Source organism: Strix uralensis, chromosome 34 (assembly GCF_047716275.1).
Source record: "Strix uralensis isolate ZFMK-TIS-50842 chromosome 34, bStrUra1, whole genome shotgun sequence".
Lineage (NCBI taxonomy): Eukaryota > Metazoa > Chordata > Aves > Strigiformes > Strigidae > Strix > Strix uralensis.
The window spans coordinates 1,936,148-2,008,236 of record NC_134005.1 but is presented as its reverse complement, the minus strand read 5'-3'; the positions used below and the strand labels follow the sequence as shown (position 1 = coordinate 2,008,236).

General features: G+C 49.1%; 1 protein-coding gene across 1 annotated transcript; it reads left to right on the top strand.

The window, feature by feature from the left end:
- The first annotated feature begins 33,892 nt into the window (after positions 1-33,892).
- LOC141936826 (hydrocephalus-inducing protein homolog) lies at positions 33,893-47,288 on the top strand. Its single transcript, XM_074854147.1, has 6 exons — positions 33,893-33,902; positions 35,566-35,637; positions 36,320-36,591; positions 42,641-42,840; positions 47,102-47,226; positions 47,272-47,288. Exons 1-6 carry the CDS (start codon positions 33,893-33,895, stop codon positions 47,286-47,288), a joined length of 696 nt encoding a protein of 231 aa, XP_074710248.1.
- The last annotated feature ends 24,801 nt before the right edge of the window (positions 47,289-72,089 follow it).

The following is a 72,089-nucleotide window of genomic DNA, read 5'->3' as shown; positions in this document are numbered from 1 at the left end:
GACTAAGAGTGATGTCTTACAGACTTGCAGTAATTGGGTCTTTCCAGAGTGTTTGGATTGTTTCCATGTCTGAAACTAGCTGCATAGCCGCACCCACAGTGAATTTTCGATCAGAGGAAATCCTTTTGCAGTCATCACAGCTAAACACCTCCCATTAGATCTATCACGTTGCTCATGAGGCCAGCGGGATAGGAGTGGAAGCTTTAATTCTGATTAGTAACTTGAAAACTTATATGGTAACCAATAAAGACTGATGCAGCTCTTAAATCTATAAATCTTAAAGAAAAACCAAAATGCAGAAGACAAAGCTTATACGGGATGATGAATCTCTGCCTTTCTCTCAGGATGATAACACAACTTTATAGGCAGCTGCTCTCTTAACTAGAGGTTTCAACAATTTTGATGTTAATGTTGGCACGAGACAATTTTTGGATTTTCACTTCCACAAGTGTTTATGAAAACGGAATTTTATTTCTATCAGCCTCCAAACTAGGAAATACACTTCATAACTGGATACATAGTTTTAAAAGAAAGTATATTCACACAAACCCAAACAGTTTTCATGCTAGAAAGACTTTTTGCCCGTCACAAGCTTGAGACTTCATCTTGCTGTGCCTAGCCTGAAACCCCCTGGATGATCAATGTACATCACTACTATGACTGTTTTAGACAGTAATCAGAACAGTTTGCGACCAATCAAGCAGTTTCTCTCTCTTTCCAGTGTCATTAATATCAACTGAGAAATGAGACAGCAATAAATTTAAGTATGAAAAAATATGCTGAATTTACCATTTGCTTTACACGCTCTCTAAAGTCAATAGATTTACACCAGAGGGGAATTTGGGTCACCTCATATTTCAGAAATCACTTTTGGTGAAAGAAGACAACATTAAATGTGTTTAATTCCTCTCTTTTTCCAGACATCTTGGTGGGACTTTCCTTTTTTAACATAAACATAGGTAACTTTATACACCAAATCAAACTCTTTTTTCGCAGTGCAAAAATTTATCTCTAAAGCAAAAATGTGCCTAATGTTGACCGCACTGAACTTGTTCTTTTCCCCCTTCTTAGTTCCATGCCCTGAATTTATGGCAAAAATTTCCCAACTCAAGAGCACACTAAAGTTCGTTTTCATGATATTTAATATTGGTGGGTGGTATCACTTTAAACACCATTAAGTAATAGATCAGAGAGAATAAAAACATTTTCCATCCCCCTCAAGCTTTTAACCTTTAGGGCTTCCTTGAGGGGAAAATGATTCAAATGCCAAAGTCACAATTCTGCCTTCACTACGCAGAAAAGATGGCCAGGCGTTTACACACAGAAACTATGCAATACATTAAAGTTACATTAAGGTCCTTAGTTTTCCCGTTCACTAATTTCCCTTCTTATAGCTCCCACAGACACACTCACAGCCTTTCCCAGGCTCAGCAATCACATTATCTTCCCCAAAGGCACGTTCATCAGCAGACTAAGCTTCCAAGCCGTCAGTAATGTGGTTGCCCTATAGCTTCAGCGTGGAAAGTAGGGAGAAGATTGGTAAGTGATCAACAAGTACAGAACAACACAGGGTTAGTAGTCAGCTCTCCACCAAGGCAGAGGTTAGAATGTACTCTGCCTTATGATTCAAAGAGGATTTATTTTTTCTGTTTTTAAAGGAGGAGGTGATAGAAAGTCTTACTGGTAAGAAAAATGATCCACTGCATGGAAAGCTTAAACAAGACGGGGGTGGGGGGGGGGTGGGGGGGGCAGGGTGTGTGTCAGCAACAGTCTGCTGAAAAAAAGTTTCCATTTCTCTACTAAATGCAGAGGAAAGGCTTTTCTTTGAGCCCCCCTTGAGGGGTCAGGCTCCCCTTTGGTTTTAGCTGCTACAGCAAGAGCTCTTTATCCCGTTTTACCTTAACCCACACACCAGCTATTTGAACACGTATACCCTTTGACAGATAAATGCATGTGGAAAAAATAGAATGAAACATCACTGACCTAGACAGAATTCTTTACCATTGCATTAAAAACCTGCATTGAGTCATTGTGCAGGGAATGAGCATAACTTAAATGTTCACACTGAAAACCTCACATCAGAGGATACAAAAAAGTGGTTGGAATACAGTTGGATTTATTGCCAAGTACCATTTTTGACTTAACAGAGTAAATGAAAAATTTTCTCCAGTACTGCTTATGCCATTGAGAACTCCTCTGCCCTTAACTACTGGTTCCTTTTTCTCTCCAGCAGTTACTATTTTGCAATTAATAACTTCAAGGCAATATGGATCTTTATTACCCTGAGTAAATATCAAGGACTTTATTGTCAGGAAGAAAGAATATGAAACCATTCAAGCCACACTACTGTGTCTTCCTGTCTTCAAAGCAGCAGGTAACTCAAGGGGTTTAATCTAGCATTTGTTCATATTTTTCTTTCTTACCTACTTACAAAGACTAAGCTCTCATATTCTATGACACTAAGAAGTAGGCAGATTTAAAAATACCATATAAAAAGAGTAATATTTTAAGATTATTTTATTACCAAGAGTGAAAAACTTGATATATTAATCTTTACCCCAGACAAGTCATTCACCCCCACACAAGTGAATGAGTTGATTAATTGTAAAACAAGTATCATTCCCCTGCAGGAAGGTTATACCATAAAAGAGGTTTCATCTGCATCTGAATTACTAGTGCATCACTTAGCACCTCTCTAGTGTCTGGACCAGGTGGCTTCAACTGACAGCTGATGAAACCAGCAATTGTCCTCTTGCATTAGTCATTGGTTCTGTTGTTGCTCAGATTCTTGATGGCAGAAGGAGAAATCAACCTCCCTATAATGGCCTTGATAATGCATGCTAAAATTAAGCAGAAGAGAAAACCCCCTCCTAGCTGTTATTATAGCTGGCCTAGAGATAGGAAAGCACACGTTGACGTGGCTGCTAAAACTGAACTGCAGTCCAAAATTATTATTCACTTTTTATGAAAAATGGAATCACATTTATTCATGCAAATGTCTGGGAAAATTTTGTGTCAGGTGGATTTATACAAGGAATTCTCACTCTCTGTCAACAGAAGAGATACCTGTGCTAATTAACTAATGGCATATAATGAACATTGAATTATTAACTGTCGTCATGAATAACAGAGCTCAGACACAGCCAAAACTAAAGAAACCATAATATCTGGGGTTTTATAGTCTCTGGCTTGAGAACTTCCTGCCACCCAACACACATATTTTACAAACAGCAAACTGAGGTACCAAGATTCAACTAGTATTACCATAAGTAATACAGAACTTCTGCAAATTAACTCTTTGAAAAATAAGGCATCAAAACTATGAACTGTAAAGCCACAGTCCAGGGCCCCTCTGTGTAAATAACCCATGTATGTATTTAATAGATTTACTGTGAACGTTCCAAAATAGGTAGGCAGAGTCTGTCTAAGCAACTCTAAATTCTATTCCTGAATTACCCATCAATACCAAAGATGTGACTAAATCCTATACAGTAATCAAGTTCCAGTTTACTAATCCAGCACCAATTCATTTTAACAGAAAGAAAACAAATCTTGTATATTTACACATTTGTAAAGATGAAGTATTTTTAAATAGCTGCTTCTCTATTTGTTAAAAAAAAGCACTCAGTTCAAGTCAGTTCAACTCAAAGCTGGCTTTTTTTTTAATGTATGCTGCTTTACAGAGGCCTAAATTCCCCATTTTTCCCTTAGAACAGGTTCCTGATGAGCCTACAACTGTTGTATGTACACCCTCCTTTAGGATGAAAGGGGATTGCTCTGTTATGGGAGACACAGCCTCACAAAGAAGCTAAGATAAAAATAGACCTGAATAGACATCGTAACAGAAAACTCAGTTTACTGTGAAACTGCTTAACTGATGCAGACCAGATACATTGAGCCTACTTCCTCCAACATCTGGAAGTGGCAGTATAAAGAATATGAAATTGAGGGGGTAGAGTATCTTGCTTCTAAACCGCCCTTCTTACTTCCCTTTCTCAGTCCAGTTACCTACTAAATACAGTAGTTTCAGGATTTCCTCACATGGAGGTTGCAGCCCCATCATTATCATTACTGAAAGTCATAACAGAATCTGACTAGCCTATATAAATTTAGATTTGTTATATAAATTTGGATTTGTATTGTACCTTTCTTAATCTATTAAACTTTCAGCTTGCATAGTTTCATGTGGCTAGGAGTTTCTCATTGCACTGATAGATTGAAAAAACCCTGCTCAAAATACTCTGCTGTCTCCTCTGACAGAAAGAGTGCTAAGTTTTGTAGACTTCTCACAGAAAGAAAAACATACATTTTCTAAAAACTATAGTAGAGTCTTTATAAATATTCTAAAGAAAAGTTCACAGACATTTCTACACGGAAGTTACTTTCCAAAAAAAAAAAAAAAAAGAAACACAAATATTTGAAAGCATTTCATGACTTTGCTACTGGGATCATTGAACTTCACCTTCAGATTTGGACACCTTGTTCTGTTCCTTGCAGGAAACTCATAAAAAACCCAAACCCACGCTTTCTACAAATCCTCTCTACAGGATACCACTATACCTACGTGATGCACTACCCTGTAGACAAGACGGGATAGCTGCAAGCTGCTAGGGCCTATCTGTAGCGAAGCAAGCCTTAAGAGGTGATGGACTTATGGTTTTCTCTAAAAAAATACAACCTCAGCTGCTCAAAGCTGGTCACAAGAGCATTCTAGCAAACATAACAGGATTGTGCAGCCTGTCTGACCCGATTGTATACAACCAATTTAAGTCAGTTTGTAAAGAAGAGCTTTTAAGATAGGTCTTCACCAAGTGATCCACGGGTAAATTGCAGGTTTTTTAATGCTGATTACTGCATTAGCCAGACCAAACACTCGGGGGCCTAAAAAAATAGCTCAGCCTCCGAAGACCTTTCAAATGTGCATCTGTGGCCACATTTTCTAACAAGTTTTTCTTACTAGCAGTAATTTACAGTCATTGAATTTATGACACAGACCTCTTTGCTCAAACTGGTGTGAGACCACCTGCTACTTTCACATTTGTCACAATTCAAAATAGCCAAACACCCTTTGGAAGTGCATTTTAGCAAAAAACATCTTTCAAGACAGTCCTGCACGTTTCCTTCCATGTCATGAGTACTTAAACATTCAGGAGCAAGATACAAAAATAATGAGTACATCAACTATCAGATTAACAGGTTCCTTGTATTCTGCCAGTCATGTATTGTGTGATCTGTGTTCCCTGCTGATACCCTGATTTTAGCAAGTTATAGTTGAACCTTTCCACATGTGAGTATAAGCAAATTCTCCTACACTGTCTACCTTGCATAGTTTGACAAGATCATCCTCTTAATTTCTGTTATTCTTCTGCTGCTTCTTTGCTCCCCTTTCTTTTTTTGCACAGCTTTCTAAAACACTCTTCTGAATGTCTCAGGTAGGAGAAGCATGTCAGGTTCTGCAGGGAAGGAGCATTTCTGTCTTCTGTCAAATGGCATTTTCTAATGGTCAATCACTGGACATCTCCCTGGGGGCTCAATGATGCTGCAACCAGTAAAAACTAACCTGTTCTGCCCCTTATAACATGCATGTTGCATATATCTACACCACCACAGTAGGACAGGACAGCTACTAAGCATTGTCACTTCAGCTTTTACTTTCTAAATGGAGCACATTCCTCCTTTCGACATCAACAGTATTACTGGAAGTCACAGTTTGTTTTGCATACTTTTGGAAAAAAAGTAATCTTTTCATTTATTTGCATTAACTATAAGCACTGTCATACATACATTAGGTCCATACAAAGCTGTGTTCTCTCTTTCAAACTCATCTACTTTGTTGACAAAAATGTAGCAGTGTAACAGTGATCAAATATCATCCAAAATTTAAAGCTGCTTACAGATCCCAAATAATCTATTCCTTGGGTATTCTCAGACTCATAATTATTGCCTGTTGTTCTCTTCAGTAAACTCTGACTGCTTTTCATTTCTTTTGGCTAACAGACAGCAGTTTGAAACTTAGATTATTATCCTCAACACCATCAATTAGGTTCTTAAATAAATTCTAAGCCAGAGTCTTTATTGCATAGATGACCAAAAAAGGAGGCTTGATCAAAACTTGTCTGAATTTTGGAAGCTTTCAAATGAGACCTCAAACACTGCAGTTAAGGTAAATCTATTCCTGTGTAATCCTGTCCTTTGTTCCCATTTCCAGATCACTAAGCCCTACATTGACTTTCTAACAAGTCCCATCTATGATGCAGCTCATTTCCACTCTGTGTTGGCAATTCTTACTACATTTGTACATGTAAGACAATATAAATCTGTTAACATAACTATATGCTATAGAAAGATGGAAAATGGCCTCTGCTGGAATAGTTTGGCCTGGTTAGGAACAGTCCTGCATAACTGTATTTTTTATAACATTGAAAGGGCTCAAACCAATGAATTTCTGATTAAGACTAAACTGGGATGCATGAAAGTTTTGCTTGTGTTTGTTTCCCAAGGACTCCTCAACTGTTTTCCCGAGGCCTCTTTGTCTGTCCAGACAAAAGTAAAACGCTCCCTGTATAACTCACTGATAGCAGACTCAAAGCCTTCAATGGGCTCTTAGGCAAACCAAGATATGGGGAACTCGAACAAAAGGACACAGAGATACCATCTAGGGAGGATGATTCTGCTGATTTAGGGAGAAGGCACCTGGACTTTACTTCACAGCCACGCTCTGGAAAGAAAGTCAGCTAGCGAACACTGTGAAGAAGACCACTTACTTCTTCCCTCGACCACCGAAGACCCTCACTCTATTTTTACTACGCATGCTGGGACTATGTAAATGAATTCCGGGAACTCATTATAAGACACCCCTTTCTAGGCAATCTAATGAATAGATATAATTTGTGTGTATGTAAGCTGATGTCCCTTGCTAGTTCGGGGGAGCCCTTATGGTGGAGAATCCCCGGAGCAACCCCAACGCTGCTAATAAAGAATTCCTGCTGAACAGTTATATTGGATTCTGACTGTTGAGTGAATCTCTTTGTTTCAACATCAACAGATACCTTCCTTCTTAGCACCACTCCACTGAATACAATTTGTCTGGAATAGTTTGTCCTCATCTATGTTATACCATAACCTCTTGTTTTCGTTTTGTATTTTTGCATTGCAGACAAGTCATTCACTCCAAGGATCTCTGAATGCCAGATTAACAAAACCTGTAACTTCTCCTAACTCTACTGTCTTGTACAAAAAAATAACAGGAACCATATGGAATTCATAAATACCCACAATAGATTATTTTGTTCTTCCCTTTTAAATGAAAGTATATTACTTATTTTCTAAGTTTCATTAACTAGGGCACATATATTCTCTGCACATATAGTACTGAGAAAGAAAAAGCCACAATACATAGAATTGAGCAAGTTGGGTCTATGGTTCTACTCAGAACTTCACTGTGGAGTCTGGGTGGGCAGAGATAGGAAATTTATTCATAATATTTCCATATTTTCCTGTCCCACTGATCAATTAAACTAGTTTATAACCTCAGACTGTGGTTTTCTTCTGTAAATAATTTGTTTACTTTTATTAACTATGCTCTGTAGGGAACATTTCATAGAAGGAGTTCTTAATTTTATAAGAAAGATGGCAAAATTAACTTCTGAAATTATAAATTATGACATTGTGTCTTTTGCTTCTTCTAGAGATATTTCAAAAATAAGTAAAAAGCTATGAACAATGAGGGATTTTTTTCAGTTTAAAAGATCATGTGAAACTTAGAAAAATGGTTCCAATTTTATGTACAGTTTACTAAGGAAGCAGAAGGGCTTAGGAAAAGAACATTCCTACAGTATTCCCTACCACTAGCATTTCTCAACAGGAGAGATGAGAAGGAATGTTTTGTTCTTTAGTGAGAGTGACAGAAGTTTTTGTATTTTCTTTTAACTTCCATATTTACTATCTCATAAGTGACTGACAATTTGCAAAGTGGATGAGTGGAAGATAAGCACCTAGACCCAACAAATGATTGCACATACAATTTCAGGACTCCATTCAGTCTTCTGTGCATTTAATTATTTGGTCTTTTGGGTGGAATCTAAAATCTAGTGTTCAATGACAAACACTATTCAAACAGCCATCTTGAAAATTTTTTCATGTGCCAGGACTGGATCTAAACCATCCTTTGCCTGAGAAGGAGCCTCTAGACTGCTAGCCTAGTCGCTGGAGGCAGCTATAGAGGAGACTGGGGGGAGACCCTGCCCCTACCCACACAGCCTACACAGCTCTGAGTCAGAGACACAAAAGCCCTTTTAATACTCTGTAAATGGAGGTAATTACATCACTTTCTTTAAAACCCAGAGTCCAATTCAGTCTTACCTCAAAATGATGCTAGAAGTAAAAGCAGAAGATCCAGATCACTTATTTGAAAAGCTGACCATATTCCTAAATACCAAGAATCATGTTTAGCCATCAGGCTATGAGACTTTCTGGTTGAATAGGACGATGCACAATCCCTTCTCTTCCAGGAATAAAATGTTCTGTGTTGCGATGTTTTAGATTAGTTCTGTGTGTTACATTGACTAGCAATGAAATACCTACGTAAGGAGATCAGGATGTTCTCCTCCCCAGACAAGGACCACTGAATTTGAATCATCTAGTTTTACATTGTATCAAGATGTAGATATAAGCAATTTTTTTTTTTCCACAGAGGAAAATCAGTTTGCAACAGGTAAAAAAATAATCTGTTCAAATGCTACAGCAGCTTGCACTAAAGATAAGATAAAGGAAAGGTGTCTGAGATAAGGGGCTTAGTGAGCAAGCATAGAGTTATGCAATATGCTATAAACATGTCATTATGCTTATCTGTTTGTTGTAAGTAAGAAGTGAGGTACCTGCTAATAAGGGAATAATTCGAAAAGGTGGTTAAAAAGCTGGTTAAAACTAGCTTTGCGGTTTGAGCCACAGCCTGAAACCTACTGAGACTGCACAGAAGACAAAGGTAAAAAGTTCAGAAGCGAGGAAGAAGAGGTGCTTCATCCCCAAGACCCCATCTGAGACCACCAGACAGCACTGCGCAGACTCAAATAGGAGGAGTTAAAGGAGGAGTGTATGGAAATGATTTCTTGGGACTTATTATAATAGAACCTGCCTTTTCTTGGAAAAATTATGAATATGTAACACTTTACTGTATAAAGCTTCGGGAAATTCCACCCTGCGGCGCGCATGTTTGGAGGAATGATCCCCCATGCGCCCCAGCACTGAATAAACATACCTACTCCAAAACCTTTTAGGCTTTGGAGTTTTGATTCCGCGAGTCACCCCCACCTGCCAGGCTCCCTGGGGGCTTATTTTCCTATAAGCTCCCATTTTACTGCAGCGTCTTCTCCTGGGATCGGCTGTGGTCGGGCCGTTTAATTACAGCTTCCTAAATACACTCTAAGGTACAAATAACCTTGTAAAACTGCATGGTCACAACTCCCTGGAGGAGTTCTCCTGTTCCAAAGGAAGAACAAAAGCAAAACGCTTACCTCAAAGCCATCGAACTCAAACGTGACAACTGGTACGTACGCATCTTCAACTGGCTGTAAAGGAACAGATAACTGCGTAAGAAAATATTTTTTGCTACTTTCGTGTTTTTCCTAAACTGTGATAAACTACAGAATTCACACTGCTAAACTACTTAGTATAAACACTGAATTGCTTCTGAACAAAAAAAAATGTTAGTAAGTTACAAGCAGTATGGCACTAGTACGGTCTAATATTGGCTTTAAAGAGTTCCTTAGCCAAGAGATTCAGAGGCTGATCCTGTGCTGTAATGAACCAGTGGTGCACAACGAGCCATCAGTGCTGGTAAGGCATTTCCCTTGGCCGTGAGGAAGAAAAGTAAGAGATTTCTGTAGCTATCTTACCACTGGTTAACATCCAGAGAAATCGAAAAAGTTCTGTCCACATCTGACAGCGGGCACTACCCTTCCTTATTTTGATTTTCTACCGTGCCTGAGGGGCTGTCAGATACCTTATGGGACACTTCAGTGCTGCAGACCCCTTGTCAGAACGGTGCCGCAGCCCACTGAGAGTCTGGTCTCAGGGGACAGTCATCCCAGCGAAGGCTCATTCGCTGTGCACGTGAAGTCTGTCCAAATGTCTGCACGAGGAAGACCAGGCTAAGAGGAACACTTCTCAGGAGCTTAGTTTCACACACGAGGTGCACAATAGATGCACCTGAGGGTGATTTTACAAAGCAGTCTGCACGTTCACAGCGCAGCCCCTACTCACTTGATGTCAAGCTGACAGCGTGCGTCCCTTCCGCAACGTCTGGGGCTGAGTGGCCAGAGAGGAACAGGACCAGGGCAGAATGAACTAGAGGTTCTAAAGCACATCCAGAGGGACACCACGGCAAAGGCGCTGACAGAAGCCTTTCCACATCCCCTTCAACTGCCTTAGCTTTCAGGCTGCCCCTTCCTCTTCCTGCCCCTTACCAGACCTAAGATTAAGGCAAGGCTCCTAGGGACAACCTTGCTTTCTGATACAGCTGACTCATTCTCAAACCACGGGCAGGGGAGAAGTGTACTGATACAAGGAAATGATCACCTGCTTTGCACCTTATTTACTTATAGCAACTTATAATGATTTCTGAATATTGCTTAATAATCCTGCTTGCCTGACTGTTCTGTGGAAACCTAGCAAGAACTACAATGTTGAGCAAAAATAAGAGACATGTCCTTGCAAAGCAGATGTGTTCTAATAAGTTTAGTCTTTGTAGTGGATAGATAGCCATGTATGGATGGTAGAAACTAATATACTGGTGCTTTTAGATATGATAGAGGTGATAAACCAGCGGGAACCACTCTTGTTGTTCAAGAAATTGGCTAAGAGAATCTGCACATGCTCCGAGGAAAAGTACAAGGTGAGGACTATGAGCCTTCCTCCAACAGCCCCCCAGAGACGCCCCCCAGGAGGCAATGCGCAGGTGCAAAGAGAACATAAACTGCTGACACCAGCCTCTAGAGCTAACCCAGCCTCACTTATGCATATGGATATTTGTGTTATGCAATCCAATGAATATGTATATCCACACTCGATAAGTTTCTGGTAAAATGTGCTGTTGGGGTGAAAGCTTTGTGGAGAAATCCCCTTGCACCCCGGCGCCAGACTGGTGCTTTATAAATCTCTGCGAGTTGTAGAGTCTGTTTCCGCGAATCAGGTCAAACAGAAATTCTGGGGTAAAACTGGGGGATTTGGTGGTCAAACATCGATCTGGGGACCAAGGGCCATTTTGGGGTGAAAAGGGGGGGTTTGGGATCGGGGGGACTCACCCCGCAGCACCCAGGTGAGGGTGGCCCCGGTGATGGTGGAGGCGCCGTCCCCCACCCCCACGGCGTCCCAGCACTGGTACATGGGCATCTGAAGGTGGAGATGAAAATGTGATGGATCAGGAGAGGCAGCAGGACCACTGGCAGTGAAAGAGTTGTCAGGTGTTCAGTGTCACAGGAGAAGCAGCTGAGAGGATTCAGAATGGTGATCTGTTTGAAGAGGGGTCACACAGGGTCACCAGGACATCTTGAAGTTTCATTTTGTGTTATAAAGAGATATTCCAGTCTAAACCTCAGGCCAGTAGCAGTTATTTCTTGGTATTTTAAAAGCAGTTAGAATTTCCTCTACTACTTCTGTCATTCCCAGGTGTTGAATTGGCACCTGACAACCCCAGTGGTCTCGCTTCTGTCTCACCATCTTCCACCTCACACCAGCTGTTCCTGTGTGGTTCGGCCGTGTGCATTGCTGAAGTGCCTGCACACATCCCTCTCTATCCCGTTGTTTCCCACGGGCAAAATGGAATTGGGAACAGTTGCGCTTTGGGGATTCCATCCTGGGCAGGCAATGGGATGTGCCTGAAACTGTAGTTTGACTGTGTGGGGAATTATTGCAGAACCAGAGTGTAGGGTTGGGAAGTCAAAATGTTTCAGCAGCAATGAAGAGAGAAGTATGGGAAGGTTTCAGCTGCCAGCCTGCACACCCTGGGTGTGCATGTACTCGAATGCACGGCTGCATTGCCCCAGGCTGCAGAGGTTATTGTGTAGAAAAGCCCTTGGTTACTGGAATAATTCTCTGTTGGAATAAATCTGCCTCTGGGCAGTGGAATGGGATATTTACCTTGTGACACAGAGGTACCTCTAAGGCAAAGCCAAATACTAAGAGATTTTTTTTATGAATGTTCATTTTCGTTCTGATTTCATGCTGCCTGAACTGTTTTGTCCAATCCTGACTGTTCTCCCCAGCTGTCCATCACCCACTCTCATGTTTTGATGGCTCTTGTCACAGACAGCCTGGTAAAAAGATCTTGGTTATTTTCTCTTTCCTTTTTTTCCCCTTTGAGAAGTCTCCTGAACTTTTTGCAGCTGTCCTGACTCTCCTCCCCTGTCCTCCCTGGCAGCAGTGTGGCAGTTAGAGCTGCCGCCCCCGGGAGGAGGTGTGCTCTGCTGGCTGTTAAAGAGTTGGCAGCGCTGTGCTCTGTGCTCATCTCCAAAGCTTCTCTGTTCCCCCTGGGCAGTGGATTTTAGTGTTCTGCCATTCCGAGTACAGTAACATCTGTACAGATACAGAACCTCTAGTTCATGGATTGGATTCACGAAGCCCTGATTCTTTTAATCTCCTTGGGAAGCTCTATTGCCCCACATTTTCTCTCTCCCCTCTTCTCTGTCAGACTGTTTCACAGCTGGCCTTCTTCCCCAGGCCTTGCCTCGTCCCCTGGTCAGACTCGAGCTGTTCAGTTCCTGCAGGCCCAGCGGCTGTTGGGGGATCTGAGCTGCTCAGAGACAGCAGGGCCTGATCTCTAAAGGAAGCAGATTTTGTGGTCTGACTCTGATCTTGCTGAAGCTGCTTTTGTCACCCTTTCAGAAACCAACCGAAGGCTGAATCAGAGCTGGCGGTTTGCTGAAGGTACCAAAGAATAGGGGGGTTAGAAGCCAATGCCTAATCCTGTGGACAACCTTAATGCTGTTTGTTTGGTAACTTGTCGGAGGTATTTTATTGTGGGTTTTGTGTAAGGTGCTATAAAGCAATCCTATGCAGCTGGAAGCCAGAGGCTTTGAAGATCTCTACTCCTGGGACAGCTGTCTCGCTGCTGCAGTGTTGGGTTTTATTTTGCTTTGGAAAAACTGAACAAAAATTTTCGTTCCATTTCCTTTTCCCTGAGGTGGGAGAATTCCTGGAAGTCTCCAAATCGAGTTAAGGGGTGTCTTCATCTTTTTTCCCTGCGCTGGGCTGAGTGCAGCTCCCAGAAGGCCGGGGTTTGGAAGGCTGGGAGCGCTGACCCGACCAGTCCGAGAGGATCCTGACAAGCAGGGCTGGGCTGCAGGTGTGGCTGCAGGTACTGCGGGGAGATGCTGGGTGTCTGGGTGGGCTGACCTGGCTGGTTTGGTGGTTTTGAGGGCGCTGTACTCTCTGCACCAGCTGCTAATAAGGTGTTTTCTGTGGGCAGGGCTGGTGGCCCATCAGTCTGTGTTCTCAGAGATGAGCCCACAGGAGTCCCTCGCTGGGGCTTGGCTGCAGAGAGCTCTGTGGTGTCTTGACAGTGTTTGACATTTCCCAGACAATGCTTAAACCTGCCAGTTGATGCTGTTTAACACTCTCCTCTGTAAGAGCCTTCCAGCGGGGTTGCCTATCAACTCTGGCTTTCCTTTCAAAGAACTGTTCCCAAAAGCTGCTGTATCTTTGTCACTTGCCAAATGCCACCAATGAATCTCTACTTTTGTTGCTTTGGGCTTTTACATGTTGCCTTTAATTAGGATGTGTGCTCGTCTGTCCAGGGGCTGATGGGCAGCTCTCTGGTGACCCTACCAGGTGGGCAGCTCTCTGGTGACCAAATCCCAGAGAAAAGAAGGGGGTTTACTGTATTACCTCTTGTACTTGAAGGAACAATCGTTTAGCCCAGGTGTCTTTGGACGTGTCTTTTGGGAGGGGGATACCAGGCCTCCAAACCCAGCAGTTTGTCAGTTTATTCTTTGTCCTGTTTCTGTTTCGCTTCTGGCCCTTAATCTGCAGCGGCAGATTGGGGCTGCGTGATGCACAGAGGTTCAGGGCAGGGTCACCTGTTCCTCCAGGACAGGATCTGCTGATTCAGCTCAGTATTTTAAGCAAGATGGAGCCGAATGAATCCCACTTCTAGCAAGAGCTGGTAGCCAGGATGGATGAGCAGTTCATTCACAGTTACTGAAACACTGAAGGAAATTCGATTTGTACATTTAAAATGGCTTTCTTAACCAGTGTTTAGCATCTTGGGGTCTCAAGGGTTAAAATACCTCTGGCAACTTGGATCAATCTATGGGGATTTAAAAGTGCTCTAGATTAAGCAGGGAAATGAGTTAAACTGCATTTAGCTGTTTCCCTGGCTGTGAATAATCCAGCCAACCCTGTGCTGAAGACATCTGGGGCTCGTCTGCTGTTCGTAGTGGAGGTTTCGGACCCTTTCTCAAAGCTGTCACCGGTCTGTAAGTTATGGCTTTACCGACCAGAAGGTAGGAGGCACTTTGGGAGACGCTCCTTGTGATGGAGACTGGAGACCTCTGCTCTTCTGTCCTGGATGTCAGGCAGTGGCTTTCACAAGTGGTCCCATCTCTCGGCTCAGCTCTGCTTTCTGTCATTAGGATACAGCTTTGATTTGCCGGGGCTGAGTGATCTGGGACATCCCCTACTGCAGATCTGCATGAGACATACCCCTCTAGCAAGGTATAGGACAACCTTACAGATACAGAAAGCTAAACCTCCCACTAATTACGCAATGGGAATGCAGCAGGCAGAGCTTTTTGTCTAGATTGCATCCGTGCTGCTGTTAGCTTCAGGAACCCAGTGCTTCCAGCCCTGCATCTTCCTCCCCTTCTCCCCATGCCCTGGGCAGATCTCTGTTTCAGGGCTGGCCCTGTGTTTTCATGAGCTGTGCCCTCTAGGCGTGGTTATCAAGTGTGAGGACAGACTTTGGGTTTTGCGCTGTGTTATTGCAGTGGTTGTGTCAGTCAGATGTGGACAAGTCCTAAGTGCAGATGTGTGGTGTAGCACCAAAAATGAAACTCTTCCTCCCGAGAGCCAGTTCAGCCAGAATCACTGACATGCTGCCCTCTCCTCTTCTGGCTGGCACAAGTCTGGCAGCCTGTGTCTCCAAGGGCTTCTTACTGAAAGGGCCCCGGGGCAGACGTTAGCACTTTAAAGTACTTGGAGCAGACACAAGTCTGCACCAATTTGTTGCAATCACCCATATTTAAAGGCAAGTGGTACCTTTTATTTCCATGGGATTATTGGTCCATGGCACATCTGGCACTCCTGTGCACAAGGTCGATGACCCCCCTGCCTTTCTGCTGTACGCTGGCTTTGGCTTTTATCTTTGGTAGGAGGCAACTGGCATTTTGGTCTCAGCAGATGGCTGCTTAAAAAACCACCCAAACCAGGAGACTTTCTCTTCTTTTCCAGGAGCCAAGGACTTTGAAGGCACGTGCTGAGGTTGACGTCCAGAACGAAGGCTGCAGGGTCACAACACACAGTATCTCTTGGAGCCTGTGCTGTAGCTGAGGACAAACGTCTGGTAACTTAAAAGGCAGGTAAAAGTTTATTGTGATCCAGAGAGGTGGGGAATCTCCATCCTGGGAGATATTTCACACTGCTGGATGCATCCCTGCACAATCTGTTTGAACTTTGAAATTGTCTGTTTTGTGCAGAGGGGTTGGACCAGAGACATCCAAAGTCTCTTCCTCCTAAATTTTTCCGTGTTTCTGTGCCTGATCCTGCTGATGACCCATGCAGTCTGCTTTATGAGGAGTGAAGGGAAGAGAAAAAAGCATTAGAAAACATGAAGAAATGTATCAGTATTGCTGTCTGCTGCAAGCTCTGCCAGGGAGCAGACGCTAGCTGCCTTTTCTCTTCTAGATGAATTTATTTGACTGGAAAGACAGCTGCTGTTGCTGTGAAGTTGCCAGATGAACCTGTACATAGACCTGGGGCAAGTGGGAATGTCGAGGGGAGAATTTGTGAGGGCAGGGAGCCCATGCTGGCAGCAGCCCCTGCCCTGCCCGGGGACCAAGCAGGGCTCTGGGAGCGATGTGCTGGGGAGGAGCTCCTTGTACTGCTTCTTTCCTCAAGAGCAGCTGTTTCAGGCTTACCTGCATTATGACCATAATGAGAGAGGGTTTCTTGTTGGGCGTACATCCCCAGGAGGGGTTGCACTTGATATCTGACCTTTGTTTTCATTTCATACCAGGTGTTTCTAGGCCTCGAAATTTTTCTGTGGGCTCAAGGGGACAGTTAAGTCAAGGAGGAGGAGCGTAGGGAGACAGGCTGTGTGCAAGGGTTGTGCTTTTGTGTCGTAGCTTTTGTGGGAGACAGACAAGCTTTGTGGGCCAAGAACAGCAGGACTGATGATGGGCATTTCTAGAGGTTTGTGTGCCTTCAGAGCTCTCGGCAAACGTCAGCCAGTTTGTCTGCTGCCCTGCAAATGCCGCTCGCTGGGAAGGAGAAATCCGACTGTCCCAAGTGAATGCTTCTCCCCAGCTGCTTTTCAGCTCGCTTTGCCAGAGAGACTAAAAAAAGGGCTGACCTTATGTGCAGGGACTGTGGCTTGCACAGAGATACAGCCCAGCAAGCTTGAAAGCGTGGAGGGGCCAGTCCGACCTCCCCAGGGCCCTCTCCCGAGTTCAGGGCAGGGAGGGACCAGTGTGTCCAACAAGGCAGAAAAGCTCTCTGAGCTGTGGAGAGGAAGGAAGCTAAGCCCAGGGATGGAAGCTGCCATTATAGACTCGGATGTCCCGTCTGAAGGGAGGTTGGCTACCTCTTCTGCTGCCTCTGCCTGGGGAGGGGGGGCTTGCAAACCAGCGGAGGAGGGAGCTGTGTTGTGCCAGCAGCTGGAGCCTCCCAGAGTCAGCCTGCAAAGCTGTCACTGCTCTTGCTCATGGAGAAGAAGTGTTACTCACAAGGAGGCTTCCTGAGCAGTCTCCTTGCTGGGCTGGTTACCCAGATCTGCTCCATAAGGAGGTTCATCAGCTCCCCTGCAGCCCAGCTATTCCTTGGGAAGGTTTGATGTAGCTGGCTTGGTTAATACCAGATGTATTTTTATGAGATATCATTTGTAAAAGGAGTTCCCAGTGCTGGTGAGACCAGACAGGGAAAAAAAAAGTTTCCAAACAGGTTTGGAAACCTCTGTCTTCTAGTCATAGGAAAATTAAACAGAAGCCATCTTTCTGTGTTCAGCCCAGCGAGGTACTGTGAACCTGTCTGGGAGAAATCAGCATCCAGTTCCTGATTAAAAAGGTGGGAGCAGCAGCCAAGGAGGGTTAAAAGAAGGTATGTGCCTTGAGGCTGTGCTAAAGGGAAACCCTAGATAATTTTTTTAATGTGGCTACTGTCTTGTCTTCTAAAATCCCAGCTGTTTAAAATGATATCAGTGGCTTGGCAGATTCATTCTTTCAGGCCTTTGGTGCTCCCTGCACAGACCGATCAGTGTTTCTGATCATCCGCTCTGATTTCACAAGTGGCTCCACTCCTGCTTTGTGTTTTGAAGGGTTTTCCCCTCTTCTTTTGAGGCTGTGTACTTATTACAAAGCTGTTTTTTCACGAGTGGGAAGGTTTCTCTCAAGGCGAATCTACAGGAGATGTTTGAGGCTGGTTTTGTTGCTGGCTCTTTGATTCATGGTAGTTCCTGGGATGTGTGAAGGATGGGAAGAGGTTCAAAGGAAGAACCCGAGGAGCTGGTTTAACAGTTCAGCTTGGACGATCTCTGTGTGGAAAATGAAAACCTGCCCCTCTGCTCCCACTACCAAAATGTGATGTGCTGGGAGTCAGCGTGGAGACCTCGATCACGTCAAAGCTGTGGAGTCTGACAGTACTTCCACGGCAGAGGGCAGAGGCTCTTTGAAGGGATGCACTAGGTGCCCTGTTTAAAAATCATAAAGCCCTGGCTCAGGTTCCAGCCCAGGACGGCCTCTGTGTGGCTGTTCTTTAACAAAACGCCCAGTTTTTTTGGCAAAAGACTTTCAGATACAAATGCAGCCAAATATTTGACTAATCCAGCAATTGCTTTGGGATTTTGCTTGAGTTCAAACTCAGCAATTGTGGCTGTTGTGTGGTTGTATTAAGCCTGTGAAGGCAACTGCCCAGAGTAGGTAAAGCCACATTCCACTTTGCCTTTTTTCTTGATGCCATTTCACATTGTAACTTCCTCGCCCAGCAGAGCTGGTGCCTTCAGGCTGCCCCAGCACCTCTTGGCACAGCCCGTGTGCTGCAGGGAGCTGCACCCGCTGGCCTGGCAGTGGCGAGGAGACCAGCTTGTCCCTTCAGTGCTTCACAAGGCATAAATGAAGCAAGCTGCTCCTTTCCCAGCACTGCTTCTGAGCACGCTGTGGTGCTTTGTAGCTGCCGTGACTGTGCCTAGGGCTCCTGTGGGCTGAGGCTGGAATGCATGTCACGGGCTGGGTTTGTCCCTTCCCTGTGTCCCATTTACAGCTCTTGTTTTTTCTAATCTTCCTCTCCTTTGCTTCAAATCACAGACCCAGATGTTGGTGTTTGAAAGTGCCCTGCAGGAGAGGTACTGGACCTGCTGGGGCTTTAGATGACCGATTTGCTGTGAAGCCAGGAGCCAAGGAGACCCGTCCCACTGCAAATGGAGCTGCCAAGTGATGCCAGAAGCGGCAAATGCCAACCAAGCTGTGGTGGACCAGGTAAAGCACATGAGGTTCTTTTTTTCTTGGCCTGAAGAAGTTGGAGGGAAGGACCACTTGTGGCATTTAGCGTGGTCCTTGGAGCTGACCATGGGAGGATCTTGCTGGGCTGTGGGTGCTCAGGTATTGCCATGGTTTTAAATGTGTGAGATGCCCAGAAGTAGAGAGCTGCCATGTGCTTGGGCTCTGAAGGAGGCTCTGTGCCCTCCTTGGGTGGAGGAGAGGAGGGCCTGGTGCTCCCCAGCCTGTGGTGCCCCATGGCACTGGGTGGGATGGAGAGTGCCCTGGCAGGACCCTGCCAGCTGAGGAGAAGAGCTGGGTGTGGAGGAGGAGAGACTGACCCCTGCTCTGCCTCTGTGACTGTGAAAGGCCACTAAGCCCTGCTCCTACAGTGCGCTGGTACTGCAGCGTGTTTCTGCCCTCAATATGGTGGGGACTTAGGTGGTTTTTAGCTTCCAGAGGAAACACAAGGCCAGGAGAGTTAGGATTAAGGTAGAGTGAGCCCCAGAACTATCGAAGCATCCTGTAACTGTGTAGGTGATCGGTGCCCTTGAAAACTGTCCACTTTCTTGTTTAGGCTGAGATGCCTAAGGGCAGTACCCTGCTGGGTCAGGCCTGAACCTCCATCCAGAATGGACCCATCTTCCTGTGGCATTGTCTGCTGGCAGTCACAGCCTCACAGTTACTGCCTTGCTAACCTCCATGTCAGAGATTCCCTTTGAGCTGTGATTAACTTCTTGAGGCTTGTAAATTTTCTTCTGCATTTACACAAAGACAGCTGGCTGGATTGAATGGTTTCATAGTACTACAGAAAAAGAAAACCTAGGAGGCATTACATTTGTTGGGGCCAAGGACTTTGCTTTGTTTCAAAAAGCAGTGGGGAAAAAACAATTTACTCTTTTTGGATTTCATGGCTGCACCACTAATGTCAGGGTGTGCAAAATGTAGGCATTTGAGATACTGTCTTGATTTAGAAAAGGAGTAGAGAACCAGCTCAGGGTTTGGAAGTGGGATGTAAAATAAACAGGAAGTGAGGAAAAAAATTGATTCCGAACATGGGAATAAAAAAGGAGAAAGCAAACCCAGGGCTGTGTGTTGAGGTGTGTGCTACCAAAAAAAATCAATGTTCTCCCCTGCGATGTGGGATTGCACTGCTCAGAGGAAGGCAGGGGAAACATGGCTGAAAGGAGCCAACTTTATTTCCCTTCTTTCTCAGAAGAAAACAAGTACAAGCCCTGCTTGGATTAGAGAGGATTATGGGCTGCCCATTTGGGAATTCATGATTGGGACTTCATGATGATGCAGTTGGGTAAGTGATCTCACTGCAGTTATTTGGTAGGAAACCTTTTGATAGCATCTAAAAGGGTTTGAGTGTCGCAGTCAGTCCCTTCGTTGAGCGCTGGAGTTCTTCCTTCATGGGTTAAAAGAGGGGAAGGGAATGCTCCCATGGATGGTGTAAGCTGTCTGTGCCAGCACTGCCCTCCTCTCCCTGGGCCCTCACTGTCCCTGGGGCAGCCCTTGTCTTTGTCTTTGCTGCAGCTCCGTGTCCTCTGCAAGACACCAGCTGTGCCCAGTTATTCTGTGGATTTGATCTGGTGAGTGCAGCACTGATGCCAGGAAAGATGTTTCTGATGGGCCTGTGTCACCCCCCAGGGGCTCTGGTCCTGGTGTCCAGAGCTGGGCAGTGCCTGTGCTGGGGCTTTGTCTCGGAGCCTGCAGCAGGGCTGCGGGGGGATGCAGGCTGATGGTGCCCTGTGTCCTTCTGGCACTGCAGCAAGAGGGAGGTTAATAATGCCACACGCCTGCTGCTGCTCGTGTGTTTCTGCAGGAGGATGAGAGCTGTCAGCAGCATTTCCCAGGGCATGGATTTTCAGCCCTGTAGAGCGGTTCCCTGTATGAACCAACAGTTCCCTGTGCCTCTGAAGAGAGCAGGGCCAGCAGCCTGTTTCGGTCAGACCCTGCTAGGATGGAGGAGGGTGGCTTGTCTGAAGTGCTGAGGGGGCTGGCTTGCTTCTGTGCTGGGCTGTGTGCCAGTGTGATCCCCTCTCCACGCCCTGGGCTGCTCCACATGTGTCCTCTTGGAGTCAGAAACGCAGGCAGCCAGCTGAGAGCCAAGTGTGAGTTGGGAACGATGGCTCCAAGCTGAGCTTACTGGTGACAGCTGGATATTGTGCAGGAAAACAGAGGGGAGCTCATGGGGCAGAGAGAGTGTTGGCAAGGGAAGAGGGGCTTGTTGGTCCCTGAGGGAGCAGAGGTGGGTATGTCCAACCCCAGGAATGGAGAAGGGGGCAGCGACATAAACCCCGTACATCCTCTGAGTCCATGGTCCTGAGCATCCATGGTGCTGTGAATTTCAGCTTCTGGGCTCTCTTTGTGAAAGCGTGGGTCTCCCCTGGGGACAGATGGCTGATGCTTCCTTTTGTGGCTGGCCTGCAAGCCTTCTTGGAACCGATAAGCCCGGTCATTGGGAAGAAGCCTGGAAGAGACTTGGTCCTCCCTCCACTTCCCTGTCTCAGCTGCACCCGGGTACCTGGGCAGGGAGCTCTGTGAGAGGGGGGGTCTGTCTGAGGAATTTTCCATCTCCAGGCATGGTGAGGGCCAGGACTGGGTCAGAGAGCGGAACGGGGTCAGCAAGGGACTGTCTGTAGCCGCTGCCCCGTGCCGGGGTAACGCACCCGGGGCTGTGGCTGTGCTGGAGCCGGGCGGGTGTGCTGGAGGCGGTTTCAGGCCCTGCTGGCTGTGCTCACTGGGGGCTTTGGGCACTGAGCATCCCTGTCCCCTCTGACCCCGTGTCCCGGAGCTGCTCCCCCCCCCCCCCCCCCCACCCGCCGCCACATCCCCGCCGTTGCCATGGCAGTGTTGGGGCTGGCCGGGATGCCCAGTTGCCCTGGCAATGGGGGAAACAGCCCGTCTGGCATCGGGGATCCTCCCGTGAGTGTGTCCGCACGGCCCGTGCAGAGAGGGAGAGGTGGGGGATGCTGGGGGGTAGTGTCTGCGTCCCCTCCCCGGCTGAAAGCCGGAGGGCGGCTCTGGCTGCCGGTGCTGCCAGGCGGCTCAGCCGCGGGCAGGGGGGGCTTGGGAGCGGGGCAGAGCAGGGAGCGGGGCTGCGGGGGAGCTCGGGGGGGACAGTGGCACCCCCTGCCCCATGCCGCGGGGCTGGGGACATCCCTTGTGCGAGAGGGGGGTGCCTGGGGCAGGGGGGCCTCGGTCCTGCCCAACCTCTGCTGGCCGCGGGCTGCGCTCGCCCTCCTGTGGGATCTGTGTCCCTGCACGGCAGCCGCTGGTCTGGGGAGGGTCTGAGGGGGGAGGTTGCCCCGGAGCACAGGGCGGGGGTCTCTTGTGCAGGGCGAGAGGCACCTGGAGGCTGCAGCACTTTCCCTGTCCGGGGGCTGGGAGCTGGAGCCCCTTCTCCCCCCGAGCAGAGCCGGGCAGGGAGCAAGCTTTGCTGCCGGAGAGGGGACGTGCCGGCCTGTCTCCCTTTCTTCCCCGGGGGTGCGGCTGTGAGTGCACCCGGGCTGGGGGTGAAACGTGGAGGGGACGGGGGCTGCCTGCCTCGCTGCTGCTGGCCTTGCCCGCCTTGGTTTGCACAGGGCCTTTGGGCTGTTTTGGCCTGGAATCTCTTTTGCACGGTGTGTACCTGAGGGCTTAGCTTCTTCTTGCTCTGTCTATACAATGCTGTGGAGGCTGAGGATGAAAAATGCAGCAGGTGGCCTAGCTGGGAGGGACTGCAAAGCCAACTCCCCCTCCCTGTCCTTTCCCTGCATTTGAAATCCGTAGGTGATTTTCTGAGCAGCAGTTCCTGCGTACATCCAGGGAAAGGAGTGGTGGGCTTGGCAGTGCTAGGACTACAGCTGCACTCGATGATCTTAAAGGTCTTTTCCAGCCTAAACGATTCTATGAGATATGGTCCAGATGCCAGAAAAAGGGTAAATAAAAAGGGAGATGCAAAGTTGCCAATCCAGGATAGCAGAGATCGGATGCTGGGAAGGGGAAAATGGTGCTGTAAATACTTAAGGCAGGAGCCACAGCTGAATCTCCAGCAGACCCTTGAAGGGACCCTTGGTGCATCTCACTGTCAGCTGAGAGATGAAGTTCATTAAAAGAAATAGTTGTGGCTCTTTTACTGTACCCACAGCAAAAGGCTGTTTTGGCTCAGGGAATATTTTTACGGAGTTTTACTTCTATGAATCTTAACTCTGCCACTTAAATATGGTCTAATGATGAAACAGTGTGGGGCGGCCTTATGTTCTCCACTTAGGAAGGGTGCCACAGCCTGGAGACACAGGTGTATCCTTTGGGTCTGCAGTGAATGGGATTCTAGATTTTCAAAGTGTCACTGTTACACCTTCCAGGTTTGCCTAGTCATGGCCACTGGGAAGATTCATCGGTCCATGGGGTCCTCCAAAATGGCTGATGGACTCCAGAGTAAGGTGGCAGTACGTCGTTATCCGAAGCTGGTCAGAGAGGCAGAGCAGCGTGTGCCTGTAAGTACCTGCTGGGGGCCGGGTAGGAGCTGGGTTAAGGCTGGCAGCTGCCCCTGTCCCTCCTCTGCCTTCCCCTCCCGTTGTCAGGGTGCTGTGGAGCCAGGCACCACCTCCCCACCTCTTTGCTGCCGTGCTTCTGTTGGAGGGGGCTGTCATGGTGCAGTGGGGGGTGGACTGTGTTGCTTCAGGGAAAGTCCAGGGTCTTTCCTGAACGTGCCAGTGGAGCCGAGATAAGGGAATGTACTGGGCATTGCACGGGAACAGCTGAAGCACAAACGTGCTTCCTTCCGTCCTCTTTGCTGTGTGGGCAGTAACATCTTCTGTCCCGTGGGCATACCTGCCAGTGCTGCTCTGGCCACGCCGCTGGGCAGCTGGGCATGTGGTGGGCTGCTCAAACCGCCTGGAGTCTTGACAGGACACGGCTGTCCCAGATAGAACAGCTTCCAAAAGAGTTGTTTCATGGTGTCTCGTGTCCTGTGTGGAGCACAGATGCAGCCCTGCAAACAGCAGTGGATTCAGGGCGATTCCTCCTTCCCACCCACAACTGTCCCCTTTGCTGGCTGGAGCTCCCTTCACTGGAGGTGACCCAGTGCTGAGGCTCTGTCAAGGAGACATCTCTGTATCCTTCTGTGGAGGGGTCTGTGAGGCCAGAACAGAGGGAAAAGGAGTGCTAATGGAAAAGAAATAACGAAAACTTGGACCCATTCCTCTCCACCTCAGCCTTGGCACAACACTGCTTTTCTGCTTTCCTCTGACTCACCCAGCAGTGCCATCTCCACCTGCGTGTTGGTTGTGAGCACTGTGCAAGGGTGGAGTTAGGGGATCTCTGATAACTCCTCCCCGCTCTCTTCAAAGGTCTCTGGCTCAATCCAGCAAAACGCAAGAGGGAACAAATACCCGAAGAGCAGAAATCCCCCAACATGTCACATCACCTCATGAAGGAGAAGCTAATGGGACAGAGCCACTTGCTTAGAGCGTGTGTATTCCACTCTATATCATTAATTTACCGATGTTAAATATTTCAGCAGGTAATTTACGGGACTTCCAGGACTATCCTAGTGGCTGTGATCACAGATTACTCATCAGTGGCACTTGAACGAGAAAAGTCTTTCTGCAGAAAGGCATTTCTGTAGCTCTTGCTGGTGTTTTGCATTTCAGCTGACTCCCTCTGCCTTCCTGAAGGAGATGTCTCTTACCACCAAGCAGAGGCTGGCCAGCACCCGGGAGATGAGGCGGCCCCGGATTACGCAGCTTCTAGACATGGGTGAAACCTCCCATCACAAGGTAGCCTTTTCCTGCCCTTTTCCTTGCTGCTTGATGTGACATTTGAAGAGGGTGTGTGTTTGTGACAGGCGTGCCTCGGGCTCATCTGAATACCTCAGTGGCTAGGGCCTGTTGTCTTTTCAAACTGCTGGTGGTGGTGGAGTTCCTTCTGCTGGGAAAGGTAGAATGCTTTTCCCTGGTGAGAGGTTGGAAGTGCTGGTCTGCACTACGTCAATATAAATAACCTCTGCTGAAGTTGGTGGGTTTTGCTGGAGTTTAGCTGATACTGGGGAAGGCTGGGGCAGGCCACAAGGGCTCGAGCTTGCCATTTTCCATCCTCCTGGTGAAATAGCCACCTCGTGCTTTGGTGTAGTCACTGTCAAACGCTTGGGGTCATGGGACTCCCTCAACGGTGGCAGCATTGCCCCTTGAAGGCTGAGGGCCTATAGAAATTACTCAAGATTTAACAAAACCAGGTGCATTAATGTTTTGGGTTGGAACGATGTGTGGGACCTTTACAGGGTGTTAGATTTTGCAGGCTGCCAGATACACAGGGGAATCGCCCTGGGCGGAGGGGAGTGGAAGTGCGTTCTCTGGATCACTTAGATGTATGTTTAAGCTGCCTTTCTCACAGGACTGCTCACTGTAGCACACAGTCCAAACGGGTGGATCGCTGAGGTAGGCTGTGAGTGGAAAATTGCCAGCAAGAGACCTGTAACCAATTGGTTAAGGATTGCCCTAGGCAGCACAGGAGGCTGGGAACGCATCAGATGAGCGCACACGTAACTGGCAGCGTGCTGCAGGCACGAGCTGCCGTGTGAGCGTGGCTCCTGTGGAGCAGCAGGAGGCCTGCCTGGGTCTTTTGAGTGGGAACAGTGCAGCTGGGAGAGGGGAGACAAAGCAGGGAGGAATTTTCTCAAGTATTGCCTCTGCTCTGTGAACATTGGCTGTTTGTGTATAGTTTCAGACATGCTTCTGCAGTGGTATTAAATGAAATGGCAATAATGGAATACAATAAAGCATCTATTTAAAGCCTGTGGAAAAAGGAGATACCAAGTCCACTCTTACTGAAGTTGCCCAGTAATGCTGAGAAAAGAGCTAAACCTCACCACTCTCCAGCATTCACCTCCTTTGTCTTTTTCCCAACTACTGTGTTACTTTCTTTTTAGCCTTACCTCCTCTGGTAGTGTTGTCTTCTAACTGGTTTCTAGGCTCTCTATCAAAAAAGATATTTAGGGATGTGTGGGACTCGGTCTCTCTGTCTCAGAGTAAAGATCATCCCAAAATTGTTTCCCGTGGAGTCTCGTGTAAATTCTTGGGTTTCGCTTGCTCCATGAGTGCTCGTGGCTCTTCCAGGAAGTGCTCTGGAGCTGTGTGACCACGTCAGCACAGGGCTCTGCTGGCAGTAAGCGCTGCCTTGCATTCTGGAGAAGGAAACCTGGAGGAACACCCGCCAAAAGAGCTTCTTAGCTTGAGCCTTCTCAGTGTGGTCCAGAAACTTTTGATCAGCTCAGAACACAGGTGGGGGGCTGTTTCCTTGCGTGAGCCACGCGGACGTACTCACCAAGAGACTGTACTCCACTGGAGATCGGTGTAGGATTCTTTCATGAATGTTTCTCCCAGCAGCTGACCCTCCTCTCACCGCTCTGTCTTGCCTCTCCAGTTCTCAGCAGTTGACCTGGAACAGAGCTTGTTTCAGCCTTTTCCTTCAGAGGTGGTATTCCAGAACTACGTCCCCTTCGAGGCCTACGAAGTGCCACTGATTCTGAGGAACACTGACAAGGTAAGTGCTGGGATGCGGAGGTTTAACACTGTGCTGGAAGAGGAGAGCAGTGTAATTCCTGTGGTTTACAGCATAACAAGTTATCTGCTGCAGCACAGCACACCCAGAATAAAATGTCTCACCACCTTTATTCTGCAAGACGGTGGAAATCTTCCCCCCCTGATTTTGGCCACGCATTGGTGGTATCTAACGCAAAGGAGCTTTTCTAGTCGGCGTCCTTCCCCTTGAAAGCCCTGGATTGATGGGAACGTTGAGCGTTGTACAGTTCTTACCTGCTCTCCTGCTTTACCTCGAGTGTGCACCATGTGCTGGTGGCTCCCTGGTTAATCTCGGTTTCTGGCAGGGCACCTCTGCCTCTCACAGCCTGTTTAGCTGCCTCTGTGCAGCTCACTGTCAAGGCCCAGGGCTTGAGCCTTCTCCACTTCATGCTGGAGGGAGTTATGGTTAGTGGCATTAGCACTCCAGGAAGGGTGTTTTGAAGCAGCAGGGGAAACGGACTGACTTAGCAGAAGCAGTGGGAGGCCTTTAGGTGCCACTTTAGGCTCCTGCTAAACTTAATGCAGTTCTGCTCAGGTTTTTCTAAGCAAGGTGGCTCTCTGCTTTCCCTTCGGAGAACCACAGCACATCCAGAGTAATGTTCTCTTGAAGGTCTCCACCTTTACTTGAAAAAATTGTGATCGTTTTGAGATTTCCCAGGAAAGTTGAGAAGGGAGAAGCTGAAAAATGCCAGCAATGTTGTTGCATTGTAAAGAGGAAAATTGAGACCTTTTGGATTTTGGCAGGGGAAACGTTTGCTTGAATGAGTCATGTGCCAAGAGCAGCTGGTGGGAAAAGGCAGGAGGGAGGAAAGGAGCTGAGTGGGAAAGTGCTCTGGGAGAGAACATTGTACGTGCAAGGGTTTCTCTTGACACGTAAGAGTAAGTGTGCTGGAAGCAGAGAATGTTCAGAAAAAGAAAGGTGTAATTAAAGATACTGTTCTGTAATGAAGAGTAAGATGTGTACGTGAGAGGAGGGCAGGACGGGCAGAGGGAAGTGTCCGTGAGAGCACGTGAATTAACCCCCCCTCCAAATCTACCAGTCTTGTTGGAAAACAAACAAGCGGACAAAAAAAGCTGTCAGGGCATGTTGCAGGTGGGGGAAGAGCAAGAGAAGTCAGAGTATATTCTGAGGGAACAGGTTTTGACAGGGACATGGTTGAAAATGGAAGACCCTTTGGCAAAGACAGTCGCAGGGTGGTCCCTCATGTTATAGACTATCTTGCCAAAATGATGCAAGTTAGGACAAATTAAATTTCAACTATTTATTTTAGCAAGCGGCAATAAGCAAAACAGCGCTGGGCGGCCGGGGAGTCCCTGCTCCACCAACGGCGCGCGTTCACTTCCCGAGGGTCCGTCTTTTTTATATCCTCCGCCTTCCGTTATCGGGTCTCTCTGAGAGGTGTACCCTGCGTCTGCGCACTTTGCAGCTAGGGGGTCGCTCCATCCGGGTCTTCCTCACGTCACCAGCTTCTCGTATTTCCTGCTTTCCTGAGAGTGGCTCACAAAGCTTTTGTTTATATCTTACAGAGTACAGACACTACCCCTTCTACCCCTTTGTCCTTCTCCCCTTTGTCTTTCTCCCCTTTGTCCTTTTCCCCTTCTCCCTCTTTTCAGTCTTTTGCACAATAGGAGTCCCTGCTTCAGCATTTCAACTTAGATAAGCACTTGCAGTCAGTCGTTACACAATGTAATAGTTAAGACTAAGCTTAGGCTTACATAGTTCATGGAATAACATGTCACGAGCTCCCGGTATCTTTAATGGAATTTGATGAACAAACAATTTACTGTCTATCACAATTCCCCATTTTTCTTTTTATCATTTTGTTCATCAAATCATTGCAATTCTTGTTGACTTAACAGGAGAGTTTTTTTCAATTTAAAGTCGTCATCTAATTGGTCGTTTTTGGCTTTAATGAGTATTGGACGGGTGACAGACATCAGATATGTTACCCGCTGCATCATTCTCCAAGTTATGACATATAATATTATTGACAAAGTCAAACTGATCAAAATTAATATCAAGAGAACCACGATGGGGTGACACAACTTATTCAAGATGCCTGTAGCAGTAGGTGACCATCCAAAAGGGTGTCCCACCAGTCATGTTCTGCATTCTTTTTTGCTCTTTCCAAGACTCGGTGTATTTCCTCCACATTGTGATGAACAGTTATTAGAGTTTTCTGTCCGTTTTCTCTAACTTTCTCTAAAATCTCAACTAAGTCGTTGTGTTGAAGTAACTGCTTAACCAAAGTGAGATTCATTCCAATGGGTGTAGGTTGTAAATTATGTATTAACCTATAATTGGATTGCAGGAGTTGGTGAGACATGACCGGGGCTAAATAGGAAAAGTCACATCTGATTATCTTTGTGAAATTGCAAACACAGAGATTTGAATAATTTTTAGTCTCTGCTATGACCTTGTCTACGGTTAAGAATTCACAAACCGTCCTCAAACATACACAACCTTTGCCGATATATATGAGTACTGTTTTAGGACTTTCATTGGGATGGACCTCAAAGTGGTAAATATTTTGTTCGGTATCTAAACAAATATCTTGTGCCTCAATTGCATTGCCTTCACAAATGAATCCTTGTTGTTCCCGTACAATGCAAGACTCCAGATTGACAGTTTGCCATTTTTCGTTTACCTTTCGGGCCCATAGTCTATGCTCAGAAGGATAGAGTATGGTCCCGTTGTGATTCAGCCCTAATGCAATGATAGGATAAATTTGGTATACGGTGGCATTGTAAATAGTGAGTATAAAGGTAGTAGCTGTGTTTGTGATGGGGTCATAGGTAAAGTTTACCAGGTTCCACCAGGATTGGAGTCTCCTTTCAAAATCAGTGGCACTGTCCCAAATTATTCTCTGAATTTCAGTAGGAAGAATACCTTCTTCACCTTCTCTTATAATTGAGGCAACTATCGACTGCATCCATATTTGAGCCTGGATACAGCTGAGAGCCAAAGAGAGGTTATTTTGGAGCACACTGAGTGCATCTGTAATCAATTCATGATCCTTTATATTTACCTTTTCCCCTTTTGGTAATATATTTGACAACAGCCACTGGTTAGCCCCCAAAGCCAATAAGGAAGATCGCAAAGGCCGTTGTATATTAGTTAAATCACTAATTGAGGTAGCCAACTTGTTCATTATCACCTCCGAATCAATACTATTGAAAACTCCCAATCCTGTTCCCAAAGCACCGGTTAGGTCTCTCTGCATTCTTTTTGTGTGAGGAGTTCGTTTTTGCAGCCAGGTTGTCCATCCCTCGTAAGAAGTCTTTAGGAAAGGTGAACAGGCTGGCTGAATGTTTGAAACATTATTTTGCATCAGCAATTCAACTTGTTTGAGAGACCACGCTGGGTTAAACAGCATTTGTTGCTGACCTGTATTTCTAATTGCATATGGTCCAATTCCAAAGATTCTTGGGCTAAGCACGACCGTTGGTTGTGTTGGAACAGTATGAGCAGGAGTAGTTGTAGTTTCCTCCTGTATGTTCAGTGGGAATCGGAAAGATATAGCTTGATCCCCTGACCTGGTCCCTCCCAAACAAACTATGGACACCGGTTGGGTTGCAGTAAATGCATACCAACAGGCCTCCGACTCACAACGGGTTTGAGCTATTTTAGATTCTGTCTTGTCTCTGATAACGATTTGAGTCAAAGGGGGTTGACTGACGGTTTGAATCAAAGGGTACCGACTTGTTATCACACTTACATTGAATACTCTGCAGCCTATCTGTATCTCATCTCCTTTTTTAGCTGTCCAGGTATGGGATGAATTCTCCCATTTATATGTTTGTAGTGTTAGGTTATTGCTTAGTATGGCGGTTGCTAACTCTGTCCCATACAAATCTGCACCCATACGTCCTGTATGTCCATAATAAGCGTCTGCCCAAGGCCATATAATTTGGTTAGTTAGGGTATGTTCAAAAGGTTGGTGGGATTGGTTAGTCGTTCTAGCCCACCCTGGTGGTGTATTCATTGTGGCTAATACACCTAGCCAGACTATCCAATAGCTCCAACAGAAGGCTGGCGGGATTCTATAGATTTGCGTAGTTTTTCTTAGTCTCTTTTGTATCGGGGTGTTTGGCACTCTCGTCTGGCCCTTCTCCCTCAGGGGCCCTTTTCTCCTCAGAGTAGGGCAGTAAAGTTTTTCCCACTTTGGTACGTCTCTGCCTCCTCTGCCTACTCTGTTGCTTAGAGCAGCAGGGTGTTCCATCTTCTCGGCAGCAGCCGTATTCTTCAGGGGTACGTTTGTCTCTACTCCGGGACACATAGGTCTCCCAGTTTTTAGCTTTGACCTCGAGTCCATGACAGGGGACCCAGGGGATCTGCTTTCTACAGATCACCCTTAGGATCTGTGGGTGATATTCAGTAGGCCAATTAGGGTGAGTGCACTCTATTTCGGGATTTATCCCTTTAGTAAATATTTTCCACCAAGTTTTAGAATCTTCAATTATTTTCCCGTTTTTACTCCAATTTTTAGGGACTGATTAGTTAATCTCCGTTCTCATTGATAACACTGATTACAACTAGACTGGAGATTTATTCCATGTGCATTATGAATCCCCCAGCCTTCTTTACATACATTACACTTTACACTTTATGCATATAAAAGGAAAACAAATACAAGTTTCAATTGGACAAAATATCAGGGTCTCACTCATCGAGTCCTTCGTAGGTTCTTATCTCACAATGTGTAGAGAGTTCTTTCAGGTTTTCCGAAGGGTGACTCGTAGATCCCCAGGAGGGCTGGTCACTTTCCAGGCCGAATCCTGTATAGGTCCCTTTACCCGGCTTGCGTGTGTCCACCCCTTCTCAGCAGTCCGAACAGCAGTTTCTGTAGTGACAAGAGCAACATAGGGTCCTTCCCAACGGGGGGATCAAGGAAGATTCTTTCCATGATTTGATCAGTACTTTATCTCCTGGTTGGATTTGATGCATGGCCACATCCAATGGAGGCCTTTGCACTACCATCCCCCGGGCCTGCAGTTGTTTTCCTCTTGCCATTAGCTGTATCAGGTAGGATTTTATCTTTAATTCTTCAAGTTGGGGGTGATCCGGTGGCATTTCTAAATCATAGGGCATCCCATATAGCATTTCAAAGGGAGAAATGCCAACATCGGTTCGGGGCTGAGTTCTGATATTTAACAATGCTGAAGGGAGACACTTTACCCATGACATTTTGGTTTCTAACATTAATTTGGTAAGTTGTTTTTTTTATTTCTCCGTTCATACGTTCAACTTTCCCTGAGCTCTGCGGGTGCCACGGAGTGTGGTACTGCCACTGTGTACCCAGGGCAGCCAAAGTCTCTCTGGCTACTCTGGATACAAAGCGTGGACCCCTATCTGAGTCTATTGCTTCTATTGCTCCATACCGAGGTATAATTTCTTCAAGTAATATCCTTGTTACTGTGTGAGCTGTGGCCCAGGCTGTGGGAAAGGCTTCTACGAATTGGGTTAAATGATCTATAATTACTAATAAGTATTTATACCTCCCCACCTTTGGTAATTCGGTGAGGTCTATTTGTATTCTTGCGAAAGGTCTATGAGCCAATTCTCGCCCCCCCATATATTTGTTTTCTTATTTGGTGTTTATTTACTTTTTACAAACCATTCCCCTATCACTTGTTTGGTTATATCATATATCCCAATGAACATGTATTTAGTTGTAAATTGATCCACTAATGCCTGAATTCCCCAATGAGTGTTTTTATGGAATTGCTGCATTATCTTGGTAGCTATGGGTTTTGGGAGAACTTCTCGGCCGTCCGGGAGTTCCCATGTTCCACTAGCTTTCTGTTTAATCCCCATTTGATTTAATTTTACTTGTTCTTGAACTGTAAAGCTTAAAATTTCATAGGGTTTTCCATGAAAAACAAACAAACAAACAAACAAACCACCACTTAAACCCTGGTCTTTCACATATACATCCTATGCCGTCTACCCCGAAATCGTCCCAGCAAGCATAACAGGGGAGGTAATTATCTCCACAATTAACACACCGCTGTCTGGCCTCTATCGGATCATCCAAGTGCAGTGCTGATAGCGCTGCTCTCTTTGCCTCTTGATCAGCAAGGTTATTCCCCCGTACTAAAGGACTGAGCCCCCTCTGGTGTCCTTTTACGTGTACTACCGCAATTTCGCTGGGCCCCCGTATAGCTTGCAAAATTTGTGATATTAACTCCTGATGTACTAGGGCCTTCCCCCGAGAATTGATTAAGCCTCTCTCTTCCCATATTTTCCCAAAGGTATGTACTGCTCCGAAGGCATATCTAGAATCGGTGTATATAGTTCCCACTTTTCCTTTTAGTAATTGCAAAGCCTTTAATACTGCATATCATTCGCATGCCTGTGCTCACCAGCTGGGATTCAAGGGTCCTGATTCTATCACCTTAAAAGTTTTTCCATCAATTATGGCATACCCTGTTTTTCTTTTTCCTTCTACCACTCGAGAGGATCCATCTACAAATAATTTTTCTCCTTTCCCTAATTCCTCTTCTTCCAAATCTGGTCTTATCTTAGTCTGCTCCTCGATGTTACGGAGGCAATCATGAAAAAGATTTTGACTAGGTTCTCCATACAAAAATTGGGCTGGATTTTGTAACGATGTTGTTTCAAGGGTCAGGTGGGGGGACGTAATGAGGATTGCCTCATATTTTACCAGTCTAGCATCGGTTATCCTTTTTTCTGCTTTTTGCTGTAACACACCCCTGATATTATGGGGTGATAATACTCTCAATTCACTTCCAAAGGTTATTTTGTGTGTTTCCTCAATCAATAGAGCTGCTGCCACCACAACTTGTAGGCACGTAGGTCACCTCTGATTTGTTTTCCTCCCCAAACCTCCATACAATAATAAATCATTTTTACTTTGTTTTTACCCCACCTAGAGGGGTAATCTTCCCAATGACTTATCATCAAGCCTAAAGGAATATCTGGTGGTATTTGGGGGTACCTCACCTTGGGTCCCACACCACCCATGGGATCAGAAGGCTTGCTCTTCTTCTGTCCCATCTTCCGGAGCGCCTTCACACACTCACACACTCCTTTTCCCCCTTTTCGTGACCCAGTCCCTCGCGGGATATGGGAACTGCACTACCGAGGGGTCCGCACTCGCTTCGCCCTGCTGGGCGTCTCACACACCACGCTCCGGGAAACCCAACCCCAACCGAACGGTAACCGGCCTATACTCACGCAACCCTGCGTCTTCGTCCGGGGCTTCGTGCACAAAGATTATGGGGTTACCGGTGTTCTTTTGCTTGTTGCCGAGTTCTGGAGTTCGTCGGTAGAGGGTGTGATGTGATAGCACCCAGCCAGGGCCGCTGAACTCAGCGGGGCCGTGCCTCCCCGTATGGGGCTTCCCACCAGATTGCCTCTATCCGAGTCACGGCACCAATTTGTTATAGGTTAATTCCCAAATTGCCCAATATGGGAGTCAGAGCCAATCAAAATTTTAATTATTTATTTAGCAAGCGGCGACAAGCAAAACAGCGCTGGGCGGCCGCGGAGTGTAACTCCACCAACGGCGCGCGCCTACTTCCTGAAAGCTTTCCCTTTTATATCTTCCGTCTTCCGGTGTCTTTGTCTCTCTGAGGGGTGTGTTCTGCGTTTGTGCGCCTTGTGGTTTCTTCGTCCGGATGGGCTCTGGTAGGATTGTCAGGGCACGAGCTTTTTCCTATTGGGTCTTTTGAAAGTCTCATGATTCCATCTTTCAGCGGGCTTTTTATCAGCTCTAGGTGGGGTTGTTGGTTACATCGTTCCAAGCAAACAGCACACTTTATAGTTTATCCGTATATATTCAAACATTCATTAATATTATTATAATATAGGTTATAGTGATCCAAATCATTTTGGATGCACACAGGGTATCATATTCTATTTTTCCAGTATTTCAGACAGCAAGATCTTATGGAATGACATCTCTATGAGATACTTCTATGCCTTATAGGGTGAGATTAAAGTTTAATAGATAGACAACGACTTTGTAATTTTACTTCCTCATACACCAAGGTTGATGAACAAACATGCTCCTCCTATTTATTACAAAGAATGAACCTCCATTTTTCCCAAGCCTCACGTGGGTTTGTTGTTTATCAGCGAAGCTGCCTGTCAGTCAAAATTGCCTGTTTTAGACTTTCTGAGATGAGTTTTGGTGCTCAGGGGTTGATATCAGTGTGCTAGAAAACACCTATTTGCTGTGTCTGTGCTTGTGGTATCCCAGAGGGCAGAAACTTGCAGCAAGGTGCCTGCCTGGACTCCTGGGTGTGGGGAGGAATGCCCAGAAATCTGCCTTGCCTGCACTGGCAGCTGCCTGGCTACAGACACCAGACAGCAAGAGCCTCCAGAGAGCCGAGAGTGGCTTTTAATAATGAAACCACACTGTGAGTCAGTGCTGGTCATGTATCTCAAGGCAGAAAATGCCTCTTAAGGCCATAATTGATAGGCCCAGCCTGGGGGGTTGTCTGGCTTTCCATCATTTTGGCAAGTTGACTGCTCTCATCTTCTGCATCAGCCTTTCCTTGTAGTGTATTGGGCTTCTCCCTTGCTTCTCTACAGCCCCCTTTAAATTCCCTTAGCCATCTCCTTGTTTCTTGTCTCTTTCCTATGTTCCTCCTTTTGCTCTTCAGGTTTCCTTTTATTCCCAGTAAGGCCACAGTGTCTGTGGTCTCCTCCTCTTGCTGCTCTGCCTGCATGACTGTAGCACTGCAGCTTGACTGCCCCACTCAAACCCAGTATGTTAGTAGTGAATTTCTTCCTCCCCCCAGTATAACAGGTACTGTTTTGCCTTCAGGTATTTCATCCCCCTCCAGAGTCATGACTGCTTGGGGGTGTGCAGGCAGAAGCCCGCAGGTTCTTTGGGCTGGTTGATGTGTGGATGACTTGATTCAGGTATTATCTCAGGCACTGCTGGTGTCTCACCTGCTCAGTGATTCCTTCACAGCAGGGCGGTGCCCTACTGCCTCTGGCCTAGGGCTATTTTGCCCTGGCAGAATGGATTCCATCCTGGTGTATTAGGTGCATGTACCTCTGTAAGGAACTGAAGGAATTGATGCCTCAAACATTCATCGACAGAGAAAACCTGCAGGACAAGCTGTGGCCTTTGTGATTAGTCTAAGGAATGTCACCCGAGGGAGCAGGAGTGTATGGAAGGCTGCACCCCCCACTCCCTTGCAGTTGTATTGACAAACTCCTTATGTGGGCCTCAGAGGGGGGAAACTGAGTGGAACCGACAGTTTCCCCTCAAGCACAAAGACCGCTAATCCCTGGCTGCACTGGGTAAGCCCGGTACTGTGTGGCTCTGTTGTGTAAGCCAGACACCATGCTTGCCTTGCTAACGACTTCGTGCCTTCACCGTTGAAGAGGCGACAAGGCCTGACCAGAGGTGAGCATTTCTGCCCCAGAAGCAGAAGTATGTTAATCAGCTGATAAGATGAACTGAAACTTTGCTGTGTGTGCACCCACCGCCCAAGATGGTCGGACCTGAGACAACGCTGGATCCAGGGGTGCTGATCCGGATTTCTTTGACTCTCTTTCTCACCTTTCTATTTCTTTCTTTTCTTTTCTTTTCTTTTCTTTTCTTTTCTTTTCTTTTCTTTTCTTTTCTTTTCTTTTCTTTTCTTTTCTTTTCTTTTCTTTTCTTTTCTTTTCTTTTCTTTTCTTTTCTTTTCTTTTCTTTTCTTTTCTTTTCTTTCTTTTCTTTTCTTTTCTTTTCTTTTCTTTTCTTTTCTTTTCTTTTCTTTTCTTTTCTTTTCTTTTCTTTTCTTTTCTTTTCTTTTCTTTTCTTTTCTTTTCTTTTCTTTTCTTTTCTTTTCTTTTCTTTTCTTTTCTTTTCTTTTCTTTTCTTTTCTTTTCTTTTCTTTCTTTTCCCTTTCCCTTTCCCTTTCCCTTTCCCTTTCCCTTTCCTTTCCTTTCCTACAGATTTATAAGAGATCACATTGCTTATTATCCTTCTCCAAGTTTAAATTGTTTTCTACCGCAAGTAAAACATTTTAACCGATCATTTGGTGTCGTTTCACCTTAATTTAACCCGAGGGGATCACCCTTGCGACTCTCTGGGCTTCCAGCCCAGGTTGTGACAACCTCAAGAGTTAGAAGTGCTTTGGAAAGGTGGTTAAGGCGGGATGTCCCCAGGGCATGGCCAGGTATTTTCTCCTCATGTTTCCATATGAGTGGCAAAATCAGTTTCCTGTCTTTCCTGCAGGTTCCTCGGCTGGTGAAGGTTGTCTTGGAGACATCGCCTTACTTCAAGTTGACCAGCCCCGGTGGTGTGTGCTGTAAGGTAGCACCTGGCATGTGTTCAACTTTCCAAATCCAGTTCACCCCTGAGGAGAACAAGGTGAGACTGGAGGTCCGGAGAGGTTGGTGCCTTCAGTGGAAGCTGAACCTGCAGGGCTGGATTCATCTGGTGTGGGTTTTGAGGACTGTCCTGGTTCCAGTGGGGTTGCCCTGGATCTAGAACCGGGGAAACTCTTTCCCCATGGTGAAGATTATGCTCTCATAGGCTGGAGTCTCTTATGTGTTTCAGACCATTTTTATCCTTCAGTGATGGAACATTTGATGTCGTGTCTGCTGGTTTCAGAGATAAGAGAGTCTGCCGTCTGTGGTGGGGCGGCCTCCCAAGGTGTTGGTTTCTGGTATCTGTCCAGTGCTGTGTGATTATGGGTTTGCTCCACTCACGGTAGATACAGAGGCCTGTTTAAAAGTGACCTGTTATTTGGAAGACCCGCAGTGAGCCTGATCAGAGTGGGGACCGCCACCCTTGGAAACTGGAGTCACCTTAATGCCTAGCGTGTTGGACACAGTAGCGAGACAGCGGAACATTATGTCTGAAGTCATCGCGGTTTTTGCGCACTGGTTATAGCCCACAGCCTGCTGTGGGGTCTGCTCCAGGCTGTGGTTGGGCAGTCTGCAGCTGGTCCCCTCTTGGCACTGCAGGATGCTGTTAGCTGCTGCAGCAGGGACTGACGGGCTGTGCTTTCCCTCCCTGCGCTTCCTTGAGCGTTCACGAGGGAAGATGCACGTGGAACAGTAGGAAAATGGCAGGGTGGGGTGTTGATAAGATGATTAGTCATCTCTCTACCCAATGGTAGGGGTTTAATTATTATGGAAAATACTAGAGGAACAAATAGATCCAGAGAGATTTTCTGTTTCCCATCGGGCAGCCACTTCCCTGCCTCACCCTGGACTGGAGCAAAGATGGTGCTTTTCCATGCCCTCTGTTTTCAAGCCTTGCAGCTGTGCTGTCCCTGAGGACACTTGTCTGTCTGCGATGCAGCTGCGAGGCTGGGGCAGAGGGAGGGCTGTGCAGGTGGCAGGGAGCCAGCCTGGCACAGGCACACTGAGCTCTAGATGTCCCTAACTCGGCAGGAGGTTGTTGGGCTGCAGGTGGCTTTGAGACATCTGCCCGAACGAGCACGTACGGGAATAAACGGGCAGGTACAAGCTGCGGGCAGACACGTTACCCAGAGCCTGCGGGGTAGCTGTGTCGTCATGCGTGTTACTGTCAGCTGGCACCTCTTCTCTTGAGAGAACCCTCAAGAACAGGATGCCCAATACTTTGTCCCTTGTCTTGCCCTTGAACTGGCGAGTGTATGGAGCAGGGAGCTCTGCCAGCGAGAGGTCCTCTGCACAGCTTCAGTGACACTCCGGTGGTTTCTGCTGCACTGGGGGTTGTGCAGGGCATGGGCAGAGGGATGCGTGCTGCTCAGCGAGGAGCACGTGGGGATTTATACAGCAGAGTCAGAATTTTGTACAAATCAAAGATTTTGTCTCGTACTTGATGGAGTGTGGGCCAGCGAAGCACCAGAGTGCTGTAGCTCAGCTGGAAATGTGTCAATAGCGCAGTCAGGAGGTGCACGGCACCTTGAAAACCCCTTAGCAAAGAGGCTTTGGGAAACGGTTCTGTAGAGCCACCTGCGTTGGGCTTGCAGTGCCCTGCATGCAGAGTACCTGTGTGTTAGTTGTGGAAGGCTTACGAGTGCTGCCTTTGAACAGCCTCTGCCCCTCTGCTGCTCCATCATCTGCAGGGATGGTGGATCACCCAGTGAGCTGGGACGCAGGTACAAGCCCCTCTGCCAGGGCTGGGCAGTCCTCCTGCTGTGGAGTTGGTTTGAATCTGTTCTTGCCCGGGGTCAGTCTGACTTCAGCGAAGTCACTCCTGATTCAAGGGAGTAACATTGCGGCTAAGCCCTAAATCAAAGGACCGTGTGAGTTGTTAGCGGCTGAAATGCCATGTGCCATGGAGCGCTTGCTTGAAAAATGAGCAGTTTCCTATTGTCTTGCGGTCATTTGGGAATGTGCCACAGGATTGGACTGTCAGAAAGTAAATAAATAGCTGACATGTCTCTGTTTATTGGCACTTGCCTTAGAAATAAGAAATGCCAATTTTTCTGTTGGGCAACGTTTCCAACTAGTTGCTCTTGCTGCTTCTGATGTACACATTTCTGTGTTAGGGCTTCAGCTGCACGGTGTGGGTGTTCTCGTGCCACCCTGTGTTCGGGTGTCCTTGCGTTATGGTCTGACAGTCTCTGCCTAATTGAAAACCATTGTGGAACTGACTGGCAATGGACAGGAATACATACCTTTGTGTGTGTCCTTTGGCTTATTAATAGATTATCTTAAAGGAAGAAGGAAGCAAGGAGCATATAAATACATAGCACAGCTTATTCTGTTTTGTCCTCTCGCTCTTTTCGCTGTAGCAATACGATATATTCAAGCAATACAAGTTCAGTCTGTAAGGTTTGCCAAATCCATTACTGATGCTCAGTGGAGACTGAATTAATGCTCATTAACATGAAATATGACAGGCCGGTGAGCTATTGCATTACTGAAATTAAATTTCAGTCGGGCGCTGTTAGATGTTTGGTAGCACACAGAAGCTATTCCAAGTACACTTTTAAGATGACTTTTGCGGGGAGGAAAGGGGCAGAAAATCAAGGCAGATGGCCCTGTGCAAAATGAACCTGGAGCAAAGTGACCGATTTCAAAGCCTCCTGTGAGTTGGTGGCTGAGGAAGGCAGGAGAAGGGCCACCCCTTCTCATGGAAGCTGTCTTCACCCTCCAGTCTCTCCTCTCTTTTCATGGCCCTTATTTGCCAGCCTTTATGATACCCTGGTTCCAGCAGGGAGCTTTCCCTGCTTGACTTGCTACGTTACCTCATGCTACAAGGATCTCTTCTTCGCAGTTGTCTGCTGCAAGGAGTTCAGTGAAGTACTTAGGATTGGTTACGCAGCAAACCGACACCTCGTTTGCTGGTGTACTGGGCAGTTAGGGTTGCTGTCACTGTGACAGTAATTAATGTTAGCCTGAGCTTGCAGAGCCTGAAATGACACCTCTGAGACACAAGCAGTTCTTTAATTTCATTGGGTGCGAATTCAAATGCCAGTGGTGATACTTTGCAGGCCAGAGCTTGTAACTTATTGCTTCTGGAAGGTGAATAAGAGAAGAGGAACCATTGTACAGTGAGAGGTGTTTCCTTGAAACTGGGAGAGGAGTTGTAGGAAGGATGAAGTTGTATTTTCATGAAAATCTGTAGGCTGAACCTGGTGGGTCTAAAAAGAATCTTTAAAGCATGGAAGTGGTGCAACCCCTCTCTCACCCAGGCATGCTTATTTAGAAACCTGGTTTGAAACCGTCTAAGGGTTTGCAGTTGCAAAGTAAAGCAAGGCTGTAAACTGGTTCCAGCTGTACCCGCAGACTGTAAGCAAGTGCCTAGCAGAGCTGGTAACGCAAGGCAGTGCTGCAGTGGAGAACTGCAGCCTGTATCTCCTCCCGAGGGAGGTGATTCAGCTTGCAAAAGCTCACGGGACTGTGGGTTCACAGCAGCCTGAGCAGCCAGCTTCTGCCTGGCACCCCTCTTCCCTTGGCTTTCCCCCCGTTTGGCCCGAGGCTGCGTTCAGCTTGGTGCAAGGTCCCATTCTGGTGGGTCACAGAGTGTGGCTGGAGGGTCAGGGCACTCTGAAGAGCTGAGTCTGGCCTTGTACAGGATGCAGCGTCCCAGGGTGTCCCTGGAGAGGGGGCTCGGCACGCAACGTGCGTGTGCATGAATGGCGAGAGGCAACTTGCTCTCTCAAGGTCGTGGTTGTCTCTGTGGCCAAATCCTGGTTGCTTTAGCCTTGCCCTTGTGTACCTGGAGAAGTCCCTTTCCCGGGGCAGGCAGTCCCAGTGCCCCTCCCCGGCCCCAGAGCTGGGAAGGTGGCATGTGCTTGCTTCTGGGGGGGTTACACCTGGGGGAGGCATTTATTCCTTGGGCTCTTCTGTACATGGCTGTGGATCCACTTGGTCCTTAGCAATGACAGTGACTTGAAAATGGTTTCCTATTATTTCCCTTAAATAATTCCAACTGTTGAAGTTTCTTTTTTCTTTATCTCCCTGCTGATCTGAACTCCTCGCATCATCCTCTGTCAACCTGGCATCTGGGAGAGAGAAGTAAATATGGCATGCCAAGATTTAACAAGGCAGGCAGCTTTCAAGTGGATTTACAGTGCCTTTGTTACAGTAGTGTGGCCACAGTAACAACAACAACAAAGTAAATAGGATTCTTCATTTGCTAATGCAGTTTCTGAGGATCTAAACAGTCCAGGATGTGAAGTACCCAGATAGTAGGTGCTTTAAGTTCACATGGGCTGCCCGTACCTTTTATTTTAGATGGCTTAGGCTGCAGGATTGAGTACAAAATTGCTAATTCAGAAAGGCTTGCTGAAGATGAAGCGCTCTCCTGAAATGTGATATTCAGTTCTGTAGGTCGTTTGCTGCAGTTTCCTTCCTGGTATTTTACTTTCCAAATACGAGAAGCAAAAGCCCTTCTGCAAGGTCCAGTGTGAATATTTGATATGTCTAGAGAGAAAGATCTTTCTTTATTCTTTTTCACATCTTGGCTGTGACAGCATCTGTTACAGCAACCTTAAACCCCAGCTGGTGGGTAGCGCTGGGTGTTAGTTGTTGTGTTAAAGCAGTAGCTCTGTGTCTGTGCCTCCTCTGGCTGCCTTAGGGCCCTTCCAGACTTGGAGGGGGCGGGTGTGGGGAGAGCAGGAAATCCCAAGCACAGAGGAATCTGAATCTGTTCTGGTTAAGAGAGTTTGTTGTGTGCAATTCCTAAATCAAATTATCTGCTTGCTGCTTCAACAATGATAAAAATATCAGACGGCTTCAAAGCACCGAGGAAAAAAGATCAGGACAGCGAGTGATAAGATGCAGAGCTTCCATCAACTCATGGCTAAGAGAGCTGCTGGAGGTAATGGCTCCTGGGCCTGCTGCAACAGTTTTACCGGTGCTTTCAGCGGGGGCACGGGGATACTTGCAGCCCTGCGATGCCACACCGTCCATCTGGAGATGGATCTGCTCCTCCCTACAGTAAAATGATTTTGGTGATTTGATTTGCCTTCCTACTGCTGAAGGCCAGACAGCTGGGGGGACTGTCTGTCTCTTTTGTGAAGAAGCCAGTGCCGGGGAATAGCACAGCTGAGTTTGCTCTGGCAGGGCTGTCCCAGTGTCTCCCATCTGCAGCTCCTGCTACCACCTGCCTCAGGTAGGCATGCTAACAAGGCATCAGCCCTGCAGCAGAGAGGAAGCAAAGCTATTTCCCACGTCCCCTGAGGCTAGGTGAGCTGGAAAGGGAAACTGAGATTAGACACAGGAAGAACTCAAGTCTAGGGTAGAGCTGGAATAGGCTGCTGAGGGCAGGGGTGGAATTGTTAGTGCTTTTAAGTACTTGTCAGACATCTTGCAAGAAGAGTTTGGGTGTAGAGCTGAGCCAGTTCTGGGGTGGGGAGATAGATCAGATAGCTTTTCAAGGGTGTGTGTCCCCAGCCTTGTCCCTATAATGCTCTGGGAAGGGGTGGGAAATACACACTTACCCTGCACTCACCTGACATTAAAACAATTCCCGTGTCCAGCTTGTTAAATCTTTCACCGAAGAGTGAGTGTTGGTCATGCATGTGGCAAAGTCCTTTTGAAAATGCACCTGAGCGTCCCCTGGCCAGCGTCAGTGAGGTCGCTGCGTTGCTGGGATTGGAGTTAGTGCTGTGGCACAACTGGGTGCTTAGTGGAGCCTTTGATCATCTGCGGTGGTGATCAAAGCGGGTTCTTGTTACTGCTGTAATCCCTTACATGAAATTGCTCTATTTTGGTGCCTCCAAATCAAAGTATCAGATAATTTTGTCTGGTTCTGCCAGCTTGCTGTGAAAGCAGGTGAATCAGTGGGATTGTTTCTTCTTTGCAAGTTAACAGCCCTGTTCAAGTCACGCTGCAGGAATGAAAGGTCACTAAGGTAAAAAGTCCTTTGACATTGCTGGATGCTACTGTTAGAGTCACAGAAAACAGCAGTTTTTCTTCTGCCATGGGATGGTACTGAATGCACTGTGCTGAGATTGTTTCTTTCCCTGCAGGATTATTTCTACCAGCTCACCTGCATCACAGAAAGGGAAAAGTTTATTGTGCCAATCCGAGCTATCGGTGCCCGAGCTATCCTGGACTTCCCTGACCAGCTGAACTTCTCCGTCTGTCCAGTCAAGTACAGCTCCCAGAAAACTCTGCTGGTTCGTAACATCGGGAACCGGGAGGCTCGCTACCGCATCAGCACTGAGAGGTAAAGGAGCTCGTCTTCTTTGTGCAAAACACTGTTGCATGATAACAGGGTTGGTAACAACACGGAACCAGAGCATCTGAGCTGCTGTATTGCAGCCGTAGCTGGAAACGGGCAGGACACGTGGGGTTTGCTGTTGCTTGTAGTGTTTAAGCGTGACGCAACCTTTGATAAAACTCTGCGTGCTGCAGCGAGGTTTTGTACTGCAGGGGTGTCTCCAACAGAGCGTCTCGCAAGACTGATTCTGTTAGATTGAAACGAAGGAAGGCAACCTGGCTGCCCGTGGGCTGTGTAAGATGCTGCGTGGCAGGCGACAGCTCTAGGAGCTCGGTTCCTGTAGACCAAACGGGGTGTTAAGAAATGGGCAAGCTGTGAGCTGGTGAGAGAGACATTTAAGAATTTACCAGCAGCTGTGTCTTTATTTGCAAGTGCCTTTAGAGATCGTAGATCAAAGCAATTGGTATCGAGGCCCTGACAAGAACACTGTGTGGTCCAGGAACTTTGTTTTCCAGTAGGTTTGGTCTGGTCCCTGGGACCAAATATTAAGTGGAATGAGCTTTTAGGTGGAGCTGAGCAGACACTGGCTTCAAAACTGCACCACAGCCCCAAAGCAGCATGCTAATGAGGGCACAGGCAAAAGATGCAGCAAGTGTCTGGTGCATGGGTTGGGGGCCTTTTCTTCTAGAGCTTTATCTCTCCCAGATTTCCTGGAGAGTGCTCGAATCTGTAGGGATCCAGCTTGCAACCTCCTGATCCTGAGTATCTTCTGAAACGGTTACATACCAGCGTCGGCCAAAGACACCCACTGCACGTGAGAGGAGGAGGAGGATGATTAGTGGAGTAGAAGGGAGTGAGAGATCTGTCTAAGCTTAGATCCATCAGGTGACCTCTGTATCCTTTATTCTCTATCTAAACAATTTAAACTTCTGTTTTCTGGCCTGAGCATATTCAGGCTCTCGCCCATTCACAAGTCAGCTGCAGATGCCACCATTTCCTAGTCCATCGTGCTGCTCATATCACGTTTCCTTGCGGCTTTTCTCTGGATTTCCTTCTCTGTGGCACCAAGCATAACCTGTTTGCCTTCACCTTCAGTGCATTTCTCAGCCCATCTCCAATCCTAACCTTTCCCCTCAGTACTGAGAGCGCAGCTCTTGCATCTGGTCACTTCCTGATGACGTTCCCTGCCTGTTACTCATTTCTCTAAAGGCTTTGATGTTTTCTGTTGTGCATTTCCCTCCAGGGAAGAGCTCTTAAGTGAAGCCATGGGGCCAATTCAGCATCCTTCTGCTGTTCCTGTTCGGAGCTCTCCCTTGCCATGGTTTCTACCAGAAGCATGGCTGCATTTTGACCACTTTTTCTTGAAGGGAGAAAACCACCAAAGCCCTCCCCATTATGCAGTCTGGCTTTGTGCCTCTCCTCCCTCTGCATGTCCATACCCAGCTCTTAACTGCATAGCATGGTAATAAAAAATAATGACAGTAGAAATAGAGAAAGTCTCTTCCTGTTGTCGCATTGTTAAGGCAGGATAATGAGTTTCTGCTCCATGACATTCACAGAGATAAATGTCATTCCAGTACATTCCAGTTGAAAATGGTGTCTGGAAGCAGATCTCAGTGCAGCACTGCCTTTTCCTGACATTGCTGACGACATGCTATGCCATGCTATGGGGCTAGAGGGGATCAGTCCGAGATAAGATCCATTTAGGAATGTCCCCACCAAGCTCTGAAAGCTCAGGAAATTATCCTGCGAGGCACAGTGCCTCGAGCCCCCTTGCATCCCTCCCTGTAGTCCCCATACGCTACCTGGAGGCGTGAGATTGGCCAGTTACCATAGGACGTGCAAAGACCATCCAAGGACGTGAAAATAGAGCCTAGGTGCAGTGAAAGAGGGAAATACAGAGCTTGCGAGATGCTGATCCACACAGGATTTCTCAGCACAGAGATGGAGTCTTGGATGCTTTGACTGTAGCAGGCTGCAAGGTGCCATTGGGAGATCTGGACTTGTGAAAGTTTAGATGTCGTACAACAAAGCAAACCTACAAATGGACATAGTTAAAAAGCACGTCAGAAGAAAACGAGCTATTAAAAAACCTCCAAACCTTATCTTTTGTGTCTTTCAGGAGCAGTAGTGATTCATTAAAAGGGTAGATCTAACAGGATGAGAATTATCCTAAAGAGCAGCTCACACTTAATGGATAAAAAGCCAACGTCTATCCCGCTAGCGTCATCTCTCGGCAATGGTTTTCATTTGGCTATGACAATGTGTCAGGGATGTCTCCTTAGCATCTCTTCTTATCTGTAGGCTGCAGACAACAGCTTAGTGACGGTGACTGAACTTCAGGGGAGTTAAGTTTAACCATGGAGCTTGCATCTTTGGGTCTTGGAGAACCAGGTCCATGTGAGGGATAACGAGCTCCTGCTACAGCAGTAAGAGAGTTGTCTTGTGGGTACAGCATGGGGTGGGATGTAGGACATGCAGTGTCTGATTTGTGCTCCATTTCTCAGTCCTGAGAACTGAGTCCTGAACTTGGTTGGATCCTCTTCTTCTGATAATTTGAAGAGATGAAGATATCTTCAGGAGTGTTATTCCCATCCCATCCCATCCATCTGAGGGCAGGAGTGTGTAGACATGGGGAAGGAGTAGGAAGGTGATGGGATGGGAGGTAGTGCTGAAGTGTTGCCCGGGATCCCCCTTAACTGGCAGCTTTTCTGTTCTGGCAACATTTCTGAAAAAAAAAAAAGGGAAAACCCCCAAATCTCTGCCTTTCCCACACCAGGCAATGATCCCACCCAAGCCCTGGCAGAGACCTGCAGCAGTCCTGGCATAACCATCAGTGCGGATGCAGGGCCGTGTAGAACAGCCCAGTTCTGAGGCTGGTGGTGCCTTGTCTTCCCTCCTCTCTCTCCAGAGTCTCAGGTCCAGCACACAAACGTTGCAGGCCCCGTGCTTCGGTGGCAATGCTCTCGCTGGTTGTAATGGGAGCAGGTCAGGCCCCTAATTGCAGCGATATCTCCTTAATGAGCAGAAACTGCAGCAATTTCATCAGCTGTCACTACTCACATGAACAAAGTTCAGCTTGCGCATGGCTCCAGTTGTTCTCGGTATTTTTGTGTGTGTTGCGTTCTCTAATCATGGTAAAACTCTCCAGAACATGTTTTTAAGGTGACAAATTGACCACCAGCAAAGCACTAAAACCAATAACTTTTGTTTTCTAAGTGGGGCTGTAGAAGAGCCACGAAGCCCAGCTGCAGAAGCATGTTTCACCTGACTTGTCCCTTTGCATTAAAGCACTGAGTTTTGTGTCTGTCAGCCAAGAGCCATTTACCCGGTGACAAATCATAATTGCTCATATTAAATCCAAAGTACCCCAACACATTTTCATAATTATTTCCAGTGCATTGCACAGAATTTGCCTGGTGGGCCAAGCAAACAGTTATTGAGCTTGGATTACAACCCAGAGTCCCAGATTGCAGTGCTTGTGAGTACCCAGAAAACCTCCTGTTAAACTCGCCTTGACGTGCTCCTGGTAATGGCACTTCATGTAGCCGGGGGTTTAATGGTTCAGGCTGTGCATGGGATCCTCCTCCCGTGTCTTGTTTCCATGTTGTTGTATCGCTCTAATCTGCCTTTGCACTTATTGAGCTTTTTCTGATTGTTCCTTTTCTTAGAGCAGCTTTCATTGTACTGCCGATGAAACGTGCCCTTTCTTAGGCTAAACTAGGATGTTTTCAAGGTAAAAAAATGAATTCTGCACTTTAAACCATAATTATTCTGTGGTCTTCCAGAAAGACACTTATCCTCCCTGTCTGATTCCTAGGCTGCAGTGTCACTGGGACAGGTAATGCCCTGACATTTGCATCTCTTGAGGTGGAGTTTATAGGTGGCAGGGAAAGACAGATTCCTGAGGAAGTCAGTGTCAAGTTGTGCAGGCAGATAGCTCTCACCATCTCTGTGCTCCTCAAAACCCATCCTCTGGCTGTATTGCTAGCGGTCAGACTCCTGAGCCTCCCTGCAGAGAAGGGGATGCAGAGTATGGGGGAGCTGAGGTCGTTTGACACCACAGGATGTTCGGAGAGCTGGATCTCTTCAGAAGTGAGAGTCAGTAGAGCCATTTCTGACCCTCTATGTTCTGTTTTTTTCTGCTGACTGTGGCTTGTTTGCTTCTTGCTTGCACAAGTGAGCTGAAGTGGAGTAGACTGCAAAAGGAGTATAGTCCCCGAATCGCCCACAGTAGCCCTGACGTGTCTCTGTCTCTGCATTGCAGCCCCTTCTCTGTGGATCCCTCCATCGGGACTCTTGGGATCGGTGATGCCATGCAAGTAACAGTGGAGTTTCACCCGCTGAAGACCGGGGATCATTCCAGTTCCCTGGTAGTTCGCTATGACACAGGTAAGCGCTGGGCACTGCGTGGTGCACGCTCTCTGCGTCCTTCAGAGCAGAGCCCTTTCTAAGCAGAATAATGTTAAACTTGCTTTACAAACTACTTCTAAAAGCTTTTCTTTCAAAACCTCTGCACGTTTCAGTGCTTAGAAGGGAGCAGATAAGGGGCAAAGGCTGAGTCTGTTCTGTGTGTCCTGTGTGGCTGTGTGCTGGTCCATCCCTGGTGTCAGCACGGTGTTCTCCACCCAGCACGCCCCCGTGACAGTCATCTACCATCATTTCCCATTGCCGCAGCCACCTTAATTCCCTCTCCAGGTGTGCCTCCCCTGTCCTTTACCTCAGGGAAAAAGTGACAAATAGTTGGTGTTTAGGGGTGTCCTGGTTTAGCCAGGATAGGGTTAAGTTTCCCCAGCAGTGGGGGGGGAGCTCTAGCCGGGTTATTCAGATACCATGCGGACGTCACATCCTGGCGCCAAAGCGAGACGGTCGGTTAACACGTGTGTTATGCCATCGCGCTTCTCACTGCTGTATTGGTAGATATTTTGCTCTGTTCATTGTTATCACTGTTACTGTTATTGTTGTTGTTTGTTGTGTTGCTGTTGCTCTGTTGTATTAAACCTCTCCTTATCTCAGCCCCGGGCTTTGTATTTCACTCCCTTTGTGGGGGAGGGGCAGCGGCCACATGGTCTCAGACCCCGGCAGGGATTAAACCACCACAACTTTTGGCACCCAACGTGGGGCACGAGAGGGCTGAAATAAGGACAAGAAGAGAAGGTGTGTTAGAGCAATCTGTTAGGTGTAATTTTTTGTGTTTTTATTTGTATTGTTTGATAAGAAATGTTTGCAATGCTGGGCAGTTTGCTTGCGTGGTGGGGCTGGATTAATCCTCCCTGTGTGTTCCCAGTGCTGGTGTTTGTTCTCGGTGGAAAATGTATCAAGGGTCTTGTTCTGCTCTACTGGTTACTGTCTGCTTATAATGGGCTCGTATCGCTGCTTGTGGGGGTGCACCGCTACCTGTTTGCTGCCTGGTCTTTTGTTTGGGGTCTCACCCCCTCTATGGGTGAGCCAGGGGAGGAGATCCTCTCAGTTTTTGAGAGTTTCAGCTATCCCTGGAGCCTCCTGGCCACTGTGTTCGTGGCACAATGCTTTCTAAATGTCTGCCAGATCTTGTTTTGGGCCATGCGGTACTTCTCCAACAATAGCACCACCCGGAAACCTGCCCCGGGGGCAGATAGTTATAAATGGCAAGGTGTGTGGGAGAAGATGGGCAAGTGCCTGAGTCAGTGGTCACCCCCAATGCTTTGGGATCTCACTGTCGAACAAGTGCAGAGTCCTGATAAACTGGTGGAGTGTTTGGAAAAGGTGTGCTGCCGATCTGACAAACCCTGGGAGACACAAATCCATGCGATGTGCTGGGGGCTTGCCCATGCTTACCGCATCGCCCTTAACACTGATCACTGCCCTCAAGGGGGAGAAAGGGCTGCAGGGTCTGAAAGTGAACTTACTGGTGCAGCAGCTGGGCCAGGGGGACAGGCAGTGCCAGTACCGGTCGCCTCCACCAGCACAGCAGCTGGGCCAGAGGGACAAGCAGTACCAATATCAGTTGCCCCGATACAGAAAACCAAATATACCAAAAACTCCCCTCGCAGTGCACAGGGTGATAATGAACCAGGCTGTGGTGGTTTGACCTTGGCTAAATGCCAGGTACCCACCAAGTCACTCTATCACTTCCCCCCCTTTCCCCTTTTTTTCTCAACAGGGCAAAGAGGGGAAAGAAAATAAGATAGGAAAACAAAACAACCCTTGTGGGTAAAACAACAGCAGTTTTAATATAAGCAAAGCGAAGCAAAGGTCCGCGCGCAGAAGCAAAAAAAAGGAAACAGATTTATTCTCTACTTCCCATGAACAGGTGATGTCGGGCCTTCTCAGGAAGCAGGGCTCCAATACGCGTAGTGGTTGCCTCGGAGGACCAAGGGTGACCCCACCCCCTTCCTCCTTTCTCCCAGCTTTATACTGAGCAGACGTCATATGGTATGGAATATCCCTTTGGTCAGTTCGGGTCAGCTGTCCTGGTTGTGTCCCCTCCCAAGATCTTGCCCACCCCGTCCCACTGTGGGGGGGGAAATGTCAGAAAGAGCCTTGGTGCTGTGTAAGCACCACTCAGCAGTAGCCACAACACCAGTGTGCTATCAACACCCTGCCAGCTCCCAGCATAAAACACAGCACCATGAGGGCTGCTACAGGGGAAAACCAATTCCAGCTCAGCCAGACCCGGTACAGTCTCCACCCCTTATTCCATACCATTTACGTCATGCCCAGGTCCCACATAACACTCATTTATTCATTCCGTAAGCTTTCTTCACTCCTCCAGATGTTCAGTGACTTGGCTCCCATCTGTCAAGTCAGTGACCATGTCACTGTTGGGGCCATGTCACAGTGGGCAGCGTGTCAGTGGTGGCCATGTCACTGTGGGGGCCATGTCACAGTGGGCAGCGGGTCAGTGGTGGCATGTCAGTGTGGGGGCCATGTCACAGTGGGCAGCGGGTCAGTGGTGGCCATGTCAGTGTGGGGGCCATGTCACAGTGTGCATCGGGTCAGTGGTGGCCATGTCACTGTGAGGCCATGTCACAGTGGGCAGCAGGTCAGTGGTGGCCATGTCAGTGTGGGGGCCATGTCACAGTGGGCAGCATGTTGCTGGTGGCCATGTCACTGTGGGTGCTACGTCACAGTGGGGAGCGTCTCACTGGTGGCCATGTCACTGTGTGGGCCATGTCACAGTGGGCAGCAGGTTAGTGGTGGCCATGTCACTGTGGGGACCATGTCACAGTGGGCAGTGTGTCAGTGGTGGCCATGTCACAGTGGGTGCTACGTCACTGTGGGCAGCGGTTCAGTGGTGGTCATGTCACTGTGGTGGCCATGTCACTGTGCGCAGCGGTTCAGTGGTGGTCATGTCACTGTGGGAGCCATGTCACAGTGTGCAGCGTGTCAGTGGTGGCCATGTCACAGTGGGGGCCATGTCACAATGGGCAGTGTGTCAGTGGTGGCCATGTCACAGTGGGTGCTACGTCACTGTGGGCAGTGGTTCAGTGGTGGTCATGTCACTGTGGTGGCCATGTCACTGTGGGCAGGGGGTCAGTGGTGGCCATGTCACTGTGTGGGCCATGTCACTGTGGGCAGCGGTTCAGTGGTGGCCATGACACTGTGAGGCCATGTCACAGTGGGCAGCAGGTCAGTGGTGGCCATGTCACTGTGGGGACCATGTCACAGTGTGCATCGGGTCAGTGGTGGCCATGTCACAGTGGACAGCGAGTCAGTGGCGGCCATGTCACTGTGGGGGCCATGTCACAGTGGGCAGCAGGTCAGTGGTGGCCATGTCACTGTGGGGGTCATGTCACAGTGGGCAGCAGGTCAGTGGTGGCCATGTCAGTGTGGGGGTCATGTCACAGTGTGCAGCGGGTCAGTGGTGACCATGTCAGTGTGGGGGCCATGTCACAGTGGGCAGCGGGTCAGTGGTGGCCATGTCAGTGTGGGGGCCATGTCACAGTGGGCAGCAGGTCAGTGGTGGCCATGTCATTGTGGGGGCCATGTCACAGTGGGCAGCGGGTCAGTGGTGGTCATGTCACTGTGAGGCTATATCATAGTGGGCAGCAGTTCAGTGGTGGCCATGTCACTGTGCGTGGGACGTCACAGTGGGCAGCAGGTCAGTGGTGACCATGTCACTGTGGGTGCTACGTCACAGTGGGGAGCGTGTCACTGGTGGCCATGTCACTGTGTGGGCCATGTCACAGTGTGCATCGGGTCAGTGGTGGTCATGTCACTGCTTGGGCCATGTCATGGTGGGTAGTTAGTCAGTGGTGGCCATGTCACTGTGGGAGCCATGTCACAGTGGGCAGCAGGTCAGTGGTGGCCATGTCACTGTGTGGGCCATGTCACAGTGGGCAGTGTGTCAGTGGTGGCCATGTCACAGTGGGTGCTACGTCACTGTGGGCAGCGGTTCAGTGGTGGCCATGTCACTGTGGGGGTCATGTCACAGTGGGCAGCAGGTCAGTGGTGGCCATGTCACTGTGAGGCCATGTCACAGTGTGCAGCGTGTCAGTGGTGGCCATGTCACTGTGGGGGCCATGTCACAGTGGGCAGCGGGTCAGTGGTGACCATGTCAGTGTGGGGGCCATGTCACAGTGGGCAGCAGGTCAGTGGTGGCCATGTCATTGTGAGGCTATATCATAGTGGGCAGCAGTTCAGTGGTGGCCATGTCACTGTGAGGCCATGTCACAGTGGGCAGCAGGTCAGTGGTGGCCATCTCACTTTTTGGGCAACGTCACAGTTGTCAGCAGATCAGTGGTGGCCATGTCACTGTGGGGTCCATGTCACAGTGGGCAGCAGGTCAGTGGCAGCCATGTCACTGTGTGGGCCATGTCACAGTGGGCAGCGGGTCAGTGGTGGCCATGTCACTGTGGGTGCTACGTCACAGTGGGCAGTGGGTCAGTGGTGGCAACACCGCAACAACAACCACCGCAACAACAACCAGTGCATAACAACCACTGCAACAACTACCACCGCGCAACAACCACCGCAACAACAACCACCGCACAACAACCACCGCCACAACAACCACCGCACAAAAACCACCGCACAACAAGCACCGCACAACAAGCACCGCAACAACCACCACCACAACAACCACCGCACAACAACCACCGCACACCAACCACCGCAGCAACAACCACCGCAATAACAACCACCGCAAAAGAACAACCGCAACATCAACCACTGCACAACAACTACCGCAACAACAACCACTACAACAACAACCACCGCACAACAACCACCGGAAAAACAACTACCACACAACAACCACCGTACAACAACCACCGCAACAACCACCGCACAACAACCACTGTAACAATAACCACCGCACACCAACCACCGCAAAAACCACCACCGCAACAACCACCACCGCAATAACAACCACCGCAACAACCACCTCCGCAACAACAACCACCACAGCAACGACCACAACAAACACTGCAACAACAACCGCCGCAACAACCACCGCACAACAACCACCGCAACAACAAACACCGCAATAACAACCACCGCAACTAACACCACCGCAAAAACAACCCCCTCAAAAACAACCACCGCAACACAACCACGGCACAATAACCACCGCAACAACAACCACCGCAACAACAACCAGAGCAACAACCACCGCAAAACAACCACCGCAACAACAACCAGCGGAAAAACCACCGCACAACAACCACTGTACAACAACCACCGCACCAACAACCACCGCACAACATCCACCGCAACAACAACCACCGCACAACAACTGCCGCAACAACAACCACCGCACAAAAACCACCGCACAACAACCACCGCACAACAACCACCGCAACAACAACCACCACAACAACAACCACCGCAACAACAACCACCGCGCAACAACCACCGAAACAACAAACACCGCACAACAAACACCGCAACAACAACCACCACAAAACAACCACCGCAACAACAACCACCTCAACAACAACCACCGCAACAACAACTGCCGCAACAACAACCACCGCACAACAACCACCGCACAACAACCACCGCAACAACCACCGCAACAACAACCACTGCAAGAACAACCACCGCACAACTACCGCAACAACAACCACCGCACAACAACCACCGCAACAACCACCGCAACAACAACCATCGCGCAACAACCACCGCACAACACCCACTGCAACAACAACCACCGCAACAACAGTCACCGCAACAACAACCACCGCACAACAACCACTGCAACAACAACCACCACACAACAACCACCGGAACAACAACTACCACACAACAACCACTGCACAACCACCGCAAAACAACCACCGCAACAACAACCACCGCAACAAAAACAACCGCACAACAACCACCGCAACACAACCACCGCACAACAACCACCGCAACAACAACCAACGCACAACAACCACTGCAACAACAACTACCGCACAACAACCACCACACAACACCCACCAGAACAACAACCACCACATAACAACCACCGCACAGCAACCACCGCAACAACAACCACTGCAACAACAACCACCACACAACAACCATTGCAACAACAACCACCGCAACAACCACCGCACACCAACCACCGCACACCAACCACCACAAAAACCACCACCGCAACAACCACCGCGCAACAACCACCGCAACACAGTCATCGAAACAACAAACACCGCACAACAACCACCACAACAACCACAGCAACAACAACCACTGCAACAACAACCACCACACAACAACCAACGCAACACAACCACTGCACAACCACCGCAACAACAACCACCGCAACAACAACCACCGCACCAACAACCACCGCACAACAACCACCGCACAACAACCACTGCAACAACAACCACCGCACAACAACCACCTCAGAACAACCACCGCAACAACAACCACCGCACAACAACCACCGCACAACAACCACCGCAGCAGCATGCACCGCAATAACAACCACCGCATCAACAACAACCGCAACAACAACCACCACACAAAACCCACCACCACAACAACAACCGCAACACAACCACCGCAACACAACCACCGCAACAACAAGACCACCGCACAACAACCACCGCACAACCACAGCAACAACCACCACAACAACAACCATCGCGCAACAACCACCGCACAACAACTACCGCAACAACAACCACTGCAACAACTACCACCGCACAACAACCACCGCAACAACAACCACCGCACAACAACCACCGCACAACAACCACCGCAACAACCACCGCAACAACAACCATCGCGCAACAACCACCGCACAACAACTACCGCAACAACAACCACTGCAACAACTACCACCGCACAACAACCACCGGAACAACAACTACCACACAACAACCAAAGCACAACCACCGCAAAACAACCACTGCAACAACAACCACCGCAAAACAACCACTGCAACAACAACCACCGCAACAACAACCACCGCACAACAACCACCGCAACAACACCCACTGCACAAAAACCACTGCAACAACAACCACCACACAACAACCACCGCACAACAACCACCGCAACAACAACCACCGCAACAACAGCCACCAGAAGAACAACCACCGCACAACAACCACCGCACAACAACCACCGCAACAACCACTGCAACAACAACCACCGCAACAACAACCACCGCAAGAACAACCACCGCACAACAACCACCGCAACAACAACCACTGCAACAACAACCACCGCAACAACAACCACCAAAACAACAACCACCGCACAACAACCACCGCACAACAACCACCACCACAACAACGACCGCAACAACAACCACCGCGCAACAACCACCACCACAACAACCACCGCAACAACAACCACCGTACAACAACTGCCGCAACAACAACCACCGAAACAACAACCACCACACAACAACCACCGCAACAACAACCACCGCAACAACAACCACCGCACAACAACCACCGCGACAACCACTGCAACAACAACCACCGCAAAAACAACCACCGCAACAACAACCACCGAAACAACAACCACCGCACAACAAACACCGCAACAACAACCACTGCAACAACTACCACCGCACAACAACCACCGCACAACAACCACCGCAACAAGAACCACCGCACAACAACCACCGCAACAACAACCACCGCAACAACAACCACCGCGCAACAACCACCGAAACAACAAACACCGCACAACAAACACCGCAACAACAACCACCACAAAACAACCACCGCAACAACAACCACCTCAACAACAACCACCGCAACAACAACCACTGCAACAACAACCACCGCACAACAACTGCCGCAACAACAACCACCGCACAACAACCACCGCACAACAACCACCGCAACAACCACCGCAACAACAACCACTGCAAGAACAACCACCGCACAACTACCGCAACAACAACCACCGCACAACAACCACCGCAACAACCACCGCAACAACAACCATCGCGCAACAACCACCGCACAACACCCACTGCAACAACAATCACCGCAACAACAGTCACCGCAACAACAACCACCGCACAACAACCACTGCAACAACAACCACCACACAACAACCACCGGAACAACAACTACCACACAACAACCACTGCACAACCACCGCAAAACAACCACCGCAACAACAACCACCGCAACAAAAACAACCGCACAACAACCACCGCAACACAACCACCGCACAACAACCACCGCAACAACAACCAACGCACAACAACCACTGCAACAACAACTACCGCACAACAACCACCACACAACACCCACCAGAACAACAACCACCACATAACAACCACCGCACAGCAACCACCGCAACAACAACCACTGCAACAACAACCACCACACAACAACCATTGCAACAACAACCACCGCAACAACCACCGCACACCAACCACCGCACACCAACCACCACAAAAACCACCACCGCAACAACCACCGCGCAACAACCACCGCAACACAGTCATCGAAACAACAAACACCGCACAACAACCACCACAACAACAACCACAGCAACAACAACCACTGCAACAACAACCACCACACAACAACCAACGCAACACAACCACTGCACAACCACCGCAACAACAACCACCGCAACAACAACCACCGCACCAACAACCACCGCACAACAACCACCGCAACAACACCACCGCACAACAACCACCGCACAACAACCACTGCAACAACAACCACCGCACAACAACCACCTCAGAACAACCACCGCAACAACAACCACCGCACAACAACCACCGCACAACAACCACCGCAGCAGCATGCACCGCAATAACAACCACCGCATCAACAACAACCGCAACAACAACCACCACACAAAACCCACCACCACAACAACAACCGCAACACAACCACCGCAACACAACCACCGCAACACAACCACCGCAACAACAACACCACCGCACAACAACCACCGCACAACCACAGCAACAACCACCACAACAACAACCATCGCGCAACAACCACCGCACAACAACTACCGCAACAACAACCACTGCAACAACTACCACCGCACAACAACCACCGCAACAACAACCACCGCACAACAACCACCGCACAACAACCACCGCAACAACCACCGCAACAACAACCATCGCGCAACAACCACCGCACAACAACTACCGCAACAACAACCACTGCAACAACTACCACCGCACAACAACCACCGGAACAACAACTACCACACAACAACCAAAGCACAACCACCGCAAAACAACCACTGCAACAACAACCACCGCAAAACAACCACTGCAACAACAACCACCGCAACAACAACCACCGCACAACAACCACCGCAACAACACCCACTGCACAAAAACCACTGCAACAACAACCACCACACAACAACCACCGCACAACAACCACCGCAACAACAACCACCGCAACAACAGCCACCAGAAGAACAACCACCGCACAACAACCACCGCAACAACCACTGCAACAACAACCACCGCAACAACAACCACCGCAAGAACAACCACCGCACAACAACCACCGCAACAACAACCACTGCAACAACAACCACCGCAACAACAACCACCAAAACAACAACGACCGCACAACAACCACCGCAACAACAACCACCGCACAACAACCACCGCACAACAACCACCACCACAACGACCGCAACAACAACCACCGCGCAACAACCACCACCACAACAACCACCGCAACAACAACCACCGTACAACAACTGCCGCAACAACAACCACCGAAACAACAACCACCACACAACAACCACCGCAACAACAACCACCGCAACAACAACCACCGCACAACAACCACCGCGACAACCACTGCAACAACAACCACCGCAAAAACAACCACCGCAACAACAACCACCGAAACAACAACCACCGCACAACAAACACCGCAACAACAACCACTGCAACAACTACCACCGCACAACAACCACCGCAAGAACAACCACCGGAAAAACAACCATCACACAACAACCACCGCAACAACAACCACCGGAAGAAGAACCACCGCAACAACAACCACCGCAACAACAACACCACCGCACAACAACCACCGCAACAACAACCACCGCAAGAACAACCACCGCACAACAACCACCGCAACAACAACCACTGCAACAACAACCACCGCAACAACAACCACCAAAACAACAACCACCGCACAACAAACACCGCAACAACAACCACCGCACAACAACCACCGCACAACAACCACCACCACAACAACGACCGCAACAACAACCACCGCGCAACAACCACCACCACAACAACCACCGCAACAACAACCACCGTACAACAACTGCCGCAACAACAACCACCGCACAACAACCACTGCACAACAACCACCGCAACAACAACCACCGCACAACAAACACCGCAACAACAACCACTGCAACAACTACCACCGCACAACAACCACCGCACAACAACCACCGGAAAAACAACCATCACACAACAACCAGCGCAACAACAACCACCGGAAGAAGAACCACCGCAACAACAACCACCGCACAACAACCACCGCACAACAACCACCGCAACAACCACCGCAACAACAACCATCGCGCAACAACCACCGCACAGCAACTACCGCAACAACAACCACTGCAACAACTACCACCGCACAACAACCACCGGAACAACAACTACCACACAACAACCACCACACAACCACCGCAAAACAACCACTGCAACAACAACCACCGCAAAACAACCACTGCAACAACAACCACCGCAACAACAACCACCACACAACCACCGCAACAACAACCACCGCAACAACCACCGCACAACAACCACCGCAACAACCACCGCAACAACAACCAAAGCACAACAACCACCGCAACAACAACCACCGCAACAACCACCGCAACAACAACCACCTCACAACAACCACCGCAACAACAACCACCGCACAACAACCACCGCAACAACCACCGCACAACAACCACCGCAACAACAACCACCGCAACAACCACCGCACAACAACCACCGCAACAACAACCACCGCAACAACAACCAAAGCACAACAACCACCGCAACAACAACCACCGCAACAACCACCGCAACAACAACCACCTCACAACAACCACCGCAACAACAACCACCGCAACAACCACCGCACAACCACCGCAACAACCACCGCACAACAACCACCGCAACAATAACAACCGCACAACAACCACCGCAACAACAACCACCGCACAACAACCACCGCAAAAACAACCACCGCAACAACAACCACCGTACAACAACCACCGCAACAACAACCACCGCAACAACAACCACTGCAACAACCACCGCACAACAACCACCGCAACAACAACCACCGCACAACCACCGCACAATAACCACTGCAGCAACAACCACCACACAACAACCACCGCAACAACAACCACCGCGCAACAACCACCACAACAACAAACACCGCAACAACAACCACAGTACAACTGCCGCAACAACAACCACCGCAGAACAACCACCGCACAACCACCACCGCAACAACAACCACCGCACAACAACCATCGCACAACAACCACCGCAACAACCACCGCACAACAACAACCACCGCAAGAACAACCACCGCACAACTACTGCAACAACAACCACCGCACAACAACCACCGCAACAACCACCGCAAAAACAACCATCGCGCAACAACCACCGCACAACACCCACTGCAACAACAACCACCGCACAACAACCATCGGAACAACAACTACCACACAACAACCACTGCACAACCACCGCAAAACAACCACCGCAACAACAACCACCGAAACAACAACCACCGCACAACAAACACCGCAACAACAACCACCGCACAACAACCACTGCAACAACTACCACCGCACAACAACCACCGCACAACAACCACCGCACAACAACCATCGCACAACAACCACCGCAACAACAACCACCGCAACAACAACCACCGCAACAACAACCACCGGAAGAAGAAGCACCGCAACAACAACCACCGCAACAACAACCACCGCACAACAACCACCGCAACAACAACCACCGCAAGAACAACCACCGCACAACTACCGCAACAACAACCACCGCACAACAACCACCGCAACAACCACCGCAACAACAACCATCGCGCAACAACCACCGCACAACACCCACTGCAACAACAACCACCGCACAACAACCACCGGAACAACAACTACCACACAACAACCACTGCACAACCACCGCAAAACAACCACCGCAACAACAACCACCGAAACAACAACCACCGCACAACAAACACCGCAACAACAACCACCGCACAACAACCACTGCAACAACTACCACCGCACAACAACCACCGCACAACAACCACCGCACAACAACCATCACACAACAACCACCGCAACAACAAACACCGCAACAACAACCACCGCAACAACAACCACCGCAACAACAACCACCGCAACAACAACCACCGCAACAATAACCACCGCACAACAACCACCGCAACAAGAACCACCGCACAACAACCACCGCACAACAACCACCGCAACAACAACCACCGCACAACAACCACCGCACAACAACCACCGCAACAACAACCGCCGTACAACAACCAACGCAGAACAACCACCGCAACAACAACCACCGCAACAACAACCACCGCACAATAACCAACGAAACACAACCACCGCAACAACACCCACCGCAACAACAACCACCTCAACAACAACCACCGCAACAACAACCACCGCGCAACAACCACCGCACAACAACCACCGCAACAACCACCGCAACAACAACCACCACAAGAAAACCACCGCACAACTACTGCAACAACAACCACCGCACAACAACCACCGCACAACAACCACCGCAACAACCACCGCAACAACAACCATCGCGCAACAACCACCGCACAACACCCACTGCAACAACAACCACCGCAACAACAGTCACCGCAACAACAACCACCGCAGAACAGCTACCGCACAACTACTGCAACAACAACCACTGCAACAACAACCACCGCACAACAACCACTGCAACAACAACCACCGCAACAACAACCACCGCACAACAACCACCTCAACAACCACCGCAACAACAACCATCGCGTAACAACCACTGCACAACAACTACCGCAAGAACAACCACTGCAACAACTACCACCGCACAACAACCACCGGAACAACAACTACCACACAACAACCACCACACAACCACCGCAAAACAACCACTGCAACAACAACCACCGCAAAACAACCACTGCAACAACAACCACCGCCACAACAACCACCGCAACAACAACCACCGAAACAACAACCACCGCACAACAACCACCGCAACAACAACCACCACACAACAACCACTGCAACAACAACCACCACACAACAACCACCGCATAACAACCACCGCAACAGCAACCACCGCAACAACAGCCACCAGAAGAACAACCACCGCAACAACAACCACCGCAAGAAAACCACCGCACAACAACCACCACCACAACCACCGCAACAACAACCATCGCGCAACAACCACCGCACAACACCCACTGCAACAACAACCACCGCAACAACAGTCACCGCACAACAACCACCGGAACAACAACCACTGCAACAACTACCACCGCACAACAACCACCGCACAACAACCACCGCAACAACAACCACCGCACAACAACCACCGCACAACAACCACCGCAACAACCACTGCAACAACAACCACCGCAAGAAAACCACCGCACAACTACCGCAACAACAACCACCGCAACAACAACTACCACACAACAACCACCGCACAACCACCGCAAAACAACCACTGCAACAACAACCACATCAACAACAACCACCGCAACAACAACCACCGCACAACAAACACCGCAACAACAACCACCGCACAACAACCACCGCAACAACAACCACCACCACAACAACCACCGCAACAACAACCACCGCGCAACAACCACCACAACAACAACCACCGCAACAACAACCACAGTACAACTGCCGCAACAACAACCACCGCACAACAACCACCGCACAACCACCACCGCAACAACAACCACCGCACAACAACCACCGCACAACAACCACCGCAACAACCACCGCAACAACAACCACCGCAAGAACAACCACCGCACAACTACTGCAACAACAACCACCGCACAACAACCACCGCAACAACCACCGCAACAACAACCATCGCGCAACAACCACCGCACAACACCCACTGCAACAACAACCACCGCACAACAACCACCGGAACAACAACTACCACACAACAACCACTGCACAACCACCGCAAAACAACCACCGCAACAACAACCACCGAAACAACAACCACCGCACAACAAACACCGCAACAACAACCACCGCACAACAACCACTGCAACAACTACCACCGCACAACAACCACCGCACAACAACCACCGCACAACAACCATCACACAACAACCACCGCAACAACAAACACCGCAACAACAACCACCGCAACAACAACCACCGCAACAACAACCACCGCAACAATAACCACCGCACAACAACCACCGCAACAAGAACCACCTCACAACAACCACCGCACAACAACCACCGCAACAACAACCACCGCACAACAACCACCGCACAACAACCACCGCAACAACAACCGCCGTACAACAACCAACGCAGAACAACCACCGCAACAACAACCACCGCAACAACAACCACCGCACAATAACCAACGAAACACAACCACCGCAACAACACCCACCGCAACAACAACCACCTCAACAACAACCACCGCAACAACAACCACCGCGCAACAACCACCGCACAACAACCACCGCAACAACCACCGCAACAACAACCACCACAAGAAAACCACCGCACAACTACTGCAACAACAACCACCGCACAACAACCACCGCACAACAACCACCGCAACAACCACCGCAACAACAACCATCGCGCAACAACCACCGCACAACACCCACTGCAACAACAACCACCGCAACAACAGTCACCGCAACAACAACCACCGCAGAACAACTACCGCACAACTACTGCAACAACAACCACTGCAACAACAACCACCGCACAACAACCACTGCAACAACAACCACCGCAACAACAACCACCGCACAACAACCACCTCAACAACCACCGCAACAACAACCATCGCGTAACAACCACTGCACAACAACTACCGCAAGAACAACCACTGCAACAACTACCACCGCACAACAACCACCGGAACAACAACTACCACACAACAACCACCACACAACCACCGCAAAACAACCACTGCAACAACAACCACCGCAAAACAACCACTGCAACAACAACCACCGCCACAACAACCACCGCAACAACAACCACCGAAACAACAACCACCGCACAACAACCACCGCAACAACAACCACCACACAACAACCACTGCAACAACAACCACCACACAACAACCACCGCATAACAACCACCGCAACAGCAACCACCGCAACAACAGCCACCAGAAGAACAACCACCGCAACAACAACCACCGCAAGAAAACCACCGCACAACAACCACCACCACAACCACCGCAACAACAACCATCGCGCAACAACCACCGCACAACACCCACTGCAACAACAACCACCGCAACAACAGTCACCGCACAACAACCACCGGAACAACAACCACTGCAACAACTACCACCGCACAACAACCACCGCACAACAACCACCGCAACAACAACCACCGCACAACAACCACCGCACAATAACCAACGAAACACAACCACAGCAACAACAACCACCGCAACAACAACCACCTCAACAACAACCACCGCAACAACAACCACCGCACAACAACCACTGCAACAACAACCACCGCAACAACAACCGCAACACAACCACCGCACAAAAACCACCGCACAACAACCACCGCAACAACCACCACAACAACCACCGCACCAACAACCACCGCAACAACAAGAACCAAACAACAACCACCGGAACAACAACCACGGCAACAACAACCACTGCACAACAACCACCGCAACAACCACCACCGCAACAACAACCACGGCAACAACAACCACTGCACAACAACCACCGCAACAACCACCACCGCAACAACAACCACCTCAACAACCACCGCAACACAAAAACCGCACAAAACCCACCGCACAACAACCACTGCAACAACAACCACCACACAACAACCACCGCAACAACAACCACCTCAACAACAACCACCGCAACACAACCACCGCACAAAACCCACCGCACAACAACCAGCGCAACAACAACCACCACACAACAAACAACGCAACAAGAACCACCACACAACAACCACCGCAACAATAACCACCGCACAACAACCACCGCAAAAACAACCACCGCAACAACAACCACCGCACAACAACCACCGCAACAAAAACCACCGCAACAACAACCACCGTACAACAACCACCGCAACAACAACCACCGCAACAACAGCCACTGCAACAACCACCGCACAACAACCACCGCACAACAACCACCGCAACAACAACCACCGCACAACCACCGCACAATAACCACTGCAGCAACAACCACCACACAACAACCACCGCAACAACAACCACCGCGCAACAACCACCACAACAACAAACACCGCAACAACAACCACAGTACAACTGCCGCAACAACAACCACCGCAGAACAACCACCGCACAACCACCACCGCAACAACAACCACCGCACAACAACCATCGCACAACAACCACCGCAACAACAACCACAGTACAACTGCCGCAACAACAACCACCGCAGAACAACCACCGCACAACCACCACCGCAACAACAACCACCGCAAGAACAACCACCGCACAACTACCGCAACAACAACCACCGCACAACAACCACCGCAACAACCACCGCAAAAACAACCATCGCGCAACAACCACCGCACAACACCCACTGCAACAACAACCACCGCACAACAACCACCGGAACAACAACTACCACACAACAACCACTGCACAACCACCGCAAAACAACCACCGCAACAACAACCACCGAAACAACAACCACCGCACAACAACCACTGCAACAACTACCACCGCACAACAACCACGGCAACAACAACCACTGCACAACAACCACCGCAACAACCACCACCGCAACAACAACCACCTCAACAACCACCGCAACACAAACACCGCACAAAACCCACCGCACAACAACCACTGCAACAACAACCACCACACAACAACCACCGCAACAACAACCACCTCAACAGCAACCACCGCAACACAACCACCGCACAAAACCCACCGCACAACAACCACCGCAACAACAACCACCGCACAACAACCACCGCAACAACAACCACCACACAACAACCACTGCAACAACAACCACCGCACAACAACCACCGCAACAACAACCACCGCAACAACAACCAAAGCACAACAACCACCGCAACAACAACCACCGCAACAACCACCGCAACAACAACCACCTCACAACAACCACCGCAACAACAACCACCGCAACAACCACCGCACAACAACCACCGCAACAACCACCGCACAACAACCACCGCAACAACAACAACCGCAACAACCACCGCAACAACAACCACCGCACAACAACCACCGCAAAAACAACCACCGCACAACAACCACCGCAAGAAAAACCACCGCAACAACAACCACCGTACAACAACCACCGCAACAACAACCACCGCAACAACAACCACTGCAACAACCACCGCACAACAACCACCGCACAACAACCACCGCAACAACAACCACCGCACAACCACCGCACAATAACCACTGCAGCAACAACCACCGCAACAACAACCACCGCAACAACAACCACCGCGCAACAACCACTACAACAACAACCACCGCAACAACAACCACAGTACAACTGCCGCAACAACAACCACCGCAAGAACAACCACCGCACAACTACCGCAACAACAACCACCGCACAACAACCACCGCAACAACCACCGCAAAAACAACCATCGCGCAACAACCACCGCACAACACCCACTGCAACAACAACCACCGCACAACAACCACCGGAACAACAACTACCACACAACAACCACTGCACAACCACCGCAAAACAACCACCGCAACAACAACCACCGCAACAACAACCACCGCACAACAAACACCGCAACAACAACCACCGAAACAACAACCACTGCAACAACTACCACCGCACAACAACCACCGCACAACAACCACCGCACAACAACCATCACACAACAACCACCGCAACAACAAACACCGCAACAACAACCACCGCAACAACAACCACCGGAAGAAGAAGCACCGCAACAACAACCACCGCAACAACAACCACCGCACAACAACCACCGCAACAACAACCACCGCAGAACAACCACCGCGCAACACCCACCGCAACAACAACCACCGCACAACAAACACTGCAACAACAACCACCGCAATAACAACCACCGCAACAATAACCACCACATCAACAACCACCGCAACGACCACCGCGCAACAACCACCGCACAACAACCACCGCAACAACAACCACCACACAACAACCACCGCACAACAACCGCCGCAACAACAACCGCCGTACAACAACCAACGCAGAACAACCACCGCAACAACAACCACCGCAACAACAACCACCGCACAATAACCAACGAAACACAACCACCGCAACAACACCCACCGCAACAACAACCACCTCAACAACAACCACCGCAACAACAACCACCGCGCAACAACCACCGCACAACAACCACCGCAACAACCACCGCAACAACAACCATCGCGTAACAACCACCGCACAACAACTACCGCAACAACAACCACCGCAACAACAACCACCGCAACAACAACCACCGAAACAACAACCACCGCACAACAACCACCTCAACAACAACCACCACACAACAACCACTGCAACAACAACCACCACACAAGAACCACCGCACAACAACCACCGCAACAGCAACCACCGCAACAACAGCCACCAGAAGAACAACCACCGCACAACAACCACCGCACAACAACCACCGCAACAACCACTGCAACAACAACCACCGCAAGAAAACCACCGCACAACAACCACCACCACAACCACCGCAACAACAACCATCGCGCAACAACCACCGCACAACACCCACTGCAACAACAACCACCGCAACAACAGTCACCGCACAACAACCACCGGAACAACAACCACTGCAACAACTACCACCGCAAAACAACCACCGCACAACAACCACCGCAACAACAACCACCGCACAACAACCACCGCACAACAACCACCGCAACAACCACTGCAACAACAACCACCGCAAGAAAACCACCGCACAACTACCGCAACAACAACCATCGCACAACAACCACCGCAACAACCACCGCACAACAACCATCGCGCAACAACCACCGGAACAACAACTACCACACAACAACCACCGCACAACCACCGCACAACAACCACCGCAACAACGACTGCAACAACAACCACCGCAAGAAAACCACCGCACAACTACCGCAACAACACCCACTGCAACAGCAACCACCGCAACAACAGTCACTGCAACAACAACCACCGCACAACAACCACCGGAACAACAACGACCACACAACAACCAACGCACAACCACCGCAAAACAACCACTGCAACAACAACCACCGCACAACAACCACCGCAACAACAACCACCGCACAACAAACACCGCAACAACAACCACCGCACAACAACCACCGCAACAACAACCACCACCACAACAACCACCGCAACAACAACCACCGCGCAACAACCACCACAACAACAACCACCGCAACAACAACCACCGTACAACTGCCGCAACAACAACCACCGCACAACAACCACCGCACAACAACCACCGCAACAACAACCACCGCACAACAACCACCGCACAACAACCACCGCAACAACCACCGCAACAACAACCATCGCGCAACAACCACCGCACAACAACCACTGCACAACCACCCCAAAACAACCACTGCAACAACATCCACCGCAACAACATCCACCGCAACAACAACCACCGCAACAACAACCACCGCACAACAAACACCGCAACAACAACCACCGCACAACAACCACTGCAACAACTACCACCGCAAAACAACCACCGCACAACAACCACCGCACAACAACCACCGGAAAAACAACCATCACACAACAACCACCGCAACAACAACCACCGCAACAACAACCACCGGAAGAAGAACCACCGCAACAACAACCACCGCAACAACAACCACCGCACAACAACCACCGCAACAACAACCACCGCAGAACAACCACCGCGCAACACCCACCGCAACAACAACCACCGCAAAACAAACACTGCAACAACAACCACCGCACAACAACCACCGCAACAACAACCACTGCAACAACAACCACCGCACAACAACCACTGCAACAACAACCACCGCAACAACAACCACCACACAACAACCACCGCAACAACAACCACTGCACAACAACCACCGCAACAACAACCGCAACACAACCACCGAACAAAAACCACCGCACAACAACCACCGCAACAACCACCACAACAACCACCGCACCAACAACCACCGCAACAACAAGAACCGAACAACAACCACCGCAACAACAACCACCGGAACAACAACCACGGCAACAACAACCACTGCACAACAACCACCGCAACAACCACCACCGCGACAACAACCACGGCAACAACAACCACTGCACAACAACCACCGCAACAACCACCACTGCATCAACAACCACCGCAACAACAACCACCACACAACAACCACCGCAACAAGAACCACCACACAACAACCACCGCAACAACAACCAAAGCACAACAACCACCGCACAACAACCACCGCACAACAACCACCGCAACAACCACCGCAACAACAACCATCGCGCAACAACCACCGCACAACAACCACTGCAACAACAACCACCGCACAACAACCACCGGAACAACAACTACCACACAACAACCACTGCACAACCACCCCAAAACAACCACTGCAACAACATCCACCGCAACAACAACCACCGCAACAACAACCACCGAAACAACAACCACCGCAGAACAAACACCGCAACAACAACCACCGCACAACAACCACTGCAACAACTACCACCGCAAAACAACCACCGCACAACAACCACCGCACAACAACCACCGGAAAAACAACCATCACACAACAACCACCGCAACAACAACCACCGCAACAACAACCACCGGAAGAAGAACCACCGCAACAACAACCACCGCAACAACAACCACCGCACAACAACCACCGCAACAACAACCACCGCAGAACAACCACCGCGCAACACCCACCGCAACAACAACCACCGCAAAACAAACACTGCAACAACAACCACCGCACAACAACCACCGCAACAACAACCACTGCAACAACAACCACCGCACAACAACCACTGCAACAACAACCACCGCAACAACAACCACCACTGCAACAACAGTCACCGCAACAACAACCACTGCACAACAACCACCGCAACAACAACCGCAACACAACCACTGCACAAAAACCACCGCACAACAACCACCGCAACAACCACCACAACAACCACCGCACCAACAACCACCGCAACAACAAGAACCGAACAACAACCACCGCAACAACAACCACCGGAACAACAACCACGGCAACAACAACCACTGCACAACAACCACCGCAACAACCACCACCGCGACAACAACCACGGCAACAACAACCACTGCACAACAACCACCGCAACAACCACCACTGCATCAACAACCACCGCAACAACAACCACCACACAACAACCACCGCAACAAGAACCACCACACAACAACCACCGCAACAACAACCAAAGCACAACAACCACCGCACAACAACCACCGCACAACAACCACCGCAACAACCACCGCAACAACAACCATCGCGCAACAACCACCGCACAACAACCACTGCAACAACAACCACCGCACAACAACCACCGGAACAACAACTACCACACAACAACCACTGCACAACCACCCCAAAACAACCACTGCAACAACAACCACCGCAACAACAACCACCGCAACAACAACCACCGAAACAACAACCACCGCACAACAAACACCGCAACAACAACCACCGCACAACAACCACTGCAACAACTACCACCGCAAAACAACCACCGCACAACAACCACCGCACAACAACCACCGGAAAAACAACCATCACACAACAACCACCGCAACAACAACCACCGCAACAACAACCACCGGAAGAAGAACCACCGCAACAACAACCACCGCAACAACAACCACCGCACAACAACCACCGCAACAACAACCACCGCAGAACAACCACCGCGCAACACCCACCGCAACAACAACCACCGCAAAACAAACACTGCAACAACAACCACCGCACAACAACCACCGCAACAACAACCACTGCAACAACAACCACCGCAACAACAACCACCACACAACAACCACCGCAACAACAACCACTGCACAACAACCACCGCAACAACAACCGCAACACAACCACCGCACAAAAACCACCGCACAACAACCACCGCAACAACCACCACAACAACCACCGCACCAACAACCACCGCAACAACAAGAACCGAACAACAACCACCGCAACAACAACCACCGCAACAACAACCACGGCAACAACAACCACTGCACAACAACCACCGCAACAACCACCACCGCGACAACAACCACGGCAACAACCACTGCACAACAACCACCGCAACAACCACCACCGCATCAACAACCACCGCAACAACAACCACCACACAACAACCACCGCAACAAGAACCACCACACAACAACCACTGCAACAACAACCACTGCACAACAACCACCGCAACAACAACCACCGCAACAACAACCAAAGCACAACAACCACCGCAACAACAACCACCGCAACAACAACCACCGCAACAACCACCGCAACAACAACCACCTCACAACAACCACCGCAACAACAACCACCGCACAACAACCACCGCAACAACCACCGCACAACAACCACCGCAACAACAACAACCGCAACAACAACCAAAGCACAACAACCACCGCAACAAAAACCACCGCAACAACAACCACTGCATCAACAACCACCGCAACAACAACCACCACACAACAACCACCGCAACAAGAACCACCACACAACAACCACTGCAACAACAACCACTGCACAACAACCACCGCAACAACAACCACCGCAACAACAACCAAAGCACAACAACCACCGCAACAACAACCACCGCAACAACAACCACCGCAACAACCACCGCAACAACAACCACCTCACAACAACCACCGCAACAACAACCACCGCACAACAACCACCGTAACAACCACCGCACAACAACCACCGCAACAACAACAACCGCAACAACAACCAAAGCACAACAACCACCGCAACAAAAACCACCGCAACAACAACCACCGTACAACAACCACCGCAACAACAACCACCGCAACAACAACCACTGCAACAACGACCGCACAACAACCACCGCACAACAACCACCGCAACAACAACCACCGCACAACCACCGCACAATAACCACTGCAGCAACAACCACCACACAACCACCGCAACAACAACCACCGCAACAACAACCGCACAACAACCACCGCAACAACAAGCACCGCAACAACCACCACAACAACCACCGCACAACCACCACCACAACAACCACCGCAACAACAACCACCGCACAACAACTGCCGCAAAAACAACCACTGCAAAAACTACCACCGCACAACAACCACCGCACAACAACCACTGCAACAACAACCACCGCAAGAAAACCACCGCACAACTACTGCAACAACAACCACCGAACAACAACCACCTCAACAACAACCACCGCAACAACAACCACTGCAACAACAACCACCGCATTAACAACCACCGCACAACAACCACCGCAACAACAACCACTGCAACAACAACCACCGCACAACAACTGCCGCAACAACAACCACCGCAACGACAACCACCACACAACAACCACCGCAACAAGAACCACCACACAACAACCACCGCAACAAGAACCACCGCACAACAACCACAGCAACAACAACCACCACACAACAACCACCGCAACAAGAACCACCGCACAACAACAACCGAACAACAACCACCGCAACAACAAGAACCACCGCAACAACAACCACCACAACAACCACCGCACAACAACCACCGCAACAACAACCACCGCAAAAACAACCACCGCACAACAACTACCGCAACAACAACCACCGCAACAACAACCACTGCAACAACAACCACCGCACAACAACCACCGCACAACAACCACCGCAACAACCACCGCACAACCACCGCACAATAACCACTGCAGCAACAACCACCACACAACCACCGCAACAACCACCGCAACAACAACCGAACAACAACCACCGCAACAACAACAACCACCGCAACAACAACCACCACAACCACCGCACAACGACCGCAACAACAACCAACGCAACAACAACCACCGCAACAACAACCACCGCAACAACCACCGCACAACAACCACCGCAACAACAACCACCGCAACAACAACCACCGCAACAACCACCGCACAACAACCACCGCAACAACAACCACCGCAACAACAACCACTGCACAACAACCACAGCAACAACAACCACCGCAAAGCAACCACCGCAACAACAACCACCGCAACAACAACCACCGCACAACAACCACCGCAACAACAACCACCGCACAACAACCACCGCAACAAAAACCACCGCAACAACCACCGTACAACACCCAGCGCAACAACAACCACCACACAACAACCACCGCAACAAGAACCACCGCACAACAACCACCGCAAGAATAACCACCGCAAAAACAA

What these genes read in the sequence shown, in the direction of transcription:
- LOC141936826 (XM_074854147.1), top strand. An exon ending in GCGACAAGGCCTGACCAGAG is followed by an intron (nt 35,638 to 36,319) that starts GTGAGCATTTCT and finishes CTGGGCTTCCAG; the next exon opens with CCCAGGTTGTGACAACCTCA. An exon ending in TCACCCCTGAGGAGAACAAG is followed by an intron (nt 36,592 to 42,640) that starts GTGAGACTGGAG and finishes CTTTCCCTGCAG; the next exon opens with GATTATTTCTACCAGCTCAC.